Source organism: Pagrus pagrus, assembly GCF_965226575.1.
Source record: "Pagrus pagrus genome assembly, chromosome: 22".
NCBI lineage: Eukaryota > Metazoa > Chordata > Actinopteri > Spariformes > Sparidae > Pagrus > Pagrus pagrus.
In genome coordinates, this window is record NC_140204.1 from 15,559,321 (window position 1) to 15,624,806 (window position 65,486).

At 44.7% G+C, this 65,486-nt stretch overlaps 1 protein-coding gene and 1 long non-coding RNA gene across 3 annotated transcripts; one reads left to right on the forward strand and one right to left on the reverse strand.

The window, feature by feature from the left end:
- Positions 1-38,287: 38,287 nt before the first annotated feature.
- LOC311251492 (uncharacterized protein) lies at positions 38,288-47,637 on the reverse strand. Of its 2 annotated transcripts, XM_084343948.1 has the most exons (9): positions 46,668-46,758; positions 46,454-46,560; positions 43,936-44,063; positions 43,236-43,643; positions 42,620-42,679; positions 41,993-42,231; positions 41,725-41,872; positions 41,373-41,482; positions 38,288-40,884 (listed from the first exon to the last, which is right to left on the reverse strand). In XM_084343948.1, the coding sequence occupies exons 4-9, from the start codon at positions 43,396-43,398 to the stop codon at positions 40,573-40,575; spliced, it is 1,032 nt and encodes a 343-aa protein (XP_084200074.1). In that variant the 5' UTR covers positions 43,399-43,643; positions 43,936-44,063; positions 46,454-46,560; positions 46,668-46,758; the 3' UTR covers positions 38,288-40,572. The 2 variants fall into 2 exon arrangements, with proteins under 2 accessions (XP_084200074.1, XP_084200075.1); XM_084343949.1 differs by lacking the exons at positions 46,454-46,560; positions 46,668-46,758 and adding an exon at positions 47,573-47,637.
- LOC311251493 lies at positions 46,816-52,410 on the forward strand. The gene is made up of 3 exons (XR_014621414.1): positions 46,816-47,185; positions 48,605-48,706; positions 49,309-52,410. It is a non-coding gene; the product is annotated as an uncharacterized lncRNA (long non-coding RNA).
- The last annotated feature ends 13,076 nt before the right edge of the window (positions 52,411-65,486 follow it).

A 65,486-nucleotide genomic window follows, 5' to 3' on the forward strand; every position in this document is an offset into this window, starting at 1 on the left:
TGCCCCAACAACAACAACCACAGTCGCTCCTACAACAACAACCACAGCTGCCCCAACAACAACAACCACAGTGGTTCCGACAACAACTACCACAGCTGCCCCAACAACAACAACAACCACAGATGCCCCAACAACAACAACCACAGCTGCCCCAACAACAACAACCACAGTCGCTCCTACAACAACAAACACAGCTGCCCCAACAACAACAACCACAGGGCCTCCGACAACAACTACCACAGCTGCCACAACAAAAACAACCACAGCTACTCCAACTACATCAACTACAGCTGCACCAACAACAACAACCACAGCTGCCCCAACAACAACAACAACAACAACAACAACAACCACAGTGGCTCCTACAACAACAACCACAGCTGCCCCAACAACAACAACAACCACAGCTGCCCCAACAACAACAACTACAGCGGCTCCAACTACAACAACTACTGCTGCCCCAACAACAACCACAGCTGCCACAACAACTACCACAGCTGCCCCAACAACAACAACCACAGTGGCTCCTACAACAACAACCACAGCTGCCCCAACAACAACAACAACTACAGCGGCTCCAACTACAACAACTACTGCTGCCCCAACAACAACCACAGCTGCCACAACAACAACCACAGCTGCCCCAACAACAACAACCACAGTTGCTCCTACAACAACAACCACAGCTGCCCCAACAACAACAACAACCACAGCTGCCCCAACAACAACCACAGCTGCCCCCACAACAACAACCACAGCGGCTCTGACAACAACTACCACAGCTGCCGCAACAACAACAACCACAGCTGCTCCAACAACAACAACAACAACCACAGTGGCTCCTACAACAACAACCACAGCTGCCCCAACAACAACAACCACAGCAGCTCCGACAACAACTACCACAGCTGCACCAACAACAACAACCACAGCTGCCCCAACAACAACGACCACAGCTGCTCCAACAACAACAACAACAACCACAGTGGCTCCTACAACAACAACCACAGCTGCCACAACAACAACAAACACAGCTGCCCCAACAACAACAACAACAGCAGCTCCGACAACAACTACCACAGCTGCCGCAACAACAACAACCACAGATGCCCGAACAACAACTACCACAGCGGCTCCAACTATAACAACTACTGCTGCCCCAACAACAACCACAGCTGCCCCAACAACAACAACAACCAAAGATGCTCCAACAACAACTACCACAGCAGCTCCTACAACGACAACCACAGCTGCCCCAACATCAACAACCACAGCAGTTCCGACAACAACTACCACAGCTGCACCAACAACAACAACCACAGTGGCTCCTACAACAACAACCACAGCTGCCTCAACAACAACAACAACCACCACAGATGCCCCAACAACAACTACCACAGCTGCCCCAACAACAACAACCACAGTCGCTCCTACAACAACAACCACAGCTGCCCCAGCAACAACAACCACAGTGGCCCCAACAACAACCACAGCTGCCCCCACAACAACAACCACAGCGGCTCCGACAACAACTACCACAGCTGCCCCAACAACAACAACAACCACAGCTGCCCCAACAACAACAACCACAGCGGCTCCAACTACAACAACTACTGCTGCCCCAACAACAACCACAGATGCCCCAACAACAACTACCACAGCTGCCCCAACAACAACAACCACAGCTGCTCCAACAACAACAACAACAACCACAGTGGCTCCTACAACAACAACCACAGCTGCCCCAACAACAACAACCACAGCAGCTCCGACAACAACTACCACAGCTGCACCAACAACAACAACCACAGCTGCCCCAACAACAACGACCACAGCTGCTCCAACAACAACAACAACAACCACAGTGGCTCCTACAACAACAACCACAGCTGCCACAACAACAACAACCACAGCTGCCCCAACAACAACAACAACAGCAGCTCCGACAACAACTACCACAGCTGCCGCAACAACAACAACCACAGATGCCCCAACAACAACTACCACAGCGGCTCCAACTATAACAACTACTGCTGCCCCAACAACAACCACAGCTGCCCCAACAACAACAACAACCAAAGATGCCCCAACAACAACTACCACAGCAGCTCCTACAACGACAACCACAGCTGCCCCAACATCAACAACCACAGCAGTTCCGACAACAACTACCACAGCTGCACCAACAACAACAACCACAGTGGCTCCTACAACAACAACCACAGCTGCCCCAACAACAACAACAACCACAGATGCCCCAACAACAACTACCACAGCTGCCCCAACAACAACAACCACAGTCGCTCCTACAACAACAACCACAGCTGCCCCAGCAACAACAACCACAGTGGCCCCAACAACAACCACAGCTGCCCCCACAACAACAACCACAGCGGCTCCAACTACAACAACTACTGCTGCCCCAACAACAACAACCACAGCTGTTCCAACTACATCAACTACAGCTGCACCAACAACAACAACCACAGCTGCCCCAACAACAACCACAGCTGCCCCCACAACATCAACCACAGCTGCTCCGACAACAACTACCACAGCTGCCCCAACAACAACAACCACAGCTGCTCCAACAACAACAACAACAACAACAACAACCACAGCGGCTCCAACTACAACAACTACTGCTGCCCCAACAACAACCACAGATGCCCCAACAACAACTACCACAGCTGCCCCAACAACAACAACCACAGTCGCTCCTACAACAACAACCACAGCTGCCCCAACAACAACAACAACCACAGCTGCCCCAACAACAACAACCAAAGCTGCTCCAACAACAACAACAACAACCACAGTGGTTCCGACAACAACCACAGCTGCCCCAACAACAACAACCAAAGCTGCTCCAACAACAACAACAACAAACACAGTGGCTCCTACAACAACAACGACAGCTGCCCCAACAACAACAACAACCACAGCTGACCCAACAACAACAACAACTACAGCGGCTCCAACTACAACAACTACTGCTGCCCCAACAACAACCACAGCTGCCACAACAACTACCACAGCTGCCACAACAACTACCACAGCTGCCCCAACAACAACAACCACAGTTGCTCCTACAACAACAACCACAGCTGCCCCAACAACAACAACAACCACAGCTGCCCCAACAACAACCACAGCTGCCCCCACAACAACAACCACAGCGGCTCTGACAACAACTACCACAGCTGCCCCAACAACAACAACCACAGCTGCTCCAACAACAACAACAACAACAACCACAGTGGCTCCTACAACAACAACCACAGCTGCCCCAACAACAACAACCACAGCAGCTCCGACAACAACGACCACAGCTGCACCAACAACAACAACCACAGCTGCCCCAACAACAACGACCACAGCTGCTCCAACAACAACAACAACAACCACAGTGGCTCCTACAACAACAACCACAGCTGCCACAACAACAACAACCACAGCTGCCCCAACAACAACAACAACAGCAGCTCCGACAACAACTACCACAGCTGCCGCAACAACAACAACCACAGATGCCCCAACAACAACGACCACAGCTGCACCAACAACAACAACCACAGATGCCCCAACAACAACTACCACAGCTGCCCCAACAACAACAACCACAGTCGCTCCTACAACAACAACCACAGCTGCCCCAACAACAACAACAACCACAGCTGCCCCAACAACAACAACCAAAGCTGCTCCAACAACAACAACAACAACCACAGTGGTTCCGACAACAACCACAGCTGCCCCAACAACAACAACCAAAGCTGCTCCAACAACAACAACAACAAACACAGTGGCTCCTACAACAACAACGACAGCTGCCCCAACAACAACAACAACCACAGCTGACCCAACAACAACAACAACTACAGCGGCTCCAACTACAACAACTACTGCTGCCCCAACAACAACCACAGCTGCCACAACAACTACCACAGCTGCCCCAACAACAACAACCACAGTTGCTCCTACAACAACAACCACAGCTGCCCCAACAACAACAACAACCACAGCTGCCCCAACAACAACCACAGCTGCCCCCACAACAACAACCACAGCGGCTCTGACAACAACTACCACAGCTGCCCCAACAACAACAACCACAGCTGCTCCAACAACAACAACAACAACAACCACAGTGGCTCCTACAACAACAACCACAGCTGCCCCAACAACAACAACCACAGCAGCTCCGACAACAACGACCACAGCTGCACCAACAACAACAACCACAGCTGCCCCAACAACAACGACCACAGCTGCTCCAACAACAACAACAACAACCACAGTGGCTCCTACAACAACAACCACAGCTGCCACAACAACAACAACCACAGCTGCCCCAACAACAACAACAACAGCAGCTCCGACAACAACTACCACAGCTGCCGCAACAACAACAACCACAGATGCCCGAACAACAACTACCACAGCGGCTCCAACTATAACAACTACTGCTGCCCCAACAACAACCACAGCTGCCCCAACAACAACAACAACCAAAGATGCCCCAACAACAACTACCACAGCAGCTCCTACAACGACAACCACAGCTGCCCCAACATCAACAACCACAGCAGTTCCGACAACAACTACCACAGCTGCACCAACAACAACAACCACAGTGGCTCCTACAACAACAACCACAGCTGCCCCAACAACAACAACAACCACAGATGCCCCAACAACAACTACCACAGCTGCCCCAACAACAACAACCACAGTCGCTCCTACAACAACAACCACAGCTGCCCCAGCAACAACAACCACAGTGGCCCCAACAACAACCACAGCTGCCCCCACAACAACAACCACAGCGGCTCCGACAACAACTACCACAGCTGCCCCAACAACAACAACAACCACAGTGGCTCCTACAACAACAACCACAGCTGCCCCAACAACAACAACAACCACAGATGTCCCAACAACAACTACCACAGCTGCCCCAACAACAACCACAGTCGCTCCTACAACAACAACCACAGCTGCCCCAGCAACAACAACCACAGTGGCCCCAACAACAACCACAGCTGCCCCCACAACAACAACCACAGTGGCTCCGACAACAACTACCACAGCTGCCCCAACAACAACAACCACAGGGCCTCCGACAACAACTACCACAGCTGCCACAACAAAAACAACCACAGCTACTCCAACTACATCAACTACAGCTGCACCAACAACAACAACCACAGCTGCCCCAACAACAACAACAACAACAACAACAACAACAACCACAGTGGCTCCTACAACAACAACCACAGCTGCCCCAACAACAACAACAACCACAGCTGCCCCAACAACAACAACTACAGCGGCTCCAACTACAACAACTACTGCTGCCCCAACAACAACCACAGCTGCCACAACAACTACCACAGCTGCCCCAACAACAACAACCACAGTGGCTCCTACAACAACAACCACAGCTGCCCCAACAACAACAACAACTACAGCGGCTCCAACTACAACAACTACTGCTGCCCCAACAACAACCACAGCTGCCACAACAACAACCACAGCTGCCCCAACAACAACAACCACAGTTGCTCCTACAACAACAACCACAGCTGCCCCAACAACAACAACAACCACAGCTGCCCCAACAACAACCACAGCTGCCCCCACAACAACAACCACAGCGGCTCTGACAACAACTACCACAGCTGCCGCAACAACAACAACCACAGCTGCTCCAACAACAACAACAACAACCACAGTGGCTCCTACAACAACAACCACAGCTGCCCCAACAACAACAACCACAGCAGCTCCGACAACAACTACCACAGCTGCACCAACAACAACAACCACAGCTGCCCCAACAACAACGACCACAGCTGCTCCAACAACAACAACAACAACCACAGTGGCTCCTACAACAACAACCACAGCTGCCACAACAACAACAACCACAGCTGCCCCAACAACAACAACAACAGCAGCTCCGACAACACCTACCACAGCTGCCGCAACAACAACAACCACAGATGCCCGAACAACAACTACCACAGCGGCTCCAACTATAACAACTACTGCTGCCCCAACAACAACCACAGCTGCCCCAACAACAACAACAACCAAAGATGCTCCAACAACAACTACCACAGCAGCTCCTACAACGACAACCACAGCTGCCCCAACATCAACAACCACAGCAGTTCCGACAACAACTACCACAGCTGCACCAACAACAACAACCACAGTGGCTCCTACAACAACAACCACAGCTGCCCCAACAACAACAACAACCACCACAGATGCCCCAACAACAACTACCACAGCTGCCCCAACAACAACAACCACAGTCGCTCCTACAACAACAACCACAGCTGCCCCAGCAACAACAACCACAGTGGCCCCAACAACAACCACAGCTGCCCCCACAACAACAACCACAGCGGCTCCGACAACAACTACCACAGCTGCCCCAACAACAACAACAACCACAGCTGCCCCAACAACAACAACCACAGCGGCTCCAACTACAACAACTACTGCTGCCCCAACAACAACCACAGATGCCCCAACAACAACTACCACAGCTGCCCCAACAACAACAACCACAGTCGCTCCTACAACAAGAACCACAGCTGCCCCAACAACAACAACCACAGCGGTTCCGACAACAACTACCACAGCTGCACCAACAACAACAACCACAGTGGCTCCTACAACAACAACCACAGCTGCCCCAACAACAACAACAACCACAGATGCCCCAACAACAACTACCACAGCTGCCCCAACAACAACAACCACAGTCGCTCCTATAACAACAACCACAGCTGCCCCAGCAACAACAACCACAGTGGCCCCAACAACAACCACAGCGGCCCCCACAACAACAACCACAGCGGCTCCGACAACAACTACCACAGCTGCCCCAACAACAACAACCACAGGGCCTCCGACAACAACTACCACAGCTGCCACAACAAAAACAACCACAGCTACTCCAACTACATCAACTACAGCTGCACCAACAACAACAACCACAGCTGCCCCAACAACAACAACAACAACAACAACAACCACAGTGGCTCCTACAACAACAACCACAGCTGCCCCAACAACAACAACCACAGCTGCCCCAACAACAACAACTACAGCGGCTCCAACTACAACAACTACTGCTGCCCCAACAACAACCACAGCTGCCACAACAACTACCACAGCTGCCCCAACAACAACAACCACAGTGGCTCCTACAACAACAACCACAGCTGCCCCAACAACAACAACAACCACAGCTGCCCCAACAACAACCACAGCTGCCCCCACAACAACAACCACAGCGGCTCTGACAACAACTACCACAGCTGCCCCAACAACAACAACCACAGCTGCTCCAACAACAACAACAACAACCACAGTGGCTCCTACAACAACAACCACAGCTGCCCCAACAACAACAACCACAGCAGCTCCGACAACAACTACCAAAGCTGCACCAACAACAACAACCACAGCTGCCCCAACAACAACGACCACAGCTGCTCCAACAACAACAACAACAACCACAGTGGCTCCTACAACAACAACCACAGCTGCCACAACAACAACAACCACAGATGCCCCAACAACAACTACCACAGCGGCTCCAACTATAACAACTACTGCTGCCCCAACAACAACCACAGCTGCCCCAACAACAACAACCACAGTCGCTCCTACAACAACAACCACAGCTGCCCCAACAACAACAACCACAGTGGTTCCGACAACAACCACAGCTGCCCCAACAACAACAACCAAAGCTGCTCCAACAACAACAACAACAAACACAGTGGCTCCTACAACAACAACGACAGCTGCCCCAACAACAACAACAACCACAGCTGACCCAACAACAACAACAACCACAGCGGCCCCAACAACAACAACCACAGCAGCTCCGACAACAACTACCACAGCTGCCGCAACAACAACAACCACAGATGCCCCAACAACAACGACCACAGCTGCACCAACAACAACAACCACAGATGCCCCAACAACAACTACCACAGCTGCCCCAACAACAACAACCACAGTCGCTCCTACAACAACAACCACAGCTGCCCCAACAACAACAACAACCACAGCTGCCCCAACAACAACAACCAAAGCTGCTCCAACAACAACAACAACAACCACAGTGGTTCCGACAACAACCACAGCTGCCCCAACAACAACAACCAAAGCTGCTCCAACAACAACAACAACAAACACAGTGGCTCCTACAACAATAACGACAGCTGCCCCAACAACAACAACAACCACAGCTGACCCAACAACAACAACAACTACAGCGGCTCCAACTACAACAACTACTGCTGCCCCAACAACAACCACAGCTGCCACAACAACTACCACAGCTGCCCCAACAACAACAACCACAGTTGCTCCTACAACAACAACCACAGCTGCCCCAACAACAACAACAACCACAGCTGCCCCAACAACAACCACAGCTGCCCCCACAACAACAACCACAGCGGCTCTGACAACAACTACCACAGCTGCCCCAACAACAACAACCACAGCTGCTCCAACAACAACAACAACAACAACCACAGTGGCTCCTACAACAACAACCACAGCTGCCCCAACAACAACAACCACAGCAGCTCCGACAACAACGACCACAGCTGCACCAACAACAACAACCACAGCTGCCCCAACAACAACGACCACAGCTGCTCCAACAACAACAACAACAACCACAGTGGCTCCTACAACAACAACCACAGCTGCCACAACAACAACAACCACAGCTGCCCCAACAACAACAACAACAGCAGCTCCGACAACAACTACCACAGCTGCCGCAACAACAACAACCACAGATGCCCGAACAACAACTACCACAGCGGCTCCAACTATAACAACTACTGCTGCCCCAACAACAACCACAGCTGCCCCAACAACAACAACAACCAAAGATGCCCCAACAACAACTACCACAGCAGCTCCTACAACGACAACCACAGCTGCCCCAACATCAACAACCACAGCAGTTCCGACAACAACTACCACAGCTGCACCAACAACAACAACCACAGTGGCTCCTACAACAACAACCACAGCTGCCCCAACAACAACAACAACCACAGATGCCCCAACAACAACTACCACAGCTGCCCCAACAACAACAACCACAGTCGCTCCTACAACAACAACCACAGCTGCCCCAGCAACAACAACCACAGTGGCCCCAACAACAACCACAGCTGCCCCCACAACAACAACCACAGCGGCTCCGACAACAACTACCACAGCTGCCCCAACAACAACAACAACCACAGCTGCCCCAACAACAACAACCACAGCGGCTCCAACTACAACAACTACTGCTGCCCCAACAACAACCACAGCTGCCCCAACAACAACAACCACAGTCGCTCCTACAACAAGAACCACAGCTGCCCCAACAACAACAACCACAGCGGTTCCGACAACAACTACCACAGCTGCACCAACAACAACAACCACAGTGGCTCCTACAACAACAACCACAGCTGCCCCAACAACAACAACAACCACAGATGTCCCAACAACAACTACCACAGCTGCCCCAACAACAACCACAGTCGCTCCTACAACAACAACCACAGCTGCCCCAGCAACAACAACCACAGTGGCCCCAACAACAACCACAGCTGCCCCCACAACAACAACCACAGTGGCTCCGACAACAACTACCACAGCTGCCCCAACAACAACAACCACAGGGCCTCCGACAACAACTACCACAGCTGCCACAACAAAAACAACCACAGCTACTCCAACTACATCAACTACAGCTGCACCAACAACAACAACCACAGCTGCCCCAACAACAACAACAACAACAACAACAACAACAACAACAACCACAGTGGCTCCTACAACAACAACCACAGCTGCCCCAACAACAACAACAACCACAGCTGCCCCAACAACAACAACTACAGCGGCTCCAACTACAACAACTACTGCTGCCCCAACAACAACCACAGCTGCCACAACAACTACCACAGCTGCCCCAACAACAACAACCACAGTGGCTCCTACAACAACAACCACAGCTGCCCCAACAACAACAACAACTACAGCGGCTCCAACTACAACAACTACTGCTGCCCCAACAACAACCACAGCTGCCACAACAACAACCACAGCTGCCCCAACAACAACAACCACAGTTGCTCCTACAACAACAACCACAGCTGCCCCAACAACAACAACAACCACAGCTGCCCCAACAACAACCACAGCTGCCCCCACAACAACAACCACAGCGGCTCTGACAACAACTACCACAGCTGCCGCAACAACAACAACCACAGCTGCTCCAACAACAACAACAACAACCACAGTGGCTCCTACAACAACAACCACAGCTGCCCCAACAACAACAACCACAGCAGCTCCGACAACAACTACCACAGCTGCACCAACAACAACAACCACAGCTGCCCCAACAACAACGACCACAGCTGCTCCAACAACAACAACAACAACCACAGTGGCTCCTACAACAACAACCACAGCTGCCACAACAACAACAACCACAGCTGCCCCAACAACAACAACAACAGCAGCTCCGACAACACCTACCACAGCTGCCGCAACAACAACAACCACAGATGCCCGAACAACAACTACCACAGCGGCTCCAACTATAACAACTACTGCTGCCCCAACAACAACCACAGCTGCCCCAACAACAACAACAACCAAAGATGCTCCAACAACAACTACCACAGCAGCTCCTACAACGACAACCACAGCTGCCCCAACATCAACAACCACAGCAGTTCCGACAACAACTACCACAGCTGCACCAACAACAACAACCACAGTGGCTCCTACAACAACAACCACAGCTGCCCCAACAACAACAACAACCACCACAGATGCCCCAACAACAACTACCACAGCTGCCCCAACAACAACAACCACAGTCGCTCCTACAACAACAACCACAGCTGCCCCAGCAACAACAACCACAGTGGCCCCAACAACAACCACAGCTGCCCCCACAACAACAACCACAGCGGCTCCGACAACAACTACCACAGCTGCCCCAACAACAACAACAACCACAGCTGCCCCAACAACAACAACCACAGCGGCTCCAACTACAACAACTACTGCTGCCCCAACAACAACCACAGATGCCCCAACAACAACTACCACAGCTGCCCCAACAACAACAACCACAGTCGCTCCTACAACAAGAACCACAGCTGCCCCAACAACAACAACCACAGCGGTTCCGACAACAACTACCACAGCTGCACCAACAACAACAACCACAGTGGCTCCTACAACAACAACCACAGCTGCCCCAACAACAACAACAACCACAGATGCCCCAACAACAACTACCACAGCTGCCCCAACAACAACAACCACAGTCGCTCCTATAACAACAACCACAGCTGCCCCAGCAACAACAACCACAGTGGCCCCAACAACAACCACAGCGGCCCCCACAACAACAACCACAGCGGCTCCGACAACAACTACCACAGCTGCCCCAACAACAACAACCACAGGGCCTCCGACAACAACTACCACAGCTGCCACAACAAAAACAACCACAGCTACTCCAACTACATCAACTACAGCTGCACCAACAACAACAACCACAGCTGCCCCAACAACAACAACAACAACAACAACAACCACAGTGGCTCCTACAACAACAACCACAGCTGCCCCAACAACAACAACCACAGCTGCCCCAACAACAACAACTACAGCGGCTCCAACTACAACAACTACTGCTGCCCCAACAACAACCACAGCTGCCACAACAACTACCACAGCTGCCCCAACAACAACAACCACAGTGGCTCCTACAACAACAACCACAGCTGCCCCAACAACAACAACAACCACAGCTGCCCCAACAACAACCACAGCTGCCCCCACAACAACAACCACAGCGGCTCTGACAACAACTACCACAGCTGCCCCAACAACAACAACCACAGCTGCTCCAACAACAACAACAACAACCACAGTGGCTCCTACAACAACAACCACAGCTGCCCCAACAACAACAACCACAGCAGCTCCGACAACAACTACCAAAGCTGCACCAACAACAACAACCACAGCTGCCCCAACAACAACGACCACAGCTGCTCCAACAACAACAACAACAACCACAGTGGCTCCTACAACAACAACCACAGCTGCCACAACAACAACAACCACAGATGCCCCAACAACAACTACCACAGCGGCTCCAACTATAACAACTACTGCTGCCCCAACAACAACCACAGCTGCCCCAACAACAACAACCACAGTCGCTCCTACAACAACAACCACAGCTGCCCCAACAACAACAACCACAGTGGTTCCGACAACAACCACAGCTGCCCCAACAACAACAACCAAAGCTGCTCCAACAACAACAACAACAAACACAGTGGCTCCTACAACAACAACGACAGCTGCCCCAACAACAACAACAACCACAGCTGACCCAACAACAACAACAACCACAGCGGCCCCAACAACAACAACCACAGCAGCTCCGACAACAACTACCACAGCTGCACCAACAACAACAACCACAGCTGCCCCAACAACAAAAACAACAACAACCACAGTGGCTCCTACAACAACAACTACTGCTGCCCCAACAACAACAACCACAGTGGCTCCTACAACAACAACCACAGCTGCCCCAACAACAACAACCACAGCGTCTCCAACTATTACAACTACTGCTGCCCCAACAACAACCACAGCTGCCCCAACAACAACCACAGCTGCCCCCACAACAACAACCACAGCAGCTCCAACAACAACAACCACAGCGGCTCCAACTACAACAACTACAGCTGCACAAACAACTACCACAGCTGCCCCAACAACAACAACCACAGCGGCTCCAACTACAACAACTACTGCTGCCCCAACAACAACAACCACAGCTGTTCCAACTACATCAACTACAGCTGCACCAACAACAACAACCACAGCTGCCCCAACAACAACAACCACAGCAGCTCCGACAACAACTACCACAGCTGCACCAACAACAACAACCACAGCTGCCCCAACAACAACAACAACAACAACCACAGTGGCTCCTACAACAACAACCACTGCTGCTCCAACTACAACAACTACAGCTGCACAAACAACTACCACAGCTGCCCCAACAACAACAACCACAGCGGCTCCAACAACAACAACCACAGCAGCTCCGACAACAACTACCACAGCTGCACCAACAACAACAACCACAGCTGCCCAAACAACAACAACAACAACAACCACAGTGGCTCCTACAACAACAACTACTGCTGCCCCAACAACAACAACCACAGTGGCTCCTACAACAACAACCACCACAGCTGCCACAACAAAAACAACCACAGCTGCTCCAACTACATCAACTACAGCTGCACCAACAACAACTACCACAGCTGCCCCAACAACAACAACCACAGGGCCTCCGACAACAACTACCACAGCTGCCACAACAAAAACAACCACAGCTGCTCCAACTACATCAACTACAGCTGCACCAACAACAACAACCACAGCTGCCCCCACAACAACAACCACAGTAGCTCCGACAACAACTACCACAGCTGCCCCAACAACAACAACAACAGCGGCTCCAATTACAACAACTACTGCTGCCCCAACAACAACAACCACAGCTGTTCAAACTACATCAACTACAGCTGCACCAACAACAACCACAGATGGCCCAACAACAACTACCACAGCGGCTCCAACTACAACAACTACTGCTGCCCCAACAACAACCACAGTGGCTCTTACAACAACAACCACAGCTGCCCCAACAACAACAACCACAATGGCTATAACTACAACAACTACTGCTGCCCCAACAACAACAACCACAGTGGCTCTGACAACAACTACCACAGCTGCTCCAACTACATCAACTACAGCTGCACCAACAACAACAACCACAGCTGCCCCAACAACAACCACAGCTGCCGCAACATCAACAACCACAGCGGTTCCGACAACAACTACCACAGCTGAACCAACAACAACAGCTGCCCCAATAACAACAACAACAACCACAGTGGCTCCTACAACAACAACAACAACCACAGATGGGCCAACAACAACTACCACAGCGGCTCCAACTACAACAACTACTGCTGCGCCAACAACAACCACAGCTGCCCCCACAACAACAACCACAGCAGCTCCGACAACAACTACCACAGCTGCCCCAACAACAACAACCACAGCGGCTCCAACTACAACAACTACTGCTGCCCCAACAACAACAACCACAGTCGCTCGTACAACAACAACCACAGCTGCCCCAACCACAACAACCACAGTGGCTCCTACAACAACAACCACAGCTGCCCCAACAACAACAACCACAGTGGCCCCAACAACAACCACAGCTGCCCCCACAACAACAACCACAGCAGCTCCGACAACAACTACCACAGCTGCCCCAACAACAACGACCACAGCTGCTCCAACAACAACAACAACAACCACAGTGGCTCCTACAACAACAACCACAGCTGCCACAACAACAAAAACCACAGCTGCCCCAACAACAACAACAACAGCAGCTCCGACAACAACTACCACAGCTGCCGCAACAACAACAACCACAGATGCCCCAACAACAACTACCACAGCGGCTCCAACTATAACAGCTACTGCTGCCCCAACAACAACCACAGTGGCTCTTACAACAACAACCACAGCTGCCCCAACAACAACAACCACAATGGCTATAACTACAACAACTACTGCTGCCCCAACAACAACAACCACAGTGGCTCTGACAACAACTACCACAGCTGCTCCAACTACATCAACTACAGCTGCACCAACAACAACAACCACAGCTGCCCCAACAACAACCACAGCTGCCGCAACATCAACAACCACAGCGGTTCCGACAACAACTACCACAGCTGAACCAACAACAACAGCTGCCCCAATAACAACAACAACAACCACAGTGGCTCCTACAACAACAACAACAACCACAGATGGGCCAACAACAACTACCACAGCGGCTCCAACTACAACAACTACTGCTGCGCCAACAACAACCACAGCTGCCCCCACAACAACAACCACAGCAGCTCCGACAACAACTACCACAGCTGCCCCAACAACAACAACCACAGCGGCTCCAACTACAACAACTACTGCTGCCCCAACAACAACAACCACAGTCGCTCGTACAACAACAACCACAGCTGCCCCAACCACAACAACCACAGTGGCTCCTACAACAACAACCACAGCTGCCCCAACAACAACAACCACAGTGGCCCCAACAACAACCACAGCTGCCCCCACAACAACAACCACAGCAGCTCCGACAACAACTACCACAGCTGCCCCAACAACAACGACCACAGCTGCTCCAACAACAACAACAACAACCACAGTGGCTCCTACAACAACAACCACAGCTGCCACAACAACAACAACCACAGCTGCCCCAACAACAACAACAACAGCAGCTCCGACAACAACTACCACAGCTGCCGCAACAACAACAACCACAGATGCCCCAACAACAACTACCACAGCGGCTCCAACTATAACAGCTACTGCTGCCCCAACAACCACAGCTGCCCCAACAACAACAACAACCAAAGATGCCCCAACAACAACTACCACAGCAGCTCCTACAACAACAACCACAGCTGCCCCAACAACATCAACCACAGCTGCTCAGACAACAACTACCACAGCTGCCCCAACAACAACAACGACAGCTGCTCCAACAACAACAACAACAACCACAGTGGCTCCAACTACAACAACTACTGCTGCCCCAACAACAACCACAGATGCCCCAACAACAACGACCACAGCTGCCCCAACAACAACAACCACAGTCGCTCCTACAACAACAACCACAGCTGCCCCAACAACAACCCCAGTGGTTCCGACAACAACTACCACAGCTGCACCAACAACAACAACCACAGTGGCTCCTACAACAACAACCACAGCTGCCCCAACAACAACAACAACCACAGAAGCCCCAACAACAACTACCACAGCTGCCCCAACAACAACAACCACAGTCGCTCCTACAACAACAAACACAGCTGCCCCAACAACAACCACAGTGGCCCCAACAACAACCACAGCTGCCCCCACAACAACAACCACAGCGGCTCCGACAACAACTACCACAGTTGCCCCAACAACAACAACCACAGCGGCTCCAACTACAACAACTACAGCAGCTCCGACAAGAACAACAACCACAGCTGCACCAACAACAACAACCACAGTGGCTCCTACAATAACAACCACAGCTGCCCCAGCAACAACAACCACAGTGGCCCCAACAACAACCACAGCTGCCCCCACAACAACAACCACAGCGGCTCCGACAACAACTACCACAGCTGCCCCAACAACAACAACAACCACAGCTGCCCCAACAACAACAACCACAGCGGCTCCAACTACAACAACTACTGCTGCCCCAACAACAACCACAGATGCCCCAACAACAACTACCACAGCTGCCCCAACAACAACAACCACAGTCGCTCCTACAACAAGAACCACAGCTGCCCCAACAACAACAACCACAGCGGTTCCGACAACAACTACCACAGCTGCACCAACAACAACAACCACAGTGGCTCCTACAACAACAACCACAGCTGCGCCAACAACAACAACAACCACAGATGCCCCAACAACAACTACCACAGCTGCCCCAACAACAACAACCACAGTCGCTCCTACAACAACAACCACAGCTGCCCCAGCAACAACAACCACAGTGGCCCCAACAACAACCACAGCTGCCCCCACAACAACATCCACAGTGGCTCCGACAACAACTACCACAGCTGCCCCAACAACAACAACCACAGGGCCTCCGACAACAACTACCACAGCTGCCACAACAAAAACAACCACAGCTACTCCAACTACATCAACTACAGCTGCACCAACAACAACAACCACAGCTGCCCCAACAACAACAACAACAACAACAACAACAACAACAACCACAGTGGCTCCTACAACAACAACCACAGCTGCCCCAACAACAACAACAACCACAGCTGCCCCAACAACAACAACTACAGCGGCTCCAACTACAACAACTACTGCTGCCCCAACAACAACCACAGCTGCCACAACAACTACCACAGCTGCCCCAACAACAACAACCACAGTGGCTCCTACAACAACAACCACAGCTGCCCCAACAACAACAACAACTACAGCGGCTCCAACTACAACAACTACTGCTGCCCCAACAACAACCACAGCTGCCACAACAACAACCACAGCTGCCCCAACAACAACAACCACAGTTGCTCCTACAACAACAACCACAGCTGCCCCAACAACAACAACAACCACAGCTGCCCCAACAACAACCACAGCTGCCCCCACAACAACAACCACAGCGGCTCTGACAACAACTACCACAGCTGCCGCAACAACAACAACCACAGCTGCTCCAACAACAACACCAACAACCACAGTGGCTCCTACAACAACAACCACAGCTGCCCCAACAACAACAACCACAGCAGCTCCGACAACAACTACCACAGCTGCACCAACAACAACAACCACAGCTGCCCCAACAACAACGACCACAGCTGCTCCAACAACAACAACAACAACCACAGTGGCTCCTACAACAACAACCACAGCTGCCACAACAACAACAACCACAGCTGCCCCAACAACAACAACAACAGCAGCTCCGACAACAACTACCACAGCTGCCGCAACAACAACAACCACAGATGCCCGAACAACAACTACCACAGCGGCTCAAACTATAACAACTACTGCTGCCCCAACAACAACCACAGCTGCCCCAACAACAACAACAACCAAAGATGCTCCAACAACAACTACCACAGCAGCTCCTACAACGACAACCACAGCTGCCCCAACATCAACAACCACAGCAGTTCCGACAACAACTACCACAGCTGCACCAACAACAACAACCACAGTGGCTCCTACAACAACAACCACAGCTGCCTCAACAACAACAACAACCACCACAGATGCCCTGACAAAAACTACCACAGCTGCCCCAACAACAACAACCACAGTCGCTCCTACAACAACAACCACAGCTGCCCCAGCAACAACAACCACAGTGGCCCCAACAACAACCACAGCTGCCCCCACAACAACAACCACAGCGGCTCCGACAACAACTACCACAGCTGCCCCAACAACAACAACAACCACAGCTGCCCCAACAACAACAACCACAGCGGCTCCAACTACAACAACTACTGCTGCCCCAACAACAACCACAGATGCCCCAACAACAACTACCACAGCTGCCCCAACAACAACAACCACAGCTGCTCCAACAACAACAACAACAACCACAGTGGCTCCTACAACAACAACCACAGCTGCCCCAACAACAACAACCACAGCAGCTCCGACAACAACTACCACAGCTGCACCAACAACAACAACCACAGCTGCCCCAACAACAACGACCACAGCTGCTCCAACAACAACAACAACAACCACAGTGGCTCCTACAACAACAACCACAGCTGCCACAACAACAACAACCACAGCTGCCCCAACAACAACAACAACAGCAGCTCCGACAACAACTACCACAGCTGCCGCAACAACAACAACCACAGATGCCCCAACAACAACTACCACAGCGGCTCCAACTATAACAACTACTGCTGCCCCAACAACAACCACAGCTGCCCCAACAACAACAACAACCAAAGATGCCCCAACAACAACTACCACAGCAGCTCCTACAACGACAACCACAGCTGCCCCAACATCAACAACCACAGCAGTTCCGACAACAACTACCACAGCTGCACCAACAACAACAACCACAGTGGCTCCTACAACAACAACCACAGCTGCCCCAACAACAACAACAACCACAGATGCCCCAACAACAACTACCACAGCTGCCCCAACAACAACAACCACAGTCGCTCCTACAACAACAACCACAGCTGCCCCAGCAACAACAACCACAGTGGCCCCAACAACAACCACAGCTGCCCCCACAACAACAACCACAGCGGCTCCAACTACAACAACTACTGCTGCCCCAACAACAACAACCACAGCTGTTCCAACTACATCAACTACAGCTGCACCAACAACAACAACCACAGCTGCCCCAACAACAACCACAGCTGCCCCCACAACATCAACCACAGCTGCTCCGACAACAACTACCACAGCTGCCCCAACAACAACAACCACAGCTGCTCCAACAACAACAACAACAACAACAACAACCACAGCGGCTCCAACTACAACAACTACTGCTGCCCCAACAACAACCACAGATGCCCCAACAACAACTACCACAGCTGCCCCAACAACAACAACCACAGTCGCTCCTACAACAACAACCACAGCTGCCCCAACAACAACAACCACAGTGGTTCCGACAACAACCACAGCTGCCCCAACAACAACAACCAAAGCTGCTCCAACAACAACAACAACAAACACAGTGGCTCCTACAACAACAACGACAGCTGCCCCAACAACAACAACAACCACAGCTGACCCAACAACAACAACAACTACAGCGGCTCCAACTACAACAACTACTGCTGCCCCAACAACAACCACAGCTGCCACAACAACTACCACAGCTGCCCCAACAACAACAACCACAGTTGCTCCTACAACAACAACCACAGCTGCCCCAACAACAACAACAACCACAGCTGCCCCAACAACAACCACAGCTGCCCCCACAACAACAACCACAGCGGCTCTGACAACAACTACCACAGCTGCCCCAACAACAACAACCACAGCTGCTCCAACAACAACAACAACAACAACCACAGTGGCTCCTACAACAACAACCACAGCTGCCCCAACAACAACAACCACAGCAGCTCCGACAACAACGACCACAGCTGCACCAACAACAACAACCACAGCTGCCCCAACAACAACGACCACAGCTGCTCCAACAACAACAACAACAACCACAGTGGCTCCTACAACAACAACCACAGCTGCCACAACAACAACAACCACAGCTGCCCCAACAACAACAACAACAGCAGCTCCGACAACAACTACCACAGCTGCCGCAACAACAACAACCACAGATGCCCGAACAACAACTACCACAGCGGCTCCAACTATAACAACTACTGCTGCCCCAACAACAACCACAGCTGCCCCAACAACAACAACAACCAAAGATGCCCCAACAACAACTACCACAGCAGCTCCTACAACGACAACCACAGCTGCCCCAACATCAACAACCACAGCAGTTCCGACAACAACTACCACAGCTGCACCAACAACAACAACCACAGTGGCTCCTACAACAACAACCACAGCTGCCCCAACAACAACAACAACCACAGATGCCCCAACAACAACTACCACAGCTGCCCCAACAACAACAACCACAGTCGCTCCTACAACAACAACCACAGCTGCCCCAGCAACAACAACCACAGTGGCCCCAACAACAACCACAGCTGCCCCCACAACAACAACCACAGCGGCTCCGACAACAACTACCACAGCTGCCCCAACAACAACAACAACCACAGCTGCCCCAACAACAACAACCACAGCGGCTCCAACTACAACAACTACTGCTGCCCCAACAACAACCACAGATGCCCCAACAACAACTACCACAGCTGCCCCAACAACAACAACCACAGTCGCTCCTACAACAAGAACCACAGCTGCCCCAACAACAACAACCACAGCGGTTCCGACAACAACTACCACAGCTGCACCAACAACAACAACCACAGTGGCTCCTACAACAACAACCACAGCTGCCCCAACAACAACAACAACCACAGATGCCCCAACAACAACTACCACAGCTGCCCCAACAACAACAACCACAGTCGCTCCTACAACAACAACCACAGCTGCCCCAGCAACAACAACCACAGTGGCCCCAACAACAACCACAGCTGCCCCCACAACAACAACCACAGTGGCTCCGACAACAACTACCACAGCTGCCCCAACAACAACAACCACAGGGCCTCCGACAACAACTACCACAGCTGCCACAACAAAAACAACCACAGCTACTCCAACTACATCAACTACAGCTGCACCAACAACAACAACCACAGCTGCCCCAACAACAACAACAACAACAACAACAACAACAACAACCACAGTGGCTCCTACAACAACAACCACAGCTGCCCCAACAACAACAACAACCACAGCTGCCCCAACAACAACAACTACAGCGGCTCCAACTACAACAACTACTGCTGCCCCAACAACAACCACAGCTGCCACAACAACTACCACAGCTGCCCCAACAACAACAACCACAGTGGCTCCTACAACAACAACCACAGCTGCCCCAACAACAACAACAACTACAGCGGCTCCAACTACAACAACTACTGCTGCCCCAACAACAACCACAGCTGCCACAACAACAACCACAGCTGCCCCAACAACAACAACCACAGTTGCTCCTACAACAACAACCACAGCTGCCCCAACAACAACAACAACCACAGCTGCCCCAACAACAACCACAGCTGCCCCCACAACAACAACCACAGCGGCTCTGACAACAACTACCACAGCTGCCGCAACAACAACAACCACAGCTGCTCCAACAACAACAACAACAACCACAGTGGCTCCTACAACAACAACCACAGCTGCCCCAACAACAACAACCACAGCAGCTCCGACAACAACTACCACAGCTGCACCAACAACAACAACCACAGCTGCCCCAACAACAACGACCACAGCTGCTCCAACAACAACAACAACAACCACAGTGGCTCCTACAACAACAACCACAGCTGCCACAACAACAACAACCACAGCTGCCCCAACAACAACAACAACAGCAGCTCCGACAACAACTACCACAGCTGCCGCAACAACAACAACCACAGATGCCCGAACAACAACTACCACAGCGGCTCCAACTATAACAACTACTGCTGCCCCAACAACAACCACAGCTGCCCCAACAACAACAACAACCAAAGATGCTCCAACAACAACTACCACAGCAGCTCCTACAACGACAACCACAGCTGCCCCAACATCAACAACCACAGCAGTTCCGACAACAACTACCACAGCTGCACCAACAACAACAACCACAGTGGCTCCTACAACAACAACCACAGCTGCCCCAACAACAACAACAACCACCACAGATGCCCCAACAACAACTACCACAGCTGCCCCAACAACAACAACCACAGTCGCTCCTACAACAACAACCACAGCTGCCCCAGCAACAACAACCACAGTGGCCCCAACAACAACCACAGCTGCCCCCACAACAACAACCACAGCGGCTCCGACAACAACTACCACAGCTGCCCCAACAACAACAACAACCACAGCTGCCCCAACAACAACAACCACAGCGGCTCCAACTACAACAACTACTGCTGCCCCAACAACAACCACAGATGCCCCAACAACAACTACCACAGCTGCCCCAACAACAACAACCACAGTCGCTCCTACAACAAGAACCACAGCTGCCCCAACAACAACAACCACAGCGGTTCCGACAACAACTACCACAGCTGCACCAACAACAACAACCACAGTGGCTCCTACAACAACAACCACAGCTGCCCCAACAACAACAACAACCACAGATGCCCCAACAACAACTACCACAGCTGCCCCAACAACAACAACCACAGTCGCTCCTATAACAACAACCACAGCTGCCCCAGCAACAACAACCACAGTGGCCCCAACAACAACCACAGCGGCCCCCACAACAACAACCACAGCGGCTCCGACAACAACTACCACAGCTGCCCCAACAACAACAACCACAGGGCCTCCGACAACAACTACCACAGCTGCCACAACAAAAACAACCACAGCTACTCCAACTACATCAACTACAGCTGCACCAACAACAACAACCACAGCTGCCCCAACAACAACAACAACAACAACAACAACAACAACCACAGTGGCTCCTACAACAACAACCACAGCTGCCCCAACAACAACAACCACAGCTGCCCCAACAACAACAACTACAGCGGCTCCAACTACAACAACTACTGCTGCCCCAACAACAACCACAGCTGCCACAACAACTACCACAGCTGCCCCAACAACAACAACCACAGTGGCTCCTACAACAACAACCACAGCTGCCCCAACAACAACAACAACCACAGCTGCCCCAACAACAACCACAGCTGCCCCCACAACAACAACCACAGCGGCTCTGACAACAACTACCACAGCTGCCCCAACAACAACAACCACAGCTGCTCCAACAACAACAACAACAACCACAGTGGCTCCTACAACAACAACCACAGCTGCCCCAACAACAACAACCACAGCAGCTCCGACAACAACTACCAAAGCTGCACCAACAACAACAACCACAGCTGCCCCAACAACAACGACCACAGCTGCTCCAACAACAACAACAACAACCACAGTGGCTCCTACAACAACAACCACAGCTGCCACAACAACAACAACCACAGATGCCCCAACAACAACTACCACAGCGGCTCCAACTATAACAACTACTGCTGCCCCAACAACAACCACAGCTGCCCCAACAACAACAACCACAGTCGCTCCTACAACAACAACCACAGCTGCCCCAACAACAACAACCACAGTGGTTCCGACAACAACCACAGCTGCCCCAACAACAACAACCAAAGCTGCTCCAACAACAACAACAACAAACACAGTGGCTCCTACAACAACAACGACAGCTGCCCCAACAACAACAACAACCACAGCTGACCCAACAACAACAACAACCACAGCGGCCCCAACAACAACAACCACAGCAGCTCCGACAACAACTACCACAGCTGCACCAACAACAACAACCACAGCTGCCCCAACAACAAAAACAACAACAACCACAGTGGCTCCTACAACAACAACTACTGCTGCCCCAACAACAACAACCACAGCTGCCCCAACAACTACCACAGCTGCCCCAACAACAACAACCACAGTGGCTCCTACAACAACAACCACAGCTGCCCCAACAACAACAACCACAGCGGTTCCAACAACATCAACAACAACAACAGTGGCTCCTACAACAACAACCACAGCTGCTCCAACTACAACAACTACAGCTGCACCAACAACAACAACCACAGCGGCTCCAACTACAACAACTACTGCTGCCCCAACAACAACCACAGATGCCCCCACAACAACCACAGCTGCCCCCACAACATCAACCACAGCGGCTCCGACAACAACTACCACAGCTGCCCCAACAACAACAACCAGAGTGGCTCCTACAACAACAACCACAGCTGCCCCAACAACAACAACAACAACCACAGTGGCTCCTACAACAACAACCACAGCTGTTCCAACAACAACAACAACAACCACAGATGCCCCAACAACAACAACCACAGTGGCTCCTACAACAACAACCACAACTGCCCCAACAACAACAACAACCACAGCTGCCCCAATAACAACAACCACAGCGGCTCCAACTGTAACAACTACTGCTGCCCCAACAACAACCACAGCTGCCCCAACAACAACCACAGCTGCCCCCACAACAACAACCACAGCAGCCCCAACAACAACAACAACAACAACAACAACAACAACAACAACAACCACAGTGGCTCCTACAATAACAACTACTGCTGGCCCAACAACAACAACCACAGTGGCTCCTACAACAACAACCACAGCTGCCCCAACAACAACAACAACCACAGCTGCCCCAACAACAACAACCACAGCGGCTCCAACTGTAACAACTACTGCTGCCCCAACAACTACCACAGCTGCCACAACAAAAACAACCACAGCTGCTCCAACTACATCAACTACAGCTTCACCAACAACAACAACCACAGCTGCCCCAACAACAACAACAACAACCACCACAGTGGCTCCTAGAACAACAACCACAGCTGCCCCAACAACAACAACAACCACAGCTGCCCCAACAACAACAACTACAGCGGCTCCAACTACAACAACTACTGCTGCCCAAACAACAACCACAGCTGCCCCAACAACTACCACAGCTGCATCAACAACAACAACCACAGTGGCTCCTACAACAACAACCACAGCTGCCCCAACAACAACAACCACAGCGGCTCCAACAACAACAACAACAACCACAGTGGCTCCTACAACAACAACCACAGCTGCCCCGACAAGAACAACAACCACAGCTGCCCCAACAACAACAACCACAGTGGCTCCGACAACAACTACCACATCTGCACCAACAACAACAACCACAGTGGCCCCAACAACAACCACAGCTGCCCCCACAACAACAACCACAGCAGCTCCGACAACAACGACCAAAGCTGCCCCAACAACAACAACCACAGTGGCTCCTACAACAACAACCACAGCGGTTCCGACAACAACTACCACAGCTGCACCAACAACCACAGTGGCTCCTACAACAACAACCACAGCTGCCCCAACAACAACAACAACAACCACAGCTGCCCCAACAACAACAACCACAGATGCCCCAACAACAACTACCACAGTGGCTCCTACAACAACAACCACAGTGGCTCCTACAACAACAACCACAGCTGCCCCAACAACAACCACAGCGGTTCTGACAACAACTACGACAGCTGCACCAACAACAACTACCACAGCTGCCCCAAAAACAACAACAACCACAGTGGCTCCTACAACAACAACCACAGCTGCCCCAACAACAACAACAACAACCACAGTGGCTCCTACAACAACAACCACAGCTGCCCCAACAACAACAACAACCACAGCTGCCCCAACAACAACAACTACAGCGGCTCCAACTACAACAACTACTGCTGCCCAAACAACAACCACAGCTGCCCCAACAACTACCACAGCTGCATCAACAACAACCACAGTGGCTCCTACAACAACAACCACAGCTGCCCCAACAACAACAACCACAGCGGCTCCAACAACAACAACAACAACCACAGTGGCTCCTACAACAACAACCACAGCTGCCCCGACAAGAACAACAACCACAGCTGCCCCAACAACAACAACCACAGCGGCTCCGACAACAACTACCACATCTGCACCAACAACAACAACCACAGTGGCCCCAACAACAACCACAGCTGCCCCCACAACAACAACCACAGCAGCTCCGACAACAACGACCAAAGCTGCCCCAACAACAACAACCACAGTGGCTCCTACAACAAAAACCACAGCGGTTCCGACAACAACTACCACAGCTGCACCAACAACCACAGTGGCTCCTACAACAACAACCACAGCTGCCCCAACAACAACAACAACAACCACAGCTGCCCCAACAACAACAACCACAGCTGCCCCACCAACAACTACCACAGCTGCCCCAACAACAACAACAACCACAGTGGCTCCTACAACAACAACAACCACAGCTGCCCCAACAACAACAACAACAACCACAGTGGCTCCTACAACAACAACCACAGCTGCCCCAACAACAACAACAACCACAGCTGCCCCAACAACAACAACCACAGCGGCTCCAACTACAACAACTACTGCTGCCCCAACAAGAACCACAGATGCCCCAACAACAACAACCACAGCTGCCCCAACAACAACAACAACAACAACCACAGTGGCTCCTACAACAACAACCACAGCTGCCACAACAAGAACAACAACAACAACCACAGTGGCTCCTACAACAACAACCACAGCTGCTCGAACTACAACAACTACAGCTGCACCAACAACTACCACAGCTGCCCCAACAACAACCACAGCGGCTCCAACTACAACAACGACTGCTGCCCCAACAACAACAACCACAGCTGTTCCAACTACATCAACTACAGCTGCACCAACAACAACAACCACAGCTGCCCCAACAACAACAACAACAACAACAACACTGGCTCCTAGAACAACAACCACAGCTGCCCCAACAAAAACAACTACAGCGGCTCCAACTACAACAACTACTGCTGCCCCAACAACAACCACAGCTGCCCCAACAACTACCACAGCTGCCCCAACAACAACAACCACAGTGGCTCCTACAACAACAACCACAGCTGCCCCAACAACAACAACCACAGCGGTTCCAACAACATCAACAACAACAACAGTGGCTCCTACAACAACAACCACAGCTGCCCCGACAAGAACAACAACCACAGCTGCACCAACAACAACAACCACAGCGGCTCCAACTACAACAACTACTGCTACCCCAACAACAACCACAGATGCCCCCACAACTACCACAGCTCCCCCAACAACAACAACCACAGGGGCCCCAACAACAACCACAGCTGCCCCCACAACAACAACCACAGCAGCTCCGACAACAACTACCAAAGCTGCCCCAACAACAACAACCACAGTGGCTCCTACAACAACAACCACAGCTGCCCCAACAACAACTACCACAGCTGCCCCAATAACAACAACCACAGTGGCTCCTACAACAACAACCACAGCTGCTCCAACTACAACAACTACAGCTGCACCAACAACTACCACAGCTGTTCCAACTACATCAACTACAGCTGCACCAACAACAACAACCACAGCTGCCCCAACAACAACCACAGCTGCCCCCACAACATCAACCACAGCGGCTCCGACAACAACTACCACAGCTGCCCCAACAACAACAACCAGAGTGGCTCCTACAACAACCACAGCTGCCCCAACAACAACAACAACAACCACAGTGGCTCCTACAACAACAACCACAGCTGTTCCAACAACAACAACAACCACAGATGCCCCAACAACAACAACCACAGTGGCTCCTACAACAACAACCACAACTGCCCCAACAACAACAACAACCACAGCTGCCCCAATAACAACAACCACAGCGGCTCCAACTGTAACAACTACTGCTGCCCCAACAACAACCACAGCTGCCCCAACAACAACCACAGCTGCCCCCACAACAACAACCACAGCAGCCCCAACAACAACAACAACAACAACAACAACAACAACAACAACAACAACCACAGTGGCTCCTACAATAACAACTACTGCTGGCCCAACAACAACAACCACAGTGGCTCCTACAACAACAACCACAGCTGCCCCAACAACAACAACAACCACAGCTGCCCCAACAACAACAACCACAGCGGCTCCAACTGTAACAACTACTGCTGCCCCAACAACTACCACAGCTGCCACAACAAAAACAACCACAGCTGCTCCAACTACATCAACTACAGCTTCACCAACAACAACAACCACAGCTGCCCCAACAACAACAACAACAACAACCACAGTGGCTCCTAGAACAACAACCACAGCTGCCCCAACAACAACAACAACCACAGCTGCCCCAACAACAACAACTACAGCGGCTCCAACTACAACAACTACTGCTGCCCAAACAACAACCACAGCTGCCCCAACAACTACCACAGCTGCATCAACAACAACAACAACAACCACAGTGGCTCCTACAACAACAACCACAGCTGCCCCGACAAGAACAACAACCACAGCTGCCCCAACAACAACAACTACAGCGGCTCCAACTACAACAACTACTGCTGCCCAAACAACAACCACAGCTGCCCCAACAACAACAACCACAGCGGCTCCAACAACAACAACAACAACCACAGTGGCTCCTACAACAACAACCACAGCTGCCCCGACAAGAACAACAACCACAGCTGCCCCAACAACAACAACCACAGTGGCTCCGACAACAACTACCACATCTGCACCAACAACAACAACCACAGTGGCCCCAACAACAACCACAGCTGCCCCCACAACAACAACAACAACCACAGCTGCCCCAACAACAACAACCACAGATGCCCCAACAACAACTACCACAGCTCCCCCAACAACAACAACCACAGTCGCTCCTACAACAACAACCACAGCTGCCCCAACAACAACAACCACAGCGGTTCCGACAACAACTACGACAGCTGCACCAACAACAACAACCACAGTGGCTCCTACAACAACAACCACAGTGGCTCCTACAACAACAACCACAGCTGCCCCAACAACAACCACAGCTGCCCCTACAACAACAACCACATCAGCTCCGACAACAACTACCACAGCTGCCCCAACAACAACAACAACCACAGTGGCTCCTACAACAACAACCACAGCTGCCCCAACAACAACAACAACAACCACAGTGGCTCCTACAACAACAACCACAGCTGCCCCAACAACAACAACAACCACAGCTGCCCCAACAACAACAACTACAGCGGCTCCAACTACAACAACTACTGCTGCCCAAACAACAACCACAGCTGCCCCAACAACTACCACAGCTGCATCAACAACAACCACAGTGGCTCCTACAACAACAACCACAGCTGCCCCAACAACAACAACCACAGCGGCTCCAACAACAACAACAACAACCACAGTGGCTCCTACAACAACAACCACAGCTGCCCCGACAAGAACAACAACCACAGCTGCCCCAACAACAACAACCACAGCGGCTCCGACAACAACTACCACATCTGCACCAACAACAACAACCACAGTGGCCCCAACAACAACCACAGCTGCCCCCACAACAACAACCACAGCAGCTCCGACAACAACAACCACAGCTGCCCCAACAACAACAACCACAGCGGCTCCAACAACAACAACAACAACCACAGTGGCTCCTACAACAACAACCACAGCTGCCCCGACAAGAACAACAACCACAGCTGCCCCAACAACAACAACCACAGTGGCCCCAACAACAACCACAGCTGCCCCCACAACAACAACCACAGCAGCTCCGACAACAACGACCAAAGCTGCCCCAACAACAACAACCACAGTGGCTCCTACAACAACAACCACAGCGGTTCCGACAACAACTACCACAGCTGCACCAACAACCACAGTGGCTCCTACAACAACAACCACAGCTGCCCCAACAACAACAACAACAACCACAGCTGCCCCAACAACAACAACCACAGCTGCCCCACCAACAACTACCACAGCTGCCCCAACAACAACAACAACCACAGTGGCTCCTACAACAACAACCACAGCTGCCCCAACAACAACAACAACAACCACAGTGGCTCCTACAACAACAACCACAGCTGCCCCAACAACAACAACAACCACAGCTGCCCCAACAACAACAACCACAGCGGCTCCAACTACAACAACTACTGCTGCCCCAACAACAACCACAGATGCCCCAACAACAACAACCACAGCTGCCCCAACAACAACAACAACAACAACCACAGTGGCTCCTACAACAACAACCACAGCTGCCACAACAAGAACAACAACAACAACCACAGTGGCTCCTACAACAACAACCACAGCTGCTCGAACTACAACAACTACAGCTGCACCAACAACTACCACAGCTGCCCCAACAACAACAACCACAGCGGCTCCAACTACAACAACTACTGCTGCCCCAACAACAACAACCACAGCTGTTCCAACTACATCAACTACAGCTGCACCAACAACAACAACCACAGCTGCCCCAACAACAACCACAGCTGGCCCCACAACAACAACCACAGCGGCTCTGACAACAACTACCACAGCTGCCCCAACAACAACCACAGCTGCCCCCACAACAACAACCACAGCGGCTCCGACAACAACTACCACAGCTGCCTCAACAACAACAACCACAGCTGCTCCAACAACAACAACAACAACCACAGTGGCTCCTACAACAACAACCACAGCTGCTCCAACTACAACAACTACAGCTGCACCAACAACTACCACAGCTGCTCCAACAACAACAACCACAGCGGCTCCAACTACAACAACTACTGCTGCCCCAACAACAACAACCACAGCTGTTCCAACAACAACCACAGCGGCTCCAACTACAACAACTACTGCTGCCCCAACAACAAGAACCACAGCTGTTCCAACTACATCAACCACAGCTGCCCCAACAACAACAACAACCACAGTGGCTCCTACAAGAACAACCACAGCTGCCACAACAACAACAACTACAGCTGCCCCAACAACAACAACCACAGTGGCTCCTACAACAACAACCACAGCTGCTCCAACAACAACAACCACAGCGGCTCCAACTACAACAACTACTGCTGCCCCAACAACAACAACCACAGCTGTTCCAACTACATCAACTATAGCTGCACCAACAACAACAACCACCACAGCTGCCCCAACAACAACAACCACAGCGGCTCCAACTACAACAACTACTGCTGCCCCAACAACAACCACAGATGCCCCAACAACAACAACCACAGCGGCTCCTACAACAACAACCACAGCTGCTCCAACTACAACAACTACAGTTGCACCAACAACTACCAAAGCTGCCCCAACAACAACAACCACAGCAGCTCCAACTACAACAAGTACTGTTGCCCCAACAACAACAACCACAGCTGTTCCAACTACATCAACTACAGCTGCACCAACAACAACGACCACAGCTGTTCCAACTACATCAACTACAGCTGCACCAACAACAACAACCACAGCTGCCCCAACAACAACCACAGCTGCCCCCACAAAAACAACCACAGCGGCTCTGACAACAACTACCACAGCTGCCCCAACAACAACCACAGCTGCCCCCACAACAACAACCACAGCGGCTCCAACAACAGCTACCACAGCTGCCCCAACAACAACAACCACAGCTGCTCCAACAACAACAACAACAACAACCACAGTGGCTCCTACAACAACAACCACAGCTGCCCCAACAACAACAACAACCACAGCTGCACCAACAACTACCACAGCTGCCCCCACAACAACAACCACAGCGGCTCCGACAACAGCTACCACAGCTGCCCCAACAACAACAACCACAGCTGCTCCACCTACAACAACTACAGCTACACCAACAACTACCACAGCTGCCCCCACAACAACAACCACAGCGGCTCCAACTACAACAACTACTGCTGCCCCTACAACAACAACAACAGCTGTTCCAACTATATCAACTACAGCTGCACCAACAACAACAACCACAGCTGCACCAACAACATCCACAGCTGCCCCAACAACAACAACCAAAGTGGCTCCTACAACAACAACCACAGCTGCTACAACTACAACAACTACAGCTGCACTAACAACTACCACAGCTGCCCCAACAACAACCACAGCTGCCCCAACAACAACAACTACAGTTGCTCCAACTACAACAACCACAGCTGCCCCAACAACAACAACCACAGTGGCTCCAACAACAACCACTACCGCTGCCCCGACAGCAACAACCACAGCTGCTCCAACTAAAACAACCACAACCTCCCCAACAACATCAACTACAGCAGGTCCAACAACTACTGCTGCTCAGACAACAACAACTACAGCCCCAACAACAAAAACAACTATAGCTGCTCCAGAAGCAACAACCACTGCAGCAGCAACCACAACTCCTGCTGCAACAACCACTGACCCTTTTACTTATGTCATATCAGCAACCATGCAAAACGAAATCTTTACTGATGACTTTCTCAACTCCAACAGCCCTCGATTCATAGAACTTTCAGGAAACGCTACAGCTCGTGTGAGTAATTTTAAAGTTATTGCATTTTCAATTTATTTTGTCTGTACTGAGCATAATTATTTGGACAGAATGTTTTCGCTGAAGTACAAGATAGTTAATAATCATTCAAAACGTATTTCAGTGAAAACTGCATTTTGTTAAATTCCCTTTTGAAGCATATTGTGCTTGACGCCATATCAAGCTTTTTAAATCTTGTTGTCTTCCTACAGTGTAATCAAATATATCAAGCAAGATTTGGTTCCGACTTTGACCAGTGCATTGTGAGACAATTCAGGTAAAAACACTTTTCTAATAGTGGTATGCAGCTTTACGGTCCTAAAATTTGTGTCTTCTGATGTTGATAGTGTGACATACATTGCAAATGACACATAGATAGAGAGTAGTCTTATATCATTATTTGACATTTGTCCTCTTCTGTTTTATGATACAGGGCTACTCCAGCTCAACAAACACGCGTGGAAGTAACTGAAGTAGAGTTTTCAGTTGTGTTCAATCGGTCTGTCCTTGTTGCAGCACTCCCAATGAATCCTGTTGTTGCTCAAACCTTAGTTGATGTTGCAAGCAATTCCAACACCTTCAATGTGACCTTTGGTGCCTCTTCAGTTGCATTAATCTGTAAGTAAACTGTTTAGCTCTGTATAAGTCTGTTATACTGGTGCTCAGTGATGTCAGTCTGATAGCAAACAAGGATAAAGAAATACTTTTGGATCAGGTACAAGAACGTTTTTAGTTTTTTAAATCTATTCCTTTAAAAATGTTTTCACAGCAGGTCCAGTTCCTGCACCTATAACTACTGCAACGGCAACTGCAGCAACTACTACTGTTGCTCCTGCAACAGCTACAACTACAACTGCTGCATTGACAACTGCTGCAACTACTACTGTCGCTCCTGCAACAGCTGCAACTACAACTGCTGCAATGACAATTGCTGCAACTACTACTGCCGCACCTGCAACACCTGTAACTACAACAGCTACGGACACAACTGCGGCAATGACAACTGCTGCAATGACAAACAACAACACATCCTCCCGATCTGTTAATCCATGTATTTATTTAATGCTGCTTTTCTTGGCCCATAACATACTAATTTAATTAATAATTACACAATAACAATTACTCTATACTGCTGGGATATATATATATCTCATAGTATTGTTGTATAAAGAGTTGGGTAAGTTATATATACTATTGGGTATTTAAAAGGTCTTTAACAGCTTTAAAGTTAATTGGATGAACCCCACGTAAACCCTGTAATCCATGTACATTGTTATGCACTCTTACTGTTGCAACAAGAAAAGCAGTGGAAACAACAACAGCTGCCCAAACAACAACGACAGCTGCCCCCAAAACGACCACAGCTGCCCCAGCAATGACCACAGTTGCCTCAACAACATGACGTCCATCACTGGAAATGACTTTCTTTGCCAGTAGAAATCTAGGATTCATGATAATCTTAAGTGTTGTATGGTTTCAGATGAGCTTTCTATTACATTTTTGACAGTGGATTAGTATGGCTGTTGAACTAAACACATTTCTGCGAGACAATGACCAGGCTCCTGAGCTGGACAGAATGACACAACTAATGGCACTATTGCACAATTAATATTGTCACTCTTTTAAATAAATTCAAGTCTTTTGTAATTTGTACAAGCAAGAGATTATTCAAAATGCTGTGTTTTTTAAAATGATCTTAACCACTCTGTAGTCTCAAAATGCATGTAAAATTCATGCTTATAGTTCACTTGATAGCATCGGAGTATAACATAGCATAGCAAATATCAACTCCACAGAAAGTATATTATATATATGTCATTATATATTATAGTATATATGTCAAAACAATCCACTTTCAATTTTTTTATTTATACAAGCTGTATTTTTTTAATCATGCATAGCTGTATTCTGTGAGATTTCTTGTGCTTTTTATAGTTTCTGTCAATAAGGTTAAAATGATCAGAATACAAAATATTTAAAGAATTTAAATTGTCTCTTCTGTGATGTTTTGCAGTCTTGGTGGGTAAAAAGAAAGTGTATCAGGGCATGTTTAATGTCAGGAGTTTGTGATTTTTACAGGCAATCAAATCCTCGTGTGTTATTTCATATAATTAGTGCCTTAAAATGAGCCCGTCTCAGCCTTTGTCCGTAGATCAGGTTGGTTCAGAAAGAGGACAGGGAGTGGCGCACAGTTTACTTTGGCAATGAAATTCGTTTTTATTCAAATACCACCTGAGAGTCTCAGAGATGCTTTGTTGTTCTTAAATCTTCTCACCCTCAGAGAAGAATATTACAATAAATCTTCTTGGAAAACTTATTTACTCAAATTTGCAAGTTATCCTTTTTAAGTTGGTGAAGAAGCCACTGGCAATGGCAAGCCTAGACTTTATAAAAGCAAAGGATGCTGTAGCAGTCAATAAATAAGAAATAAGGTGCAATTAGGACAATTGCTTGTTGGTTAGTTTGTAAGTTACATCCAAGTAAGACATTCAATTTTATGCCTCCACGCCAGCTAAAGTCATGGCTGTTTGTGTGTCCTTCTGTCCCATTCTAGTGAACGCAATGTTTTCGGAATGCCATGAAGGAATTTTCTTCAAATTTCGCAGAGACCTCCATTGTACACAAGGATTTACCTCACAAAACAAGATTTTGGCCATCCCTCAAAAATTTAAATGGTAATTTTGTCTGAAGCATCCACATTTTACAATTTGAAGCTCCTATGCAGGAATATCGATACTTTATTGTACTGCTGATGTTGAGCTTCATTTCATTGTTGTTGCACCATGTGACAAAGCTCTCTATCAGTCCTCTGTAGTAAAGACAGCATGTTTCTCACTGGAAATAATTTCTGTAACACACAGATATACAGATGCTTTGTCCCATGATCAGTCTATCTTTGCACTCTGCCTGAGGTGAATTGTGCATCAAATCTCACCTCACCTCACAACTGCAGTATTTTTATTATTTCTACTTCCAAGGACAAATTGATATTTGTAGTATATGTACTTGTTGGTGTGGCTGCAGCCCTTCCATTACACTAAATTCTAACATGTCATAGCTCTGAGGCTTCAATGATTGTCCCGATGGCATGTGATCCCACATCTTTTCTAATAATAAATATTACAAATGAATTATTCATATGGGGGGAAAAAAATATTTATTTCTGTAATATACACCTGGTTATATCCCAGGTGTATTGTTCTGTTCATAAAGCAGAATAAAAATGTGTACCAAACCATATCTATTTTCATCCACAGGGGGAGCCATCACATCTCAACAATGTGTTTCTCCATAACCACTCAATGTTTCATGACACACAGTACACTATCTGCTCCAGGGGTGTGAGTTTAAGTTATGCCAGAATTGATCACTTGATTTGCCTTGTGACATAATGTGAAATAAATCACTCCATTTTATAGGCCATGTTAAACTTTTCAAATAAGTCCATAACAGGAATTAATCCTATCCTATTGGATGTTTGTGTAAATGTCTTTGCAGGTAAAATACTAAAAACAGCAGCTCTCAACAACACTGGTTGCCTTCCCTATTTTGTTTCTCAACAAAATCCAGTCTCTCTTCAATCTCATGGTTTGGTCTTTGCTCTGATATCCAGTTTCACCTGTGACACCTGTGAGCATTTTCAAATCATGCCCAATCAACTGAGTTTACCACAAATTAAATCCAGTTAAGATGTTAATGTGATGTTTTGGTTTTGTTTCTAATAAACTCGTAAAGTTTCTGAAACCTCGTCTTCACTTCGCCAAGACGGGGTATTGAGTGTAGATTGATGAGGAAAAAATTCATTGAAAGGGACATGGGGCAGGATTTGTGAAAAAATAAACATGTATTTTAAGTTTTTTAATGCTAATGGGTGATGAAGCGTTCAAAACCAAAAAGAATGAGCCCACCCACGTATCTCTCCATTGCCTTGAACAGGCTGTGTGCTGTATAATGTACTGCAATTCGTGGTCTGAATTTCCTGCGCAGTCCTGCGGATGTGACGTCAGATGACGCTGAATGCGCGTCCTCGACGGCTTTCGACTTGGATATGGGAAGAAGACAAGCGCGGTGGACCCAAACTAGTGTTTGGATAGTAATGGATTCTGCTACGGCCAGCAAACGACCCACCACCACACAAAGTCCACTAAAAAGTCATACTAAGCAGAAAACAAAGGTTTTATCAGCGGCATGTCGTGAGTAAAAACGAAATTACGACCAAAGCCGGGTTGGCACCCGAATAAACACCGGATACGCGTTCGACTCATGGAGGCAGCTTCAACTTGAATTGGGACTGAAAACAGATGCTGACATGGCTCATTTCCTAGTAACCAGGTAAGAAAACATCACAGGTCATGTTTAGAGATTGATTTGAAAATCATATGAGATCACAGAGGACTCGGAGTGACCTAACATGCAAAGTAAGGTAAGCTGCAAACATGTAACTTTGTCCACCACTGTGTAACACTGAATAGTTGCAGACTGCGCATTTTCCACAGTCCTTTAGTCTGAAACAGAATAGTTAGAAATATGTCCCTTTATAAATGGGACCGAAAGCCCAACCTGTTATCCGGGAGGTGACGTTAGCAGCTGGCTGTAGCCACAGGCTAACGGTTTGTTTCTGTCTGTGTAGTAACATTAGCCGCTTACACACAGCAATCCCATATCAGAGACGATATTTTTGTCCCCCAATATGCCGTCTTTGCTTTCGCCTGTGCCTTTCAGACTGCAGCAACCGTAACGGTAAATCGCTGTGCTTGTGTGTCGCTATACATAGCGAGCCGGCTTCCCGGCTGCTTCATGTGTGTAGGGGATAAGGCATCAGCTGCACTGCTGTGAAGAGTTCATGCACGCTCCTGCGCCAGCTTGGCTGATGGCTGCAGTTAGCCTCACGGCCGCAACGGCCATCATGTCATTATTGAGTCTTATTTCTTGATCCTGCCCCATGTCCCTTTAATGATTTTAGCATAAGGCTGCACCATGACAAAAAGTAAAAAAGTCAAAGGGTCTTGCAAATTGTGTGGTAACAAAAAGGTTTTAAATGTAACTCGATAAACCCTGCAAAAACCCTTAACTTAGCTTCCTTAAACATTACAACTGTTTGTAGAATGCACCAGCAACTTGTTTCACAGGAAAAACGGAAGGAGTATACATACCATGATACATACCATGCTACAGAGTCCGTAAAATTGCACATCGATGGCTGATTTGATTTTTGTGATTTGACTTGCTTCATGACTAAGGTGCACAACATTTCTGATAAATTTTCACTCAAGAGTCAGGTTATTACCCTTTATTACAATTCAGTAGATAAAGCACCTCATATACAGTATGTGAACTGTCACATGAGAAGAAAGGTTTGTAATGTCATAGATGTGAATTGGACTGAACTAACACACACTAAAAAAGTTTTTAAAAAGCTGGTGACCAGCATGAGGAGGAGGTGCCAGGCTATTGTGGCTGTGTATGGTTCTTCCACACGCTACTGAGGCTCCTGTTTGTTAAATTAATAAATTCTTAAATTGTCAGTATGTCTTGTTACTTCAGACTTAAATCATCCAATCCACCAAACAACACCAAACAAGAGTCAATAGCAGAATAAGCTGTTTGGCAGAGAAGATTTGACAAATTTTTCATTGGCGCAAACCACATACTCAGTCCTGCTGCTCATCCCACAAATGCATGTTCCTTACAAATGTGGCACAATTTAAAAGGGAAATAAACAGGCTTTCCAACGGTATAAAATTTATTGCCAAGAAGCATTGTTACAACAACAAAAATATTCTATCAAACACAAATTTCCTTACTTTTTGTGATATGTTTATGTTGTGAATTCCTGCTTCAACTGTTCTTTCATTTTCCATTATTGTGGCACGTGCAGCCATTCTTAGCATGATACAATGCTCTGTATTAGGTACAAACACAACAGCATCATATTATTACAGCAACATGATACAACTTTTTACCTTAAAATAACAGCTTCAAATTCATGTTGATGGTACAGTGTCTTGTAATAGGGTGAATGGTGTCTGTCTCAGCCACTCTGCCCCCCCCAACACTTATTTCTGCACTATGTAACTTCAGTGAGAGGGTAGGATCACAGGGTTACACACATGATTACTTCAACATACATGTTTCCAAGACATAACATTGATGTAATGAGTTTTCAGATAAAATTAGTGTAACGATTAAGATATGACCAAAAACCACAATGATCATGGTTTGGCTTACCTGGTTCTGATGCCACAAACACAGCAGCAATGTTGAAACACCCTCTCGAACAGTACATTTTTTGGAACAGAACTTTTTATCTTGGAAAGTTGGATTCATCTTCAACACCATCATTGCTGCCAGCAAAGAGCCAGGAAACTACTCCTCCTAATTCACTAACACCACCAGGGTCCCCTCTTACTTTGGCATCATCACCCCTCATTTAGCCACTTGTTAGCAACCACCGTTTATACGTAAGCACTTAAAATATTAATCTATAATATTTAATAATTAAATTGTTGGACAATCAATGATGTATTTTATGTTGTAGAACAAAACTTCTTATATCAGGCATTTAACCGAAAAACCCATTAAAAATACCCATTGACTTTGAGACGAGGGAACCGGAAGTGCAAAAATGCTAACTGATCTCCAGGTTTTAGGACTCATTACTGCAGAACGCTATACCTTGAAGAATACTGATGTTTCATACCATGGGAAAAAAGTGACAAAACATTGAAGGCATAACATTTTAGATTTTCATTAAAAGATCAGTTTAACAAGGCTTGTGTACTGTGTGTTAAGCACAACAGCATCAACACTGGAAAAAAGGCCACTCCAAAAATAAGCAAAAAAAAAAATTAATACAAGATATTTTTGCTTGTAATAAGCAAAAAAATCTGCCAATGGAACAAGTGAAAATTCTCTTGGTAAGATTTCTTGAAATAAGACATTATATTTAAGCCTTACAAGATAAGAGTGATCTTGAAATTAGCTGGGAAAACTCATTTTTAGCTATATTTTACTAGTATTGTGATGTTTTGTGTCTCATAATAAGCTTGTGATGCTCAAAAATAGTATTTTCCCCTCAAAAGTAGCATCTTTTTTTTGGTCATCTTGTTTGTTTCAAGTGTATTTACCTAATTTTAAATTATATAATTGTTAGACTGTTCTAGATTTAAGTCCACCACCTACTTGAAATAAGATTAGAAACTGGCATTTTGAGACAAAATGTCTTGAAGTTAGCATTCCTGACTCGTATTAGGCAGTGCTCTTTTGCCATAATAAGCCGTAATTTACCATCCTGTCATCATCTCAAGTGTATTTACCTTATTGTAAGCTCTACAAAAGTAATACTGTTCTAGATTCAAGACATTCATCTACTAGATTCAAGACATTAACTACTTCTTATAAGACAGAAAAAATGAAAACTAGTCTTGCATTTACCAACTTTTTTTTTTTTAATTTAAACAGCAAAAAGTCCCAGAGGACTGCATAAAAGGGAAATAGCTTAATTTTTCTCAACATTTTGGCTCACAGTATTTATGGAACTGCAATATGAAAACATAGCAGAACATGCCAAATATGTGAGTGAGTTAAGGTCAGGTCCAAACATCTGACCAATGTGCCTTTCAACAACGTACAAGATCTGTGCTTTGCACAGGCACACTCAAAGCATATAGACACACTAGACACACTAAAACTGCTCCACCTGTGACATCTATTCTCAATACAAATGCTTAGTATTGTAACATTCAAATTAAAGGTTCTGGGCTTACATGAACAACTAGTCCCTCAATACACCATTAACCATTGTAACATCAAACAGAATCTGCACTGAACTGTGCAAACAACGCACACAAAATATAACATCACATCACAGGATATCGGCATGTTGGCTAATATTGTCGTGCACCCCAAATTAACACTGGGCTAACTTAGCCAAATTCCGACCAAGAATCAATAGCAATGAACATGGACTGTAGTACCCTTGGAGGGAGAGAGAAAGTGCTATCCTACACCATATCTGACCACTGCTTTTATTGGCCAATAAAAGCTTTCCACTCAGCCATGCTCTTCTTGTAAGATGATGTGAGATCTTTCTCATGGATTTTGTCTAAGAGGACCTCCGTCTGTATAACTGAAAGCAGAGTGGCTACACACTTTGGATAAGTCAGGTGTAGGGTATAATAGTAGGCCATAATGTATAAAGCATTCTCGGTAAGCTTGTCTTTTAGAAAGGTGGTTATTGCCACATCTCCTACCGCTAGGAGGCAGTTGGACGGACTGACAATCAGGACTGGGCAGGAGAGAGGGCGTTTCTTCAAGTAGGAATTGGGGTCTTCTGTTTCCTGTAACACATAACACAGACATCCTTCTGTCAGGATAATGCATTTTGGTCATTTGAAACCTAGGGTAGAGGGTTGTTTACAAACACATAACTTTACAAAGCAAAATTCTGACAAAAGTTACAGTACTGAGAAAGCTCCACCTGAAAGTGCTGTTTTAACTATCCCCAATGCATTTACTGTTTACACACGTCTAGCCTTCCAAAAGAACTAAAAACCAAGGCTAGGCTAGTCTTGCCTGGTTATCATTAGGGTGATAAAACCTGCTACCACATAATGCACTCATTTTGTACATACTGTGACATAGCCAAGACATCTACCCAGTGAAAATCCTCTTTCCAAAAACAAATGTTTTAGGTGTCTTTGAAGGCTTAGAACATACAGTATGTGACTAGGAAATACACTGGGAGTCGTCAGAGGCAGCACCTTCAGTTTTAATTTTTTTCCAATACTGCAGTCAAAATGATCCTGTAACATTTTACACAGCTCACCTCGAGGACATGCACCAGAGCCTCACTAGCATCTCGTACCCTCTTTGGAGGAGCAGACGTGGAGGGGAACAGTGATGGCAGCACACGTAGGATCTCAAGAGCCTGTTCAGCTGTACAGGAAAAGATTCATTACTTAAACACTTGGACAAAGTGCACAAGGTCAAATCTTATCAACAGGTATACAACAGACACGATGCTAAAAAAAAAAAAAAACATTCAGCAAATAATGGGATAGCCATCATAGATGAAAAAGAAGGACGACAAAACACTAGTTCATGTACTTGACAATTAACATGCCTGAAGGTCCACCCTAAACCCTATTCACTAATAACACCAAAACAGCATTCCCTACCTTTGTCCATTCCTATTGGGGGTTTCAGCGCCTTTTTCCATACACCAAAAAACTGCACCTTCTGGCAGAAGTCATGCCATCTTCCCTTCAGTTCATCTATGAAGTTGGTATTATCCTTATCCAAAATGCGTTGAAGCTCCTCCATCACCTACGAAATATCAAATATACCAATACAGACTTTTGAATATATCATTTAAGAGGAAATTGTTATTTTAAACATTGCGTGTGATACCATGGTTTTAATCATGCACAGTCAATAATGACTTACATGTCCAACGTCCTTGAAACAAGGATATGCTTCTAGAACCTTCTCGTGTCTGTCCTCCTCGCGAATGGTATTTGAATCAATGAATGCTCTTCTGGCTACAAATTCCAAATCCAAGAGATGAGAGACATCCTGGTGGTTTGGATTTTTTCTTTTATACAAAGTTTGTATGGTCTTGTAGTGCTTGGCCAAGGTTGCTGGACTGTAGGTGTCTGGACTGTCAACATCTGCAGTCTTGTTAGCTGTAAGACACAAAAATACATAATTAATATGCCTCAGTTTAAAAAAAGTTCATCTCATGTTGTTGCATGACAAAAAATATGTCAAAAAACTGCCATAAAAAAATCATACATTAATATAACATTAAACTTTCATGGAATTAAATCTTTTAATAAATATCAGCCCTGATCCTAACTACCAAATACCTATTAATTTTTGAAATTTTAACCATTTAAATGCCATTTTAAAAAATCAAATCATTTTTTGTATTATAAATGCATGAGAACTATTTGCTCGAAACTCATATGGTCATGCAATCACATACAATTGCATGTAGGCACACAAGTACACCCCTACAAAGATGTGCACACCCCCACTACACACAGTCATGAGGCAGTTGGACAACCTCACCATCAGGACTGGACAGGGCAGAGGGTGCTTCTTCAGGTAGGCTTTGGGATCTTCTTTTTCCTTCAACACATAACACAGACATACTTCTGATAGGATAATGTACTTTAAGGATCATTTCGGTATTTTGGAACCAAAAATTACATTCAATTAAAAAGAGCAAAAATGCCACTAATGAGACACATGGGTTTTAAATACATAACATTATTTGATATGTTGGAGAGGTTATAGAAAGTAATGTTGCACAGTAGACTGATACTAAAAGGTACTGCTGTATCCAGCTATTCAAAATGATACAATACCAGCTTTTTATTAATACCAGATTTCTGTTAAAACTTAATTTCTACAATAATGTTAATAAATTGATAATAAAACAGTATAAATGTCACGTAAATACCTATCCTCTGATGTCCATTTTAAAGCCTTTTACTTCTGTCATGTCAGGACTGTCATCTTGACCAATAAAGTGGGTTTATTTTGGGGGGATCTCACATTTTGCAATCTTTTGTATAGCTGTGTGTACACAGTGACCTGCACAAGACATTTAATCAATTTTTCAAATCGCTACTAAAAATGTCCAACATGAAACACAGTCATCAACTGGATGCATTTCACTTACCCATGTATGGAGGCCTTGGTCCTGCAGCATGGGGTAGTACACCACTATTCTCTTTGCCATTGCTGTAATTTCTGGCTTTGATGGGTATCTGTGTGATTCTCCATCCCCCTTTGCCCTCAGGATTGCAATCATACTGGTCATGGTGTTTCGAATGAGCCTGCATCTGAGCTCCTTTGACATCTGGCAGTTGCGCTGTTCACCTCTCTTCGACAACTCAAAGTACTGTTGTCGGACTTGCTCAAGTTCTGCGTCGGTGTGCAATACATATTCTGGAAAGGATAACTTCACAACCTTTTCAGGGGTTGTGTACTTTGCAGGACTTGGTTTCACAGGAGTGGATGTCTGTCGCATGGGTGACGCATTAAAGGAGGAACTGCCCGATAATTTTGAGTGTTCTTGGCCAGACTCCTGTAAAATAAAAGATAATGAACTACTGCAAAAAGCAACATTTATGTTTTTTGTAACAACACAAAATGCAATGTAGTATTGACAGCTCTGCACACTAAAAAATAAGCAATGTTCCATTTTAGGGGTGAAATCGCTTACATCAACTAACTGAACACCTATTAATTAATCTAAACTGAATTGAACACACATGTAGACTACCATGCCTGTTCCAAAAACACTGTGCTGTTAGCTCAATGTGCTGCTGCCAACTTAAATAGGTGGTTAGTTTAGGCCACTTAACTGAGAAACTGACCTCCTCTGACGCACCATGACAGGCACTCCAGACCGCTTTTCTCCGTAAAAAGTTCTCTGGGCCTGGGAAAAGATCCTGCAAGTCTTCGCGAGACAGGGTGCTCATCATTGTCTCTGTGATGTTTGCAGCTATGAAAACATTGGAAGACAAACATAGCAAGATGAAACAGTGCCCTAGAAATTAAACTGCATGAGACTATTAGAAGTTCACACTTCATTCAAATTAGGTAGCTAGTGCTAACCAGCTTAGTATAGAAATGTAGATACCTCATTTGCTGCTGTTGTATGTCATATAGACGTTACTAGTAGGGCTCAACGATTTGGGAAAATAATCTAATTGCGATTTTTTTCCCCCAATATTGCAATTGCGATTTAATATGCGATTTTTTATTTTATCCTCTTTTTTTCCCAACAAAGCATAATGAATGATTTAAATATGACCAACACAATATTAGATACATTTACTAAATGTAATTTAGTGTAAAATGTTCTTTCCCATAGGCTGGGCCTATTTGTTAGAATTAAATTAAAAGACGTATGACTTGAAATAAATGACATTTTTATTTAAATGCTCATTACAGAAACATCTGTGGCTTTGCCACTGTGTATTTAAGTAATTTAAACAAAGGCATGCACTTTGTAAACACTGTGCAAAATTTACAGTCTTAAGAAAAAAAATATTTAAAATTATATGTATCTTACTGCTCCCAAGTCAGTAACATTTCACACAACTGAAACATAGAATTTGCCTCTACTACTAAAATATTTTGTCAAATCAAAGTAAATAAAGTTATAAATAAAAAACGGAGAAATGCACTTTTAAATTAAACAATAAAAAAACAATTTAAATAAAAACAACATAAATAACATAATATAGATCAAGTACACAACAATAACACACCACACAGACTAAAGTTCACTTTGAGTATGGCACTGCCAGCCATAATGATCCAACAGTTTTGTTCTCAGTGGCTCACAGGTTTTTTGCTAAGAAAACCAGCATATTGACTTTTGCTGGCTTCAAGGATGAGCGAGTGCAAGTCACAATATTCCCTCCTGTGCTAAAAAGACGCTCTGAGGGAGCGCTTGTGGCAAGTACACAAAGATACTTGCGGGCCATGGTGCACAACTGTGGGTAGCTGATCTTGTGCACCCTCCACCAAGCCAAGGGATCATCTTCTCCATCAATGGCAGGAGTCATCAGGTAATTGTTTACCTCTGCCTCTGTGACATCTTCAAGTTTTACAGGCAAAGAAGGAGAGGCTGCACTGGTCTTGAAAAAACTGCCAAGAGACCTCTTCCCCTTTCCCCCCAAGGACTGTGCACTTTGAGGCATCTGAACAGTTTCAGTACGAGACCTCTTCTCCTATTAGATGAGAAAAACAGCCATTAGTTTTCCAGTTAGATTTTACAGAAAAATTGTGTTTTTGTGAAATACATAACTATCATTTACCTGATGATATGTAAGTTGTGCTACGTCTACCATCTCTGTCTTCAGTCGGGTCTTGATAGCAGGGATGTTGTCAGTACTGATGTACTGTGTTTTGAACCTAGGGTCAAGGAAACAGGCAACATCCAAAAGCTCCTGGATGTTTGGGTCTCCATATTTGTTACTGAGGTATGCTAGGACTTTGGTTGTTATCGATTTAGTCCGGTCAGTGTCCTCAGCATATTCAGCCAGGACTGATGTGGCAAAAAGGTGGAGAACTGGCTTGAGGTAGGAGATGCTCACATACTCCTCTCCAGAAAGAGCATCAGTAAATTCCAGGAGAGGATGCAGTGCCTTGTGAATTGACTCCAGCACGTCAATATCCTGCCAGGTTGGGATGAGGGAGCGTGCATGTCGATCACCAGAAAATACCTGAGAAATGGCTTTGGCCTGTTCAAGCACTCTGGCAATCATCATTTCTTTAGATCCCCATCTTGTTGGGCACTCAGTTATGAGGTTGTGCTCAGGGAGTTTGAGCTCCCTCTGTGCCTCCGTCAGTGCTGCCTTCTTCTACCAACTGTGGGAAAAGCTCGCGTCACGTGACCACCTTGTAATCGCGCAAGTTGCGGTTAGCAAATCGCGTTTTATCATATGCGATATTATCGCAAATGCAATTAATCGTTCAGCCCTAGTTACTAGTATAACTAGAGCTGCCACCAACTAAGAATTTTCCTAGTGACCAACAATTGTCATTTGTCGCCATTAGTTGACTAGTCTTCACAGTTTATGAATTTAGCGGGAACAAAATGGCGCGAGTAATGGGAGGCGAAAATTCACTACATAATACATTATTCCCAAAGCGCAATTAGGTTCCTACAGTTCACCTACCACACATAACACTTTACACAACAGGTGACAGAAGGAGCATGATGTGACAAATGGGAGAAAGATTTTGAGGCCCACAGTGCTGCTGTAGCGGGTCACATGTGGAGCAGTGCCAGGAAGCAATTAGCTTCTCTTTTTTTAGCTTTAATTAGGCCTCAGCATTTGTACGTTCATATATGATAAGACTAATATTTGCATACATTACCCCTTCAAATCGACACTGCGACATCATCCAATTCGTCCATGCTGTTGGCTTACTTAGCTAGCTAGTTAGCTCTGCTAACGTTAGCTTGCCTCGCTGTCTCCGTTCGGCTGCAACGATACACAATAAACACTGAAAACACATTAACTTCGATAACATTCAAATGGTATGCGATGTGAACTACAAAGTGAGCACTGGATACAGCGCTTTAATTTACTTGCAATGAAACACGTCAATCCTAGTTCAAATCCAAGTCGGTCCCATATGACGTTAGTTTACGCCCACATTCTCATTTGCAGCAGCTCGCTGGCGGGTGTAACCATAGTAACGAGTTTTTACTGCAGTCTTGCTCTACTGACCTGTGACCAGTACCGCCCTCTTGCCTGTGACATCTTTGCTTCCAACATGATTTGGCGTTGCTTCATATACTACATATTTGTGGCATTGACTCTGAAACAACTTTTGAGTCACATTAACACCATGCACAGTCGCAGCCCCGACTTTCGCGTCGTGTGCGGGATTGATGGCTGTCCAATTGAGTACAGTGTGTATAACTCCTTCTACTATCACGTGAAGCGGACACACGCGCATCATCTTCTCCAAGGTGAAGCGGCGGAGGAGGAAGGATCGACTCGCCACGGTTTACCTGGAGCAGGTGAAAGGACAGCCGCAAACGACCAAACTAATGCAAGCCCTGTGGCTGAAGTGGAGGGCTCAAGCATCGTCATTCCAGCGGTAAGTCGTTAGCTAAAATCTAAGGTAACATTTATTTAGGTCAACTGTGCCTGATCCAAGCACGTCCACTAAACATGTTTGTTTTCGTCAGTGACAGGCTCAGGTTGTAATTTTAAGATAAAGTAATAGCAGTGTTGAAAGTAATGCGTTACTGTAAATTCCACTACTTTTGTCAGTAACGAGTAATCGAACCAGTAACGCAAATACAACTAGCCTACTGAGATTTAAATCGGCTAGTTAATGGTTACATTTATGTTGACAAACGCAGCCTACCGTCCAACAGATTGTCAACTTATGATCTAATGTCACCAGACATTACATTACAGCGAGCATCAATTAACCTGTATTTGATTGTAAACATATGAGACTCAGTCGTGATAAACTCACCTTGGCTGAAAAGTGTAGTGGAGTGCATATACGTAGATATACTGGACTGCAGCTTTGTGTCTCTGCCTCCTGCTGCTGCAGCAGTCCAGTCAGACAGTTTTTTACTCATCCATCCGCTGGTAAATGCACTTAGTAGCAAGTCCCCTTAGTTAAAAATGGTAATCCAGTGTTGAAATACGTGTTGAAATCAGCAGGGTGAAAGCTAGTTTGCTGACAGAAGGAGGTTTACACATGATGTGTTCAAAGTGGGCTCAGTAAAATGACTATTAGGCAAAATTAAATAAAATGTCATCATGATGTGTTCAAATGTGCAACTTCAAGAAAAAATGTATGTACACTAAAATAATAGCAGTGTATCTGCACATTAATAAGAAATAACGCAAATATTTAGAAGTAACACAAAAGTTACTTTTCTGACAACTGCTTAATTTTATATGTAGTAATTGGTAAATTAATTAGTTTAATTATTAGTTATGTAATTCAGTTACCAGACTTCATTGAAAAAAATCAGTAACGTTAATGTTAGTCATTTAAACAACCAATTAAAAATTACAGGTTATCCTTCAACAGTTTGACTCAAGCATAGAGGCTGTAATATACATATTAGCTTATCATTCACAAAGTTATAACTGGCAGGTGAGACATGTCTTCATGACAGTGTGTGACAGGAAGTTGTCTCCTTAGCTTATTGGAATACAAGTTCAGTTCAAAGGCCTTTAGTAATATTAATTTATTGGCAAGAGAGCAAGTGAAGGGATACAATTTACAAGTTTTTTCTGATGCTGTAAAAGTCATTGTTTTTTTGTAGTACTGTTTTGTTTTGTTTTTATTAGTTGTTGTTTTTGTTGTTATTTTACATACTCAAAATAAAGACACCAATCAGTAAAAATACACCCATCTTGTACCTTTTTATAGGAAGAAATCTAGCTAGCTAGCTTACCCAGGTAGTTGTCAGATTGTCTGGTGGTGCTACCTACAAATGCCAATATTTTCCCTGTTTTAATAGATATGTTTGTTATTAATCTCTTTCAGAGTGGATTTCAAGAAGATGGAGAGGGTTGCATGAATGTTGACCTTTCTAAACATGCAACTGCATTTCTTCTTCAAGCTAGAGAAACCCATCGACTGACACAGGTAATTTATGCCATTGATTTTCCAATGAATTATATTTCATTTTTAGTAGCAAGCTTAAAAGCAATGAGCTTAAACTGTAGAATGACTTAGCCACTGTTCAGACCTGGCATCTTGGTTGATCCGATCACAGGTGGACAGCTAAAGGTATGTCAAAGAAACACCTGACATTTGAATGTGTCTCCACATGCTTCCTCGGTGACCACTTGTGATCGGATCTCACTTCCCCGCTATATATGCAAATTGACACATACTTTGCTTACAAAATCTGCCCATCCACTATATTTGTTGAGCATGAGCTAAGAATAGAGACAACATAATACACCCAACACTTACACTTTTATTTAGCACTGTCCTCTTGTGATCCTATTGCTCAAAACGCATTTTAAGACCAAGTGTAAACAAGGTCTTAAAGCTGCAGAAGGCAATATTATTTCATGATAGTTTTGCTGGAAATAGCCTATTTTGATCATTGCATGTCGCTAACAATATGTAATTGAAGGGTTACTTTAAAAAAAGTGTCTGTGAGTTTGCATGTTGACTGCATTTTTATATGAATTTTGTAATGTAGTATTTTTTTTGTTTTTTTGTTTTCTACTCCCCAGAGAGCTGTTAACCAAATGGTGAGTGGAGTCCAGCAATATCAGGCCGCATTATTGGAGCACCTAAAATAGCGAATGAGCGACATGATTGAGAGACATTCTGGGGACCTGGATCAACTAAAGAGTGATGCAATGGGGATATTTGACCAGTTTGTTGACCCTTTCTGTCAAATTGCTTCCACCCATTTGTAGGATAAGACCATCAAAGAACTGTTAGAACCAGTTGAACCAGAGATTGTTGTCGCAAAACAAACAGTGTGTTATGTGAAACATGGCGACTCCAGAGTTCTTACCATTAAGAACCATTGTTTTCATTATATACCGTTGGTGAAAAGTTTGGAGCAGCTCCTATCACATCCAAGAACAATTGCAATGATTGATGAGAGGCCACAGACATGCAAGGATGGATTTTTTCATGATTTCATTGATGGAGACATTTTTAAGTTGCACCCACTGTTTTTGAAATTTCCCACAGCATTGCAGTTGGTTTTATATACAGATGAAATTGAGCTATGCAATCCTCTTGGATCTCGGGCAAACAAAAACAAATTGTTATTGATTTATTACACCTTAGGTAACATCAACCCTAAATACAGATCAAGACTTGCTGCCATTCGTCTGCTTGCCAAGGTAAAATCAAAAGATCTTTCCCATTGTGGTATTGATGAGATATTTAAGAGGATTAACCATGGCTTCACTGAGCTGTGTGATGGTGTCCAGGTTGTCACTGCAAATGGTGAGAGGACAATTTATGGGGCACTTATGTCTGTGTGTGGAGACACTCTAGCTCAGCATGAAGTGGCTGGATTTAAGATAGGAGTGGGGTTTGCCTACAGTAAATGCAGGCACTGCGAATGCAACTTTGAAGACATGCAGGAGCAATTTAATGAAGATTTGTTTGTTAAAAGGACAATGGCAAGTCATAACAGGCAATGTAATGACATTGAAAAGGCAAATACTGACTTTCTGAAAGACAACCTAAAAATGACATATGGCATAAACAGGAGAAGCAAATTAACAGAATTTCCTCACTTTGATATAATCAATCAAACCCCACAGGACATCATGCATGTCATTCTTGAAGGTGTTGCCCCATATGAAATCAAATGTGTTTTAAAGCATCTTGTGCTTTCAGGGCATATGGACTTAGACGCATTCAACAGTGCAATTATTTGTTTCCCTTATTCTCCTGTGGATGCAAGGGATAAGCCTTGCCCCATATCTGTCAATACACTGTCATCAAATGACAATAAATTGAAACAGTCAGCTGGGCAGATGCTTGTTTTGTTAAAGATCCTGACATTTCTCATTGACAAAATTGGAGAAAATGATAACACACACATGCTACTTAAGTTGTTAGAGATAGTCACAATTCTGTTTTCACCTATTATTGCTCTCTCAACTCTTTCAAGGCTGAAGCTTTTAATAGAGCAACATTTAAAACATTTCAAACAACTGTTTCCAGATGCAAACATTATACCTAAACAGCATTACTTGCTGCATCTTCCTTCTCAGATTAAGGCACTTGGTCCTACAGTGAGGCATATGTGTATGCGCTTTGAGTCAAAGCATTGCTTTTTTAAGCAGTGGGCTTTGAAAAGTAGTTTTAAAAATATCTGTAAGTCTCTTGTGAAGCACAACCAACTTTATGAATGTAGTCAGAATGTGCATGAGAAACATCCAATTTGTTCAAGTGAGGTTGACATGGGCCCAGCCTCTGAGGTGAAAAATGTTCATCATGTAGAAGGAAAGATTAAAGACTTCTTAGGAATAGAGCATGTTGAACATATAGTTTCAGTACAGTGGATTATGCAACATGGAAATAAGCATACATGTGGAAAATCTTTGGTTATTTCTAATGTCATCAATGATACTCCAGAGTTTGCACTTGTGAAAAACATTTATATTTTAAATGCGTCAGTGTATTGTTTTGAATGCCAACCTCTCTCTACAGTTGGGTGGAATGATCATTATTTAGCTTACGAGGTAGAAGTTCCCGACCTAGCTCAAGCCAATATTTTCATTGATGATGAAAAGCTTGTTGATTATACACCATACTACTATGTAAACTTCAATAATAGCAAGTACATTCCACTGAAGTATGATCTCACAGACATCATCAAACATCATTCTTGAGTCTGTATTGAGTGTGGGTATTTGGGCTGATTTTTTTTTTAAGCACTGACAAACACTGTAATTGATGACAGCATTTATTTTCACTTATTACTTTTGGAATAATGTGGTGCAGTATGTCCAGAGTGCAACAGAACAGAGAAGGAAACATAATTCCAGCTTTTGCCTCTGTCTTTTTTACATATCACATGGACATGGTTTGACGGAAATGTAAGAAAAATAGCAACACTGTACTGTGCATTGTGAGTTGGGCATGTTTTTTTTTTTTTAAAGATATTTTTATTGAAGTCATTTTTATATGTATAATTACACAAACTAGACAAACAAAGGAACAGACATACAATATCAGAACCCCGCACCACCCCCCACCCTCATCCCTGGTACAGTAAAAAATAAATAAATAAATAAATAAACAATTGCATGAGTTCACCTTTGGTTAGATCTGAAAAGCAAAATGCAATACAATCAAGTGCTGTATGAGGTCCCAAATAATCATAAGAACAGTAGACGAAAATAGTCAAAATAGTAAAGGGGAGCAAGTTACTGACGTACTAGTTAAGCTGGTGTAATGATGGTAGTAAGGCCAAGAAAGAGCCCCATATCTTTTCATACTTCTCTGGGTTCCCCCTCACACTGAATAAGATTTTTTCCGGTGTGCTGTAGGATGTTAATTCATTTAACCATTGTCTCTGCGATGGAGGAAACTCGGCTTTCCAATTCTGCAGAATACACTCTTTACCAGCTGTACCCGCAAGTAAAATGAAATATTTTTTAGTAAAGCTTGCATCTATAATTTGTATATCTCCCAGAATCCATATCCTCGGGTCAGGGGGAATTATGATATTTACAGTTTTTGAAGCTATATTAATGATGTATTTCCAATATGTTTCCAAGCTAGGACATTTCCAAGGCATATGTAGCAAGTCCCCCTCACAGGTTCTGCATCTCTGACAATTTGGAGAGGCGTTGTGGTGTATTTTGTGCAGTCTATATGGAGTATAATAAATTCTATTAAAAATATTAAACTGTATTTGTCTGTGTTTTGTTGAGATTAGTACTGATTGAGAGATTTCAAGGATATTACCCCAGTCATTGTTGTCGTATCTTATGTTAAGATCTGATTCCCATTTCTTCTTTGTTTTAATCTTATTATATGTTGTAAGGTTAGTTAGTTAGAATAACATAAATAGCAGAAATCAACCCCTTACTAGTGTTTAATGTTTCACTCATTAAATGATTTTCAAACGGGGATTCCGGGGGGATACGAGGAAAGTCTGAACAGTTGTTGCGGATCCAGTGTCTAATTTGAAAATATTTAAATAAATTATGTTTGGGGAGTTTGAATTTCTCTGTCAGTTGTTGAAAGTTTGCAAATTTACCTTGGATATATAGATCTTCAACTGTTTTTATGCCCTTACTAACCCAATTGCTCAATATTCCATCTGTAATCTGCCGGGAAATGTTGGGATTATCCCATAGAGGAGTTTTGCGACACAAAGAGATGTTTAGACCAATGACAGTGTGAGCTTCACGCCATGCAGAGAAAGAGTTCAAAATGATAGGGTTCTTAGTAATGTTTAAGAGTATTTTCTTAGAAGTTAGGAAAGGAAGAGACTTCAACGGAACATGTTTTAATAGGTGTTGTTCAATAGGCAACCATCTTGCCACACAATTCTCCCCATGTAGCCAGCACCATACTGAGCGAAACTGAGCTGCAAGGTAATAGCATCTAAAATTGGGAAGATTTAGCCCTCCTTTAGAGTATGGGGCCTGAAGAGTTGATAGTTTGACTCTGGGGGGTTTACCTTTCCAAAGATAACTACATAAAGATTTATTTAGGTCTACAAAGAAAGATTTGGGTACTTTAAAAGGGATGCATTGGAAAAGATATAATAATTTGGGGAGGATGCACATCTTAATTAAATTAACTCTGCCAATTAGTGATAGTGGAAGGTCCCTCCAATTTTGTAAATCTATTTTAACCTGGTTTAAGAGATTGATGTAGTTTTCTTTAAAGATTTTATCCACAGAAGTTTGAATTTCTATGCCCAAGTATTTAAGTCCACTGGGGCGCCATTGCAAAGGTTTGGTTAAGTTCTTGATATAGTTATCCTGTATATTTAATGGCAGGACCTCACTTTTTGTAAGATTTAGTTTATAGCCAGAAGCTGCACTGTACTGTTGGAAGCAATGTGAAAGGGGGGGGGAGAGTTTGCAGGATCAGCCACAAAGGTTGATAGATCGTCTGCATATAAAGCCAATTTATGCTCACTCGTTCCAAATCTAATACCAGTAATTGCGTTGTTAGAGCGAATAGCAATAGCCAGAGGTTCCATGGCTATCAAAAACAACAATGGAGAGCAGGGGCAGCCCTGACGAACCCCCCTGGATAGTGAGAAGATATCTGATAAGACCCCATTTGTTAAAATTTGTGCTTTGGGGCCATTAAACAGTGTTTTAATGTAGTGAATAAATTTAGTGAATAAATTTAGTTTCCAAAGTTTGAAAGAGGAAGCTGGGCTCGATCCTGTCGAACGCCTTTTCCGCGTCCATTGACAGTATTAGCATGGGGTCCTTTTGTGAGTGGGCTGCTTCAATTATATGAAAAGGTCTGCGCACGTTGTCCGATCCATATCGATTTTTAACAAAGCCTGTCTGATCAGCGTTAACGATTTTTGGGATTATACATTCCAATCTTGATGCAATTAACTTTGATAACGTTTTATAGTCCGCGTTCAGAAGACTGAGAGGACGATAAGAAGTGCATTTTTGACGATCCTTTCCCGATTTTGGTAGCAAAATTATTGTAGCCAATTCCAAAGAGCTTGGGAGAGTTTTATTAGTCAGTGCTTCGTTGAGCATGTTTGTTAAAGGGGTTATAAGCTTATCGGAAAAGGTTTTAAAAAATTCAATTGGAAAGCCATCTGGCCCAGGGGCTTTATTATTCTGTAGGGATTTCATAGCATCAAGAACCTCTTTTTCAGATATATTAGCATCCAGGCCATTTTTATCATCAGGGTCTAATTTAGGCAGGGTTAATGAATTTAAAAATGTTGTTGCTTTGGTGTTCTCAGTCCCATGTTCTGTCTTATATAGTGTCTCATAGAATAATTGAAATTCATGATTAATATCATGTCGATTAAAAAGGGACCTTCCATCATCTGTAATAATAGAATGAATAGTTTTTTCATTTTCTTCCCTTTTAATTTGCCAAGCTAATAGCTTGCTGGTTTTGTCACCAAATTCGAAATAATGATAGCTGGTCCTAGCTAAATCAGCTTCAGCTTTATTAGTACATAAGTTATTATATTGATTCCGTTTTAAAGACAAGGTATTGATTGCCGCTTCACTTTTAGTGTGAGCATGTTCTTGCTCCAGGTCTCTAATTTCATTTTCCAAACTCGCAAGAGTTTTCTTTTTTTCTCTGATCTTGTGAGAGCTATACGATAGGATCTGGCCTCTCATATACGCTTTTAACGCCTCCCATATAAAAGCATGAGATGAGGAATTAATATTCGTTTCCATAAATACATGTACGTCAATATGAGCTCTCATAAATCTAATAAATTCAGGGTCCTTCATGAGTTGGGCATGTTGACCTGCAGTTTTCAATAAAGCAGATTTGTTGTTAGTCTATTTCTTCAAACAAGACAAGTCATCTTACAAATAACACAGCAGCTTAAAAACCTTATGACATGTCAAAAAAGCTTGTTTCATCTGAGATATGACTCAAAACAAGATGTTTTCAAGACAGTTTCACTTAACAAGATATTCAAGATGCATTGTCTAAAAACAAGCTCCTTTATCTCACTTAAATCTTGCTCTTTAGGTGATTTTGTCTTATATTAAGTGTGATGATATATTTGGCTAGAAATTAGAAAAATATACTTGGCAAGATTTTGAGTTTTTGCAGTGAAGTTAACTTGACCTTAGCGAAAGCTGCTGTAATTATCATTTTAGCTAACTTTTTTTTCCCTTTTGCAGTTAGCAAACCCCTTTATTTATTTATTTATTTATTTGAGCTACCTCTCTTTGTCTGTGTGTCACTGGGAGTGCCAGAATTGCTAGCTTACCCTGTTCTGGCAATGCTGGTAAACAGGAAGATCCTGCTCTCTGCGCATTCTGGAGCAGACAGGACCGCCTCTTTATGGTGTTCTCTGTTGGGCAGGGATACTGGAAAATGTATTTTCTCTTTTACAGCATGAGCAGGGGGAGGAGAAACATTGGTTACTGACCAACACTCTATAATAACAGTGATTAGAACATAGAGCTATTTAATGTTCATTTTATTAAGAAAATAATGCCAACAGCAGCTTGAAAGTCTTTTTCTGGCAAGTGTTACTCAACTATCAGAGATTCCTCAGGCTGGATAGCTCTTAGGGGGATCAGTTTAGCTTTGAGAATTACAGTACAAATGGCTGTTGGGCCAACAACAGGACAACACACTTAACAATAACAGTTTACTGAGCCTTCTTATTTAATGCTTCAGTGTTGTTGAAGAGCCCTGAAATTTTTATAAGAGGTTGGTGTGTTGGATCTTCAGGTGCTTTGCTAAACTTGGTGTGTTGGCACTGGTTTGTAGCATCACTAGCATATGGACTCGCTTGTATCCTTTGACTTCCCTTGTTCATTTGTCTCAAATGTGAAATATTTAGTTTAGTTTAGTTTAGTTTAGTTTATTTCGAACATGTGCGAGTAACACAACAAAGTAAACTGAAAAAAACAAACATATCAAATAAGAATAGTCAAAACAACAGTAACAATAGTCAAAACAAAAATAATAATGTAAACCCAACATGTCCGAAAAGGAGTAGGATGAAGCATATGCTTATTTAATCCTACCCCTTCTCCACTACTCAATTACAATCTTTCTCCCCAACGTATATATATAACATAAAAAAAAGAAAATAAATAGAAAATAAATAGATTAAATAAACAAATACATAAATCATTTATCATTTATAAAAACACCCGATTGTTAAAGCCCTTCTTCTTCCCTGTACCTCGTGAAAACCATGTGTTTGTACCGCTTTTTAAACTGGATCATGCTTGGACATTGCTTGAGCCCCACACCCAGTCTGTTCCATAGCCTCACTCCACAAACTGAAAGACAAAAACTTTTTAATGTTGTACATGCCCGCTGATGTTTTAAATTGAACTCACCCCTCAGATTATAACCCCCATCTCTGTAAAAAAAAAACAGTTTTTGAATATTTCCAGGAAGTAGATTGTTTATTGCTTTGTACATGATTTGTGCTGTTTGGAAATGAACCAGGTCAGTGAATTTTAATGTTTTTGATTTTAAGAATAGTGAATTTGTGTGGTCTCTATAACCAGTATTATGAATTATTCTTATGGCTCTTTTCTGCAGTATGGATAGAGATTGTATTGTACATTTATAAGTTTTGCCCCAAACCTCTGCACAGTATTGTAAATATGGTCAAATCAGTGAACAGTAGAGAATGTGGAGTGATTTGTGGTCCAGAATGTGTTTTGCTTTGCTCAGAACTGAAATGCTTCTTGACAGTTTGCTTTGTACATGTTTTATATGAGACTTCCAGTTTATTTTATCATCAATTGTTATCCCAAGAATCTTGTTTTCATATACTCTTTCATCGTCCACCCCATCTACTTGTAACTGTATTTGTGTATTCTTATTGCAATTGCCGAATAACATGAATTTGGTTTTACTTAAGTTTAACGATAATTTGTTTCTGTCAAACCACATTTTCAGTTTGCACATTTCAGTGGTGATCCTCCCCATTAATTCATGTAAATCCCCCACAGAACAAAAAATACTAGTGTCATCTGCAAATAACACTAATTTTAATGTTCTTGAAACATTGCATATGTCATTTATGTAAAGTATGAATAGTTTTGGACCTAATACTGACCCCTGTGGGACGCCACAAGCAATGTCCAAGTGAAGACGATGAATGTTCCCCCAACTTCACAAATTGTTTTCTGTTACTTAAATAACTTCTCACCCAGTGCAATACTAACCCCCTGATCCCGTACCGTTCAAGTTTATTGATTAATATGTTATGATTAATTGTATCAAAAGCTTTTTTGAGATCTATGAATACTCCAACTGAATGCAGTTTGTGATCTATAGCATTTGTGATCTCCTCAATTGATTCTGTTAATGCCAGTGATGTTGAGCTGTTTGCTCTACATCCGTATTGACTGTTGGAAAGTAATTTATGTTTGTTTATGAATTTGTCTAACCTGTTATTGAATAGTTTTTCTATAATTTTTGAGAATTGTGGAAGTAAAGAAACTGGCCTGTAATTTGTGAAACAGCCCCCCTTTTCTTTGCCAACCAAAACTGGTTACAGAGGCTGAACAACAGAACAAAAGACAGTGTATGAGACAAGTCAAAAGACAGCACTAAAGTGACTGAGAGGAGGCAGGGCTATGTGTGTGTGTGTGTGTGTGTGTGTCAGACAGTGATGGTAGTGACGAAGGAGGACTCAGCTCCCCTTCATGAAGTTGATAAATGTTAGCCAGGTTTCATGATACTGTTAAGTCTTGTCTTTTACTGTGGAGGTTAACTTCCATATTTGAATGATCTGTTAGTTTAGCCATTGTATATGTATATGCTAGCCCAAGAGCAGCAATTCTTCTAGCCATCTGTTTTACTAGTTTTATGACTCATGGAGTGTTACCAGACTCTATGGACAACTATCGACCAATTGCTTTAGCCAGTGTGCTATCCAAAGTGCTAGAGAGCATCATTATTAAATAGAGTGTCAGCTTATGTACGCACCTCTGATAACCAGTTTGGCTTTAAGGCTAAACATGGTACTGATTTGTGTATTTATGCTTTAAAGGAAATTGTTGATAGATATAGAAGACAGAATTCTTCAGTTTTAATTGGTTTTATAGATGCATCTAAGGCATTTGATCGTATAAACCATCATAAATTGTTTTCAAAATTGAGTCAGAGGGGTGTGCCTGACAGTGTCCTAAGGATTCTGGTTTATTGGTATGCTAATCAGTGCATGCAAATAAAATGGGGGAATGTAGTCTCTGCTCCACTTGGGGTGAGTAATGGAGTCCGTCAGGGTGGGTTACTGTCACCTTGCCTATTTAATGTTTACATGGATGATCTATCAGACCACCTGAGTAGATGTAAAACAGGAAGTGTGGTAGGAAATACTATTGTTAATCATCGTATGCTGATGATTTGGCAACCATTTCTCCTTCTAGTGCTGGGTTTCAGGAGCTGCTCAACATATGTTCAGAATATGGGGTAGAATTTAATGTTAGTTATAATGCCAAAAAGAGCTCTGTTATGGTTTGTCGACCTACAGTAAAGGTGTTACGGACCTGATGTTCCCATTTTTTCATTTGTCAGGGACAGTGTTACCTTTTTGTCATAATGTTAAGTACTTGGGACACATCATCACTGATGATTTGTCTGATGATGAGGACATGTACAGGCAACGGCATATTTTATATACACAAGCCAATGTGCTAAAACGCAAATTCTTCTGGTGTTCAGATGATGTTAAAATTAATCTCTTCAGAGCTTACTGTACCCCTATACCCCTCTATACTGCCCCCTTGTGGGTCAAGTTAAAAAAGGCAAGTATTCGCAAACTTCAGGTTGCCTATAATGATTGCCTACAAATTTTGATGGGAAAACCTAGGTGGTGCAGTGCGAGTGAGTTATTCTGTCAAGTGCGAGTAAATACATTTCATGCTCTGTTGCAGAAATTGATGTATAAATTCATCTGTCGATTGAATGACACACAAAATTCTGTCTTAATGCTGTTGTCCAATCCTGGTCTCAGTGCTGGGAGGTACCAGTCAGCCATGTGGAAACACTGGTATGACTGTCTCCTTTAAATTTTTATGTGTGTTTTTTTGTCTTTATTGAATGGACCTGGAGTCTAATAATAAAAGTATATCTATATGCAATTAATTGATAGTAATAATATTTAAATTCCCGTTAATGAAAGTTACATGAGTTTCAAGTGAAGTTTGAAAGATGAAGTGATGAGACAGATCCTGTGGCAATGTGCTCCTTGTGAAACCCCATTAGTAAGTGACGGCTGTCACTGGTATGCAACACTTATTAGTGTTCTTTATTTACAACAGATGACTGTAAATTGCGATTGTATGGACACACGAGAAAAGTGACTGAAAAAATGTCAAACTGGTCTTATTGTTACAAATTTGCATTACTGTTAAGAGATGAGACAAGATTTTAAGTTTGGAAACTTCGCTGTTTATTTCTGAGGACATTACAAGGTTTATCACGTCTCTGAGTGCAGAGACTGACACTGTTAGACATTTAGTACAGTTAGTAAATTCTTACACGAGGTATGAACCAGGAGCAGGTCCAACTTCTGCCCCAATGAAGAAACGACCACGCCTGCACACTTAGAAGATCCTGCTTTATCAAGCATTGGACTGAGTGACAGTGACAAGAAAGTCCAAAGTGGCTTTACGTGATCATATCACTGTTCACACTGTAAAACAAACACATTTAACATGTTCTAATAAAAACAATGTGTCTGTCCTACCACACCTTTGTCTTTTTAGGACCAGAATTCCATCTTTGACTATCATCCCATGACACATATTCTCTATACTGTGAACTTTAGCACATCCCATGATGAAGAGCTATCCACGAAACTGTACAGCTTCATGATCCTGAAATATTTGTTTTAGTATTATATTTTCATTGTAATTTTTGTATTCTATATTTGTTATATTGTTCTTGACTGCTGTATTAATTAGACTTCATTTTATGCATTTATGCATCAAGGCACATTCAGTGTCCACTATTGCACTGATATTTTTGAATTAAATATCAGAACATGAGAGGCTCCTTGTGTGGTCCATTACTGAAATGAAACAGAAACATCAATATACTTTAATACATTTGCATTTGATTGTCATTGCTTAATCCATTCATATATTTTATGCCCCTTATCCGTTTCTGTGTCACATTTATCTAATAAATGATATCAATAACAATAATTATATACTGCTGGGATATATATTATTATACTGTTGGGTATTTAAAAAGTCTGAAAAGTCTTAAATTTAACTAGATGAACCCTCAGAAAACTTGCAAAAGCACCTGCAGTTTCACTTGTCTTGATTAGAATAGTTACAAATTCTATATTTTCCACTGATGCAAAATCCATGTAGATATTCACCACTTATATAGCAATTTCAAAATGGATCATGTTAATGTTTCATGGATTTGTACTTTTTCAGATAAAGGTTATGAATAAAACCAAGATGCGTAGATATATGTGTACTTAATATCTATTTCTGTATCATAACCAGTCACAGTGGTCAAACCGGGCACTGATTAGCTCAGATTAGTTCCAGTCCCGGTCTGAGACCCTTTGCTGCATGCATGTTACTCCCCCTCTCTCTCATCCTATTTTCTGTCATCTCTCAAGCTTGCCCTGTCAATAAAGCTAAAAAAAAACAAAAACTGGTCAAACCCCTGTCAACATTCACATAGGTGGAATGACCCTACAGCTTTCACAGAACAAAAGATGGGAGAATGCCATTGTACTGAGCCAAGAAAATGACAGGTGTGATTTAGTTAAATTCATTGCTAAGGTGTCAAAGAATTTCTGTAGAATGCATCATGTCACTAGCCTTTAGTCAGTGGAGATATATAATGGCCTCCACAGATGTGGAGTGTCACTTTGGTGAAAGGTTTAACATATCCTAGGTGTGAATTGGTTTGAAATGTCATAGATGTGAACTGAACTGAATTTGAGGACACTTAAATAGTTTTAAAAGGATCTTAATCCGATAGTAAAGGTGAATTTGCAACTTTTGATCTTATATTTCCAGTTTGGGTAAGTACATTTCTAAGTCTATATGTTAACTTTTTTATATTGCAACACTATGTGCCTGACAGAGAGACAGAGAGACAGAGAGAGAGAGTGTGTCTGTATATTGCTTTTGTGTTTAGTTTTTAATTGTGCTAATTTCCAACCACATTTCTATTTCATTCTCACATATTATCACATATTTAAAGTGATAACAAGTGATTGTCACATGAAGTTAATGTTTTTTGCAATATGTCATGAAATTCTGATTCTGATTTAAGTTCCACCATTATCATTGCACATGTAGCAACACACCAGCATCATATTATCAAATTCGATAAAATAAGTATAACAATTCAGATATAAATAAAAGGAATGTGATTAATTACCTGTTCTTGAAGGGATCTCTTTTTGTCCTCTATTATGGATTTAGAGTTCAGGTTTATCCTGTTCCACAAGAGTTGTTCTTTGCTCAAGGACATTTTAGTCAGGTTTGTGAGCAGTTGCAGACTGAGTGATTAGGGTGGTTGAAGAGCAGTTTCCTCATTCAGCTCACTTACCTGTTGAAGTGCTGTGCTTGTTGACATTCAACTCTCATCAATGGCAATATGAAATATATAAATATATAAGTGAGGTGTGAAGACACAAATGGAATTTGTAAGGCAAGGTTTTAGTTTTAGCTCTTACTTCTGACAAGTCAAGTTTCTTGTAAGAAGAAATAGGTGTTTTACCGCAAATAAGTCATAGCCAAACTCCCAATGCTTGGAGTTGTAAAATAATGCTGAAAATTCTCCAAAACATAGAGAACATCCATATTTTCTCAATTTTAATGAGGCTATTATTATCCTACATTGTCAGAACCCAAAATAAATGAAATATGATGTAAGATTTGCATTTAATGAGCTTATTCAAACAAAGAAAAATCTATATAGTTCAGGATTATTATGGAGTGGACACATACTGTACTACAATTGCTATTTCCACAAAGGTCTGCCTTTGGACATTTATATACTGTCACTCTGTTTGGATCTTAAAAGTAATAATCTAAAAATGTTGAGGAATGTTACCATGTAAAATGTACCATGATATGTAAAGGCTAGAAGTATGAATTTAATTATTTGCCAACTGAATAGTGATTTCTCACTGAATGAAGGCTGCTTTTTTTTATCATCTGTTTCAGTTAAAACACAGCTGGACAGAAATACATAAAAACAAAGAATTACCATAAAAGTTTGATTGTTAAAATGATTGTTTTGTTGAAAAATTGTTTAAAATGTTTTCATACATTTGGGCTAGCTCGGATTCCAGCATTAACATTACAGTGATAGTAATGATTCTACTGGCTAGAAATTGTTGTGCAAAATGTTTCAACATAGTGCTCCTGTCAGTACATGTCTGCATTGTTTGCTTATTAATTTATAGAAGGAAGACAAGATGGGTGTTGCACGGATCCTACCAATTTTCCTGATTGTAAAAGGTAAGCAGAGTAATATGATGTGATTGCTGGTACAGTGTTTTCATACAAAACAGTGGAAACGATTTAGGGATTAACATGACATAAAGTTAGAATTCTCTCCTGCATCTCATCAAATATTTCTTATGCAGAGACACATCAGAGTCTAGGACCATCCTCAGATCACAATCAGGAAACAATGCGAAAGTTGTGTTTTGGTCAAACTTTAATTTAGTTTGGTAGTGTTGTTAATTATCCTTTCAGAAATAATTTGTATGCCTGTGGAAATTGTTAAAACAACAAGCAAAGAAACAACAATAAAAAAAACAACTACAACATTACAATAATTAGTCAAAGACAGACATTATCAACAAAGTGCCTAAAATCATCACCAAAAATTAAAGAATACAAATATACCAAAATGCAATTGACACACCCCTCATATCACAAGGATTTGTTTAACACAGCTTTAGTGGAAGATATAAATGATCTCTGAGCACAGGAGGTCCACAAAAGTGGTAACCTGTACTGACAATCCTAATGGTAACAACTTGTATTCATCATAGAGAGGGAGTGATACATAACTAAGATTGCCCATACTTTTCCAACCACTCTGGACTCACAAAGCAGTGACACACTGTTTTGTCGTTGACCCGCAATTTTGCTACACATAATTACAAATGCTTATAAATAAATACCTTAGTTAACTTAATTTTTTGTTGTTTGGATTACATTAAACCTATGGTTAAGTTAGTTGGACCAGTACGTGACCTGGTGTGATACTGTAAAGAAAAGGTTTGTATTAATGGTTAACTACAGATAAATTTGACCGGTGCTGTAATTGGAGACATCTGCTTAAAAGTTACATTTACATTAGACATTTTGAAAGATGTCTGCAAGTATAAAATTGTAGTTTGCAAGGCTATGCTTTACGAAATGAACACTACAAGCACAAATTCGCAACGGCTGTGTCCAGCCAACCACTTACACGCATCCAAATGTTTATACATTCATGAATACACACACTCTCTCTCTCTATCCTCTCTCTCTCTCTCTCTCTCTCTCTCTCTCTTACACACACACACACACACATACACACACACACACGCATACACACACTGTCTCACAACGCATAGTCTCTCTCACACACACACACTCTCAATCTCACATACACTGAATGACAGACTGAAAGCTAAAAATGTGTTTCGACTACTGTTTCATAGTGATGGTGGAATATACAGCTGCTCAGGCATCAACAACTACAGCTGCAACAACAACAACTACAGCTGCTGCAACTACAACAACCACAGCTGCCCCAACAACAACAACAACAGCTGCTCCAACAGCAAAAACTACAGCTGGTCCAACTACAACAACCAGAGCTGCACCAACAACAACTACCACAGCTGCCCCAACAACAACAACCACAGCTGCTCCAACAACAACCACAGCTGCTTCAACTACAACAACCACAGCTGCACCAACAACAACCACAGTTGCTCCAACTACAACAGCCACAGTAGCTCCAACAGCAACTACCACAGCTACCCCAACAACTAATACAGCTGCACCAACAACAACCACACCTGCTCCAACTACAACTACAGCTGCCCCAACAACAACAGCCACAACTGCTCCAACTACAACAACCACAGCGGCTCCAACTACAACAACCACAACTTCCCCAACAACAACTACCACATCTTCTCCAATTACAACCACAGCTGCTCCAACTACAACAACTACAGCTGCCCCAACAACAACAACCACAACTGCTCCAACTAGAACAACCACAGCTGCCCCAACAACAACAACCACAGCTTCTCCAATTACAACAACCACAGCTGCTCCAACCACAACAACTACAGCTGCTCCAACAACAACAACGACAGCTGCCCCAACTACAGCAACCACAGTGGCTCCAACAACAACAACCAAAGTGGCTCCAACAACAACTACCACAGCTGCTACAACAACAACTACCACAGCTGCTCCAACAATAACTACCACAGCTGCTCCAAATACAACAACTACAGCTGCCCCAACAACAACAACCACACCTGCTCCAACGACAACAACCACAGCTGCCCCCACATCAACTACCACAGCTGCTCCAACAACTACCGCTGCTCTGACTACAACAACTACCACAGCTGCTCCAACAACAACAACTACCGACGCTCTGACTTCAACAACCACAGCTGTCCCGGCAACAACAACTGCATCTGTTCCAACTACAACCACCACAGCTGCCCCAACAACAACAATCACAGCTGCTCTGACAACAACTACCACAGCTGCTCGAACTACAACCACTGCAGCTGCACCAACCACAACAACTACACAAGCCCCAACAACAGCAACCACAGGTACTCCAACTACAATAACTACAGCTGCTCTAACAACAAACACAGCAGCTCCAACAACAACCACAGCTACTCCAACAACAAACACAGCTACCCCGACAACAACAACTACAGCTGCCCCGACCACAACAACCACAGTGGCTCCGACAACAACCACCATAGCTGCTCTGACTACAACAACTACCGCTGCTCTGACTACACCAACTACCACAGCTGCTCCAACAACAACTACCGCTGCTCCAACAACAACAACCACAGCTGCTTTTACTACGACATCTACAGCTACCCCAACAACAACCACAGCTGCACCAACAACAACTACCACAGCTGCCCCAACTACAACAACCACAGCTGCACCAACAACAACCACAGCTGCTCCAACTACAACAACCACAGTGGCTCCAAAAACAGACCCCC

Excerpts from the sequence above, each read along its gene's own strand:
- LOC311251492 (XM_084343949.1), bottom strand. The coding sequence starts at position 43,398 with ATGCAGGCTCATTCGAAACACCATGACCAGTATGATTGCAATCCTGAG. Across the intron at positions 41,873-41,992 it reads GTTTCAAGGACGTTGGACAT|GTGATGGAGGAGCTTCAACG; the intron begins GTAAGTCATTAT and ends GATATTTCGTAG. Across the intron at positions 41,483-41,724 it reads CCCAATAGGAATGGACAAAG|CTGAACAGGCTCTTGAGATC; the intron begins GTAGGGAATGCT and ends TTTCCTGTACAG.